This window comes from Rhinolophus sinicus, chromosome 14 (genome assembly GCF_057876585.1).
Source record: "Rhinolophus sinicus isolate RSI-liver-muscle chromosome 14, RSI-T2T, whole genome shotgun sequence".
Taxonomy (NCBI): Eukaryota; Metazoa; Chordata; class Mammalia; order Chiroptera; family Rhinolophidae; genus Rhinolophus; species Rhinolophus sinicus.
Window position 1 is genome coordinate 50,147,073 of NC_142514.1, and position 72,089 is coordinate 50,219,161.

The 72,089-nt window shown below is 38.7% G+C and overlaps 2 protein-coding genes across 3 annotated transcripts in view; both read right to left on the reverse strand.

Annotated features, from left to right (window-relative positions):
* Positions 1-19,886: 19,886 nt before the first annotated feature.
* RPE65 (retinoid isomerohydrolase RPE65) lies at positions 19,887-42,826 on the reverse strand. Of its 2 annotated transcripts, XM_019732375.3 has the most exons (14): positions 42,675-42,826; positions 41,482-41,564; positions 39,661-39,811; positions 38,026-38,133; positions 37,781-37,922; positions 34,263-34,410; positions 32,947-33,028; positions 32,578-32,710; positions 32,333-32,472; positions 31,593-31,722; positions 23,694-23,808; positions 23,504-23,598; positions 23,289-23,400; positions 19,887-22,125 (listed from the first exon to the last, which is right to left on the reverse strand). In XM_019732375.3, exons 1-14 carry the CDS (start codon positions 42,683-42,685, stop codon positions 21,974-21,976), a joined length of 1,602 nt encoding a protein of 533 aa, XP_019587934.1. In that variant the 5' UTR covers positions 42,686-42,826; the 3' UTR covers positions 19,887-21,973. The 2 variants fall into 2 exon arrangements, with proteins under 2 accessions (XP_019587934.1, XP_074191031.1); XM_074334930.2 differs by lacking the exon at positions 39,661-39,811 and having other exon boundaries at positions 42,675-42,782.
* A 27,318-nt stretch (positions 42,827-70,144) lies between these two features.
* The window catches only part of DEPDC1 (DEP domain containing 1), an 18,469-nt gene continuing 16,524 nt past the window's right edge, over positions 70,145-72,089 (reverse strand). The window contains exon 12 of the mRNA XM_019731115.3: positions 70,145-72,089. This exon is cut by the window's right edge and continues 71 nt beyond it. Within this exon, the coding sequence (XP_019586674.2) occupies positions 72,020-72,089 (70 nt within the window). The 3' untranslated portion in view covers positions 70,145-72,019.

Consider the following 72,089-nt stretch of genomic DNA (forward strand, 5'->3'; position numbering starts at 1 on the left):
GCTCTTAACAACAAGGTTGCCAGTTCAATTCTTGCATGGGATGGTGGGCTGCACGCCCTGCAACTAAAGGTTCAAAATGGCAACTGGACTTGGAGCTGAGCTGTGCCCTCCATAACTAGATTGAAGGACAACAACTTGACTTGGAGCTGATGAGCCCTGGAGAAACACACCATTCCTCAATATTCCCCAATTAAAAAAAAAAAAAGTGCAATGTGGGCAGGGCTGCTGCTCAGGAGAAAGTGCCTCTGGCATTAGGAGAGTTGGGTAGGATAGGTTTACAGTGAGTCAGCAGGGAGGAGCTTCAGACCTCACCAGACCAATCAGATTCAGATTTGGCCTGTAGGGGAGGGTTCAACACAGGAAAGATGGCCACCTGCTTGCTGGCTGCACGGGAGCAAGATCCCGCACAGAGAAATTGGTGACTATCCTCCGGCCCTGCCCCAAAGCCACATACCTCAGTCTGCCTCCCATATGCCTCTGATGCCTCCTGAGTCACTGTCCCTCTGCCAGAGCCCAGGGTGAGTGCCTGAGGGTGAGAGAGTCTGTTTCAGAGGACGTCTGGGTTTCCTGCAGCCTTCCATCCAACCCGGATGGTCAGAATTCCCACTGTTTTTGACAGCCAGATGTCGTGGGTACTCCTCTTCCCAGCACCGATACTCTGGGGTGGGGAGGTTGGTGCAGGGCTAAGGTCTCTTTCTCCTCCAGGGGGAACCAATGTGGCCGATATATCCCTTCCGGTTCTCCACCTCCACATGGAGGATTGGGGTCAGCCTATTTCGTGTCTCCACCCCTCCTACCAGTCTCAATGTGGCTTTTTTATATCCTTAGTTAAAACTTCTGTTCATCCAGACTTCAGATGACTCTCCAGTTTGATTGTTCTATAATTTAGTTGCAATTTTAGTGTGTTCACGAAAGAAAGCAGGAACAGTGTTTATCTACTCTGCCATCTTGGATCTCTCTAGATATAAACTTTTTTGAATGAGTAAATAAATGCATGCAGACATATAAAACAGATCATTTTAATACAATGTAAAAATGTTTATGAGTACATAGAAGAGGGATTCCGAAGTATTTCTAGAGAGAATGATGCTCAGCCGAGTCTTGATAAAATAGTAGGAGTTGCTTAGGCTCAGAATAGGTGGAAAAGGTCTTTCAATCAAAGGTAACAAGATACTGAAAGATTTGCAGGTGTAAAACAAAGTATTATGTATGGTGAATTATAATTAGTTGGGGTATTCTAGAGCCATAAATTGTAAGGTGTGAAGAAATAGAAATAATCCTGGAAATATAAGCAGAAGCTAGGTCATCTCTCTTCAACATTGAACTAAAAATGTAAAAATCCATAATCAACCAGATAAAATCATCTCGTACTTATAAATTAATGGAATGTATTAATGTATAAGTATACATTAATGGAATGTGTTAATGTATAATGTATTAATGGAATTTAAAATTTTATTATTACTATTTCTCATTCATTCATCCTTTTTCCCCCCTTTTTTTTAAACCTAGACACTCAGTTACTGACAGCCTCCAAAGAAAGAAAATGGATATCCCGAGACACAAGTCACAGGCTGTTAGTGCATGAGCAACAGTTTCCTCCTGGATGATAAAGACTTTCTGGAGCTGTCACCCTTAGCCAGTGATGACGTACCCTTTGGCACCATCCAGAATGCAGATATCTTCACCGGTAAAAAGTGGGGCTTTCACCCCAAATCTTATTTCACTGAGAAAAGAGAAATAATTTTTTATTTTCTTGTTTGTTGTTTTCTCCTATGAGAATATAAGCTTCTTGAGGGCAGAGACTTTATACATTATTAGTGCATCCCCAGCATCTAGAACTAAACGAACATTTGTTGAATGAACACGTGGTATCCAAGAGGGGATGTGTAGTTGGCCTTTGCATATATGGGTCCAGAGATGATTCACTGGAGTAGAGGGTAAATAAAAATTATTTGCATTGAGATGGTCCAACAACATTGCCAGTGGCTTTGTGGACCTTGAAATTACCCATACAGGAGGCAGACGTTAAGTAAAAGGAAGAGCTGGACCAAATGTCAAAGAGCTCAGTAAATGAGGGAGAGTAGATAGATGTCTGTAAATTATAGTAATAATTTGGGATAGAGAGCGGTGTAGACAGATATGAAAGTGGTTAGTGATTAAGACTGAGTGTGGAAAAGGAATGATATACAAAAGGATATGGAAGGACTATTCTTCCCTCTATCCTCATGTGTCACTTGGATCCTGTGGTCCTTGGAATTTGAGAAAATATGCAGTCTTGAGAGGACTTAGGGAAAGACTAGTTCTCATGGGGGGTCAGGTTTCTGGTAACACTGGGAATGTGTTAATTCTAAGTTGTGCATTATTCTGAGTAGTGTGGTGACATCTTGTACTGTCCTGCTCTGTCCTGCCCTGGACATAGATCATCACTTTGGCTTGCGTATCCCCTTGCATATGCTCCCCGCTCACTCATTAGTCACTTTGAAGCCATCTCGGTTATCAGTCAGATTGTCTGTTGGAATTTGAGAAAATAGGCCGGTAAAGTTCAAGTAACCCTTATTTTACTTACTAATGGCCCCAAAGTGCAAGAGTAGTGATGCTGTCAATTTGGATATGCCAAATAGAAGCCATAAAGAGCTTCCTTTAAAATGAAAAGGTGAAAGTTCTCTACTTAATAAGGAATGAAAACAATCATATGCTGAGGTTACTAAGATCTACAGTGAGAACAAGTCTTCTATCCTTGAAGTTGCCTAATTTATAAATTAAACTTTACCATAGGTATGCATGTATAGGAAAAACCATAATATATGAAGAGTCTGACAATTAAGTTTGAGAACTTTGTTGCAACAATGTTGCTAATCTTTATTGATATCAGAGGGATTATTCATTATGAATTTGTACCAACTAGACAAATAGTTAACCAAGTTTACAATTTGGAAGTGCTGAAAAGACTGCATGAAAAAGTTAGATGAAAATGACCTGAACTTTTGGCCAACAATTCATGGCTCTTGCATCACAACAATACACCAGCTCACACAGCACTGTCCATGAGGGAGTTTTTAGCCAGTAAACAAATAACTGTATTGGAACAGCTTCCTGCTCACCTGATCAGGCCCCCAATGACTTCTTTCTTTACCCGAAGATAAAGGAAATGTTGGAAGGAAGACATTTTGATGACATTCAGGGCATCGAGGATAATATGACAACAGCTCTGAAGGCCATTCCAGAAAACGAGTTCCAAAATTGCTTTGAAGGGTGGACTAGGCACTGGCATCAGCGCATAGCTTCCCAAGGGGAGAACTTCGAAGGTGACCATAGTGATATTCAGCACTGACGTATGTAGCACTTTTTCTAGGATGAGTTTGTGAACTTAATTGTCAGACCATCATATATATGGTTTGGTACTAGCTATTGTTTCAGGCATCCACTAGGGATTTTGGAATATATCCTCTCACCTCCTGTGAATACGGGGAGGGGACTACTATATTGATAAACCAGATTATAAGGATAGACAAAGCCTCTGAGTCAGGAAGGAAGAATTGCCTGGCACTGTAATACATAGATACTGTTCTTCAAAATTTAGTACTCAGTAAACCTTTAGTACTCTGTCATATTTCGTAACATAGAAAAGTGTTTCACGTCAAATGTGGCATTGGCTTAAGTTCCTAGTACGAGCATTGAAAGTACTCGCAAGTGCTGTTGTCATTTATATGTTCTCAATAGCTTGACTTTGACAATTTCCTTCAACACTATAGGTCTGTCTTTCTGACTGATACAAAAAATTGAAAGAATGGTTTAATCTTTAATTGAATTTAATTAGCAATCTACTGACTACAAAATGTAGAAGACACAAAGATAGTCAAGAGCTCAATGAAATTACAATGTTATTGAGACTGCAATACACAAAAATAATGAAGGATGAATTATAATATAACAATATAGTAGATATTATAAGACAGTGTATAACAACTGCAGGGTATAAACAAAATGTACTATGGAGTCATAGGATGGAGAAAATATGTGTCCTGGAGTTGTCTGAGAATGCTTTATGATGGAGTTGGAGCTTAGCTAGTCTTTTAAATATCTTAGAAAAGAGGGCAGAGTTGGATATTTTGATTTTGAAGTGATTCTCTTAGAATTTGTATTAGTTAGGATTATTTTGGTTGCAAGTAACAGAAAATATAACCCAAAGTGGCTTAAATGAGAAAGGAAATATATTGGATCACAAAACTAAAAATTCCATCAGTAATGTAGACATCAAGTACAGTTAGTTTGATCAAGGACCTGGTTACATTTCTCTTCAATTATCTTGGCCCTCATCTTCTCCATTGTTTTTCAGGCTGATATCTTTCACAGTGGGTGGAAGAGTGCTGTTAGCAACAAGGGTTACATGCCTATTTGTTCAAATTAGGGGGAGAGAGTAAGTCTCTTCTCCAAGGGTTCTTCTCCAAGTCTCTTCTCCAAGGGACCTGAGGATTGTCCTCACAAGTTCATCTTACGTCATATCACTATGGTCACAGAAATACTGTATAACTAGTTGTCTCAGATTGGGTCATATACTCATTCTTGAACTAAACCGCAAGGAAAAAAGGATTAGAAACTATGTCTTAAAAATCACTGAAGCTAGTAAAACCATGTAGCAATTAAGTTCATTGCAAAATGACCTATAATTTCAAGCAATAGCAATCTACAAACCAGTAAGTTTGAACATTGGCTATTTGTTCAGTTCTTTGCTATTCTGTTATTCTTAGATTCATTTCTATTCAATAGGTATGTATTGAGTATCTATCAGGGCATTGTGCTAGGTGCTGGGGGATGTGATATCAAGATGAACCAGCATTTTCCCTACCCACAAGAAGTACATAGTATGAGTGCGAGGGCATTGAAGTGTTGTGATAAGAGCAATGACCATGGGAAGCCGAGAGCTATGGGGGCAGAGAGGAGGGCTACCCATGTCAGGGGCTGAAGGAAACCATTGTCAGATGGAGTGCTTGGGATTGGGGAAAAAAAGTTGAAGTATGTGTAATAGATTTTTTCACGCAATATTAGTGTGGCTTTTCTCTTAAAATAGAAGCAAAAATTATGCTGCATATTAAGGATTCAACTAACAAAATACATTTTGCCTTGAAATAATTTCTGATTCAGAGATAACTTTATTCTTCCCGTCAATACAAGTTAGTCAAAAAGATATTTTAGTTGAGCATTGCCAAATTTTGTTCCTTTAGTTAGGAAAAGCAGTTGAGCTTCAATAGATCTCCACCCACCTAACCTCATTTACTACTGTAGTTTGTTAGTGCAGGGGAGGAAGGATAATTTTCCCTCTACCCTTCTGAGTTGTTGACTGAGACCCTTGTCATAAAAGACAGATTAACAAGACAAAAGCAAACAAGTTTATTGGCATGTACCTCATGTCTACATGAGAGATACCCAGGGGAAAATAAACAACTACCTGAGGTGGCTTTGATTTCAGACTTAAATACCATCTTAGTAGGGAAAGCAGAGGGTGAACATAGGTCTCTTAGGGGAGAGTAGTTTTTAGGAAAGATGAATAGAGCCTTAGAAGAATAGCTAGGAAGTATGATTGTGACAAAGTTTGTCTGGGTGTGGTATCAACTTTTAGTTTCCTCTCCTGTGATAAGGGGATTTAGGACAACTGAGTTCCTTTCAGAGGATTTGCCTTTAGGCAGATAAGGGGAGTTCAGATAAAGCCTCCCACTGTGTTTACTGTTTTTTAAGTACTCACAGCTCAAAATAATCATTAAGCCAAAGTGGCATATTTTGAGGTGGCATATTCTGCTACCCTTCATTAGTTAATGAAAAATAATCCCTTCCCCCTTCTGATATAATATCCTTGGAGAGATCAATATCACCAAAGAAACGTCATTGCCTTTGGTGTTATGTTCATGCTCTATTAGGATGGTGCTTGGTAAACCAACCCCACTTCTCTCGCTCCTGCTAGACTTGGAAAGATGCATACAAACAACTAAGCCATTGTGATTCTGGGTTCTGTGAACAAGATATCACTCTGAGGGAATAATATCGTCCAGACGCATGGACCATTTCACCTTAGGGTCAGGGCTGGGAAAATAGGGTTACATGATTGAGCCTATTTATTTCATCCATCCTTTATCAGTTAGCTTTTGTTGTGTAGTAAGCCATCCCCAAACTTAATGGTTAAAACAATAATTATTTATTTGCTTACTCTTCTGCATGTTAGCAATTTGGCCTGTGTGGTCTCACTCATGCATTTGCTGTCAGCTAGCAACCATACACAGCCTCACTTACTTACCAGTGGTTGACTCATCAGGGGCAATGAATGTTAATGGGTCATTGGCTAGCCCAGGCTTGTTCACATGGTTGTAGTGATAGGATTCCTAAAAACAGCAAGAAAAAACCCCAAAATACAAGCACTTTTCAGGCTTGTAGTGACATCATGTTTGCCAAAACTCCACTGGCCACAGTAAGTCACATGGCAGAGCCCAGATTTAGAGGGTGGACAAATAGACTTCAACTCAATGGGGGGGGGGGGGGGCTGCACAGTGTCATTGCAAAAGGGTGTGGATATTGGGGTAAGGAGAATTTCTTGCTCATTTCACCACACACCTACCACACACTCAACAAATAGTCTCTTTTCCTGTTTTAAGTGTCTAGTGTAAAAGGATGCTTAACTTAAATCCTGAGAATTGACTAGAAGGAACAGATTCAGGCTGCCTGAAAAATCACTGTTAGCCTAGAAGGTTTTCTGCAACAGGAGTTAATTCCTGAGCCAACTTTAAAATATTTTGAGGGAGAAAAGGTGAACATAGAGGGGAGAACAGATGGCAACATTCATGGATGAACACACACATTTTTCTTGTTTTAAGACCTAATTAATTATATACTATCCTACAGGAATTGGAGAGATATGTACATTCTTGTGTATGTTATTAGCAAATGATGCAACAGTGAAAGGTGGGCCACTATTCTCAATTATGGTAAAGAAACAACTTGGGGCACAAGATACTGTAATCAAGAACCATTTTGCAATTGTACATCTTGTTGATAGTGGAGGAGCATTCTTGTCACTGCCACTAATAATAGAAATAATGAATTAATAGTCACTTGATTTCTTTATAGATTAGTGTAAATGACTATCTTTGGACAACATTGATAATTTTCATTCATGGCAGGAAGTTTCTAATCTGTGATCTCTGGAACATTGATGATATTCTCTGTCAGGTATGCTAATTCCTATCCATAAAACTAATTAAAGGGATGAATTTCTCTAACTCTGGCTCTTTTTTTCTTTAAGAATATCACTAAGCTCATGTGTGGTAACTAATGATAAAAAAGTGTGGTAACTTTTGGCCTATTTGGAATTCTGCAATCAGTTTAATTCAGTTCAACCAATATTTTCTGAGCACCTGATTTCGGGTAGGCATTATGCTGGGGACTGGAGATATAATGGTGAATAAGGTAGGCGTGTTTGGAGCCTATATTTTGGAAGAGAAAACAGAGATTAACTACTTATAAATATGGTAAGTATTTTAGATTAATCAGCTATGGGAGCATATACTAGGATATCTAACTTAGTCTAGGAATCAGAGATGTCCTTTCTGAAATAGTGATATTTTAGCTAAAACTTGAAGGATGGATAGGGATTAGCTGTGTAGAGCTGAAGACAAGGTGTTGGGGGTGGAGATGAACATTACAGGTATATAGAAAAGTAGGACAGACCTGTAGGTGCAAGACAGCCCATATGTTTGAGAAACAGAGTAGTTCAATGTAGTTGGGTCAGAATGCACAAGGGGAAATGATAGATGGTAAGGCTGGAGGGTCTGGCAGTGGCCAGATTGTAAAGAAAAATCAGTGAGATTGATAGGAAAGGCATTCTTATCTTTTTTGGAGATTGTCATATATATAGAAAGTGTAAACCTTAAAAAATATGAAAAGTCTGGCTGTGCTTTGTATATCTGCTAGGGCAAGAAAAGTCTTCAAACTCTGTTTTTCATGGATTTGCATCATTAGACAGATAGCTACCTAGTTTCTCATAGTTCTCTAAAAAAATTTGGATTATTTCCAGTGTTTTGGTATTATAAGCAATGCTCCAGTATACATATTTCTTGCAGAAATAGGCTGAATATTTTTGTAGAATAGATTCCTAGAAATGGAAGTGCTGAGTTAAGATGTATATGCATTTCAAATTTTTTAGAAACTGGTACTTCACAAAAAGGGATATTGAAATGACTTGTATGCATTGAAAAAATGCTTAATATTATTATTCATATGAAAAATGAAAATTAAAGCCACTAAGACATACCATTACAACCCCATGAGAATGGCTAAAATTAAAAAGATTGGCAATAACAAATGTTGGGAAGGATATGTCCAACAAGAATTTTCATATATTGCTCATATTGTTGGCACGTGGTAAGAGCAGAAGTAGAAACCCAATCCTTTCTGATGCCAAGACCAGGTAGAATTTTTTTTCGTGCTGGAAAATATGCACTCGGTATGTAAGAATATAATTATTTACTAGTATGTAGGCTTACATTTTTATCTATAATTTGATGTATTAAATTGTAATTTTTCTTGTTCATACCTTAATTTGTTTCCATTTAGAGTCAGTTGGTGGTGTTGACTATTTTGCATCTATTAAAGAGAAAACCTATAGCCAGGTTAAAAATATTTTTCTCACATTAAATTATGGACATCTACCTGAAGAGCCTATGGAATATGATAATCCTTTATACAGCCCAGAAAAGCTAAATGAACTGCCCCCTCAAGATTTTGAGTCTCATCTAGGTATTAAATTGGTAAGGGAAAAAGCAAATTTGTTTTTAAGTGGATTTCTTGGGCAAATGATTAATCATTTCCACTAAAAATTATGGTGCACTTATGCCAAGTATTTAGATGAATTATTAAATGCGACAACAGAAGTTAAAGCTTAGTGATAAGGAATAATGATCCTTTTTATAAAGATATGATATGAATAAATTTTTGTACATGATTAATCAGCTAGAGACAAAGTTGAGTTATGAGTCTGATGCATTTTCAAGCTTATGGCAACTTCACGGGATTCATGACTCTTGCGGAAATGTGATTTTTGTCTTCATACTCGGTTAGTATAATTTAAATACCCAGGCAAAAGAAAAGGTTTGATAGAAAGGTTTGAGAATCAGTGACTACGTAGTCCCACAATCTTATAGAAGTAGAGAAATAATTAATGGCAGGGAAAAGGTCTTGGAATTATAGAAGTTTTGAAAGGATTTTCAAGTAGCGGTGAATTCTTATGAACCAGAAAAACCATGGTAGTCACCAAATAGCCTCTGAAATTCAGTGAATCTGACTTATAACCCATGTGGCTGTCAGTAAGCTGGTTATTGTCTGGGTCTCTTTTTAAAATCTATAATAGAGTATAGTAATATCTATTTCATAGGGTTAGTGTAAGAATTTAACCAAATATTTATGTAATTTGTCAAGCACATGATAAAATAAATAATCGCTATTATTATTAGGGGTTATGTAGGTGCCCAAACTTCTAGCGGGCATAGAATTGCTCTGATTTGATAAAGCAAGAAACCAAAGGTACTGGCCATTAGCTTAATGCTTTACCATGATTTGTATCCTTTGGAGTGATTAACACATATTTATTCAATGAACAAATGAATGAATATTTGGATACAATCAGTTTTTCAACAGTTTTTAAAGTGTTCATTCTTTCACTAATTTATTCAGCAAATAATCATTGAGTACCTACTGTATGCCACATGAACTTACTTGACAGACATTAATGAAATAAACCGACGCATAAATTTAAAACTATAATAAGTTTCTGCAAAGCATATCATAAGAACATTTTAATTAGTTGAGTCCCGCATGCATATTATCACATGTGTTTTGTAGACTTTGAGCCGATTGACAGATGGAAGTTGATTCCATGAATTTCAAGCAAAATATGCAAGAACACTTGTAACAGGCTTTGCTCATCTGAGAGGATAAGGTTTGCTTTGCTGGAACACATCTTTCTTGTAAAGCTAAGCTACAAAAGGACAAAGCATTCTTCCTTCTTGCCAAGGCTAATCTTTTCAACTGTAACCTACATCTAGTTCTTCTAGACCCTATTTCTATCAACAGCATGAAAGAACTAAGCATCTTGATGGATAAAGCAAAACTTCAAGTTCAATTCCATTAGAGAGAATATGATGTGAATATTAGTCCCATTCCCAGTGGCTGAGACGGTTCTGCAGTGGGAAACTTGTTTTAGCATCCAAATGTTCGACAACTTCAGGTGAATATTAGGCTGCACCAAGTGCTATGCCAGTTGCTTTAAAATATTTTACTTTGCTTATGTCAGGCAAGTTTATTTTCTCCAGGGGAAGCTTGTTGTTTAGAGTTTGAGTAAAAAATTTTCATGGTAATTAAGAATCAAATTATACTGAATCATGGATCATCATCACAGATATTTATTTAATGAATATCCAGTGGGTATGTTTAAATACGCTGGGCATCTCTTGAATTTTGAGTTTCTTGAGCGATGTCAGAACAACTGGTTTAATAAATTCAGTGTTATTATCTACATGTTTCATTGGCTTTATTATTTTGGAGTGACATCAGAGCCTGTTGAATCAAGACATAAATGTTCTTCCTAATCAGGTGTTCTAGGAAATAATGGAAACAGATGCCATTAAAATAAACTACTAACAAACTTTCAATGAGTATGTGAATTGCCCCAACTAAGTTGACATGGAAAGAAAAATACCATATATTGAGCTCTTACTCTGTGTCAGGGCCTGTTCTAAATTTTATATATATATATATTACTCAGGATAATTCCAGGAAGTAGATACCATAACTATCCTCATTTTATGGATAAGACTAAGACACAGAATAGTTAAGAAATTTGGAAAATGTGTACTAGTTAGTGGTGATGCTGGACTTTACAAGTGGACACTCTGGTCTCAGAGACGTGCCCTTAGCCAGTATGATGAAGTTGTGGGGAAATTTCTCAGCTAGTAGTAGTAGTAGTAGCAGCAGCAGCAGCAGCAGCAGCAGAATAATTAGCAGTGGAATTAGCAGAGTGGGAGCAGTTTACTGTTGAGGAGCAGCAGTGCTGGTGATTGAGAGTGGAAACTCTGGAGCCAGACTGCCTTGATTCAAATCCCAGCTCCAATGCTGACAATAAGTGAGGCCTCAGGCAAGTTGCATAACTTGTTTGGGCCTCAACTTTCTCCTTTGTGAAATAGGTATTGGGGAAATATTAAATGATATAATACATGTACTCAGAACAGAGCCTGAATACGCGATAAGAGCTCAAAAAGTGTTGGCTGTTAATATTCATGTTATTGCTATCTGTTTTGTACCCTTAAAAAGATTTGGAAAGACCTGCAAGAGGATTTCTTTTTTTCCCCTCTTCACTCATCTTTAAAATCCCATCATATGATCCTTTCTTTTGCATGCTTTTCCTCCTCAACTTACGATGCATTTTGCTGGCGGGTGGGGGGGGGGGAGGGGAATCTGCTTTGACGATTTTTGATTTATGCCTCACTTGTGTAGATATATTATAAATTTCTCCAGAGTATGATAAGCAACATATTGCACATATTCAGCCTGGTAGATGAGACAAGGCAGTCTTGGTGTAACCAGAAGATAGGAATTAGATATGTAACCTGAGGGTAGGTAGACCCACCTTACAGCGATAAAGGGGGAACTTTCTCAGCTAGTCAGAGCAAGCTGGCCATCCACACAGACACTTAAGAAAATCAGGAGCAAGACTCCAGCAAAGAGAGTGTCTTTGGGGCTGCGCTTTGATCCTTGAGAAGAAAGGGTGTGGGTGGGGAGAGGATATATTGGTGAAAGCAGGTAATCTGCTTGTTGAGACTGGGTTGCCTTGCTTCCAAAAGAGCCAGTTAAAAATTGATTTCCTCAGTCACGCTAGCCACATTTCAAGTGCTCCATAGGCATATGTAGACAGTGATTACAGCATGGGACAATACAATATAAAACATGCCATCATCACAGAAAGTTCTACTGGGTTAGACAGCACTTGGAACACATTGTTTGCTCAATAAGTATTAGGAGACTGAAAGAGTTGAATAAACAAAGAATATTTGCCTTGCCTACTGCACTGAGTTTTTTTGAGAATCGAAAGCTCTTTTCAAATGGTGAGTGACCTGGGTGTGTAGAAGAACTTTCATTTCCATGATGACTTCCAAACAAATACTTCAGTGGAGGACCTTTAGTTCTAAGGATGCATGATGAATTTTTACTGTTAGTCATGTTTTAGGAATGGTGTTTCCTTGTGGCCACTGTTCCTGCTGTTAAACAAATCTTTCTTTTTTACTATAGGAAACAGTTATGAACTTGCAGTTATGAACTTGACATAACTGCATGGACCTATTCGTTCTTTTCCAACAGTCTCCTTCAACCTTTGATTCTCTGTTCAAAACCCCTTTGCGACCACTCCTAGGAACATTTTGTGAAATGAGTCTGTGTTAAGGAAACAAGGTGAAGTGTGTGTGTGTGTGTGTGTGTGGTGGTTGTGAGCAGAGATGGCAGTCAAGGGATTTGTAATCCACTTGCAATGGTTTCCCAAGCAACCTGTGTGGATCACAAAAAGCTGCTTTCAATAACAGGAATAAAAGTCACTTTACTTCTTCTTTGGTATTTACCTTTAATTTGTGTATTAAGTTTTTTCATTTTTAACTTCACTGCTAATTGATTCACTTATTACTCTAAAAATTGACAGTTACATTATTTGAATCAGTGCCTTACATTTGGATCTTTCTCAATTTACCAAAGATGTTTATGTATGTCATCTCACATGTCTTACAATAATCTTGGAGGACTGATAGGGCAGATATAATTCTTCCAACTCATGGAAAAACTTCAGATGAGAGCCTTTTGTGTGAGTCGCTTATTTCAATTCGATAACTTATAAAAGGCAAAATAGGCCTAGAAACCAGGACTTCTGACACTTACTCCTTTACACTCTGCTGCCTACTTTACTTTGGAGGGAAATGAAACATTAATAGGTAGTAACCGACATAGACATTAGATGAGCCTGTCAGTTTCCTCTAATGGCCTTTTATAGGTTGTGAGGACTTACAAGAACTTTAACAGCATAATGTGTGGCCCAACATTTGGAGTTTTGCAGTTTGAACTCAGGCTGCTTACAGAGCATGACGCTGCTCCTTGGACTTGGAAACTGCCTGCAGAACAAACAGTCTCTCTGTGCTGTTTGATTCCTGTTGACAAGTAACCCAAAAGCTGCTGTTCTACGAGTCTGCACTAGGACGTTGACAGATTCCTAATCATGTGTTGCCCCTTGTTTTGTATGACAGCCCCACTTGCTGACCACTGAGTTAGCCGACCTCTGAAAAGTCCAGTTGCCCCCACTGATCAGAAAATGAATAATGTAAGCTCCCCATGCTGGCTTTTCCATTAATGGTATTTCTATCCTTCTAGGAGAAGATGTTGGTATTATCTTTGATTCTTCGCTTTCTCCCCCAGTCCAGTCCTCAGCAAATTGCATTGCCTCTATCCTCATAATGTATCCAGAATTCCACCACTTCTCAATCACTTTCATCACCATTTCTGTAGTCCAAACCTCCATCCTCTCCCACTTGGATTACTGCAGTAGCTTCTTAATAGCCCCCTATATCTGTCCTTGTTCCACTGCAGTCTATAGCTGCTCAAGCGATGCTGTTAAAATGTGGACTATATCATTTTGCACCTCTGTTTACAATTCTGCAATGACTTGTGATCTAAAAGTCTACATGATATCACGTACCTCCTCCCAGTTCCCAAGACTTCTCTGCGTTCATCTTCATACTCCCCCTAGTTTGCTCCATTGCAATTCTTCCCTCAGACATGACAAAATGTTTACCTCAGTAAAAACTTCTGTAGCCATCCTAGCTAAAATTTCAATCCCTTCTCAATATTTCACATACCTCTTTCCTACCTTATTATTTTCTCCTTAACATTAACCTTTACCAAACATACATATTTTTACTTACTTACATTGTTCATTGTCCACTTAACCCATTAAAAGGTAAGCTCCCTGAGGTCAGGGCTATTTGTCTATATTGTTTCACCACTGGACTTGTAATAGCCTGGCACACAGTACATAATAAGTATATAATGAGGATATTATTATTAAATACTAAGTCAATATAGAACTAACTAATAACCCCCTATGCCCTACAATCCTATACAGAATTTTTTAAACTAAAAGGAACTGTACAGATTTTATGGTCCAATCCTTCTGATTCTGAGGACCCTGGAGAGCAGAGAGCAGAGACTGGTCCACAGACCTATGGGTAGCAACAGAGCCTCGTCAAGCTCTTTCGTGATATGACTTATAGTAACCTTTATCTTCAGCATTTATATTCAGTCAAGGCTTGCTTAGAACTTCATGTAAAACTCTAGCTATTTACACCACAATCTTAATTTACTAAGATTTTGCTTAAATGCTAAATCTGTTAGTTGCAAGTGAACTCCCATGAAGTTAGGAAAAAGGTGTTCCCATTTGACATGTCTCAGTTGTGTGATGCTAAACACATTTCTAGTTTCAGGATTATGAGTCTACCACTTAATTTTTAAGACAACAAAATTTTAATATCTTACTGATTCTTTATTGCTATTCTTGATATGTGCTTTCTATATTGTGAATATACCTATTATCTATAAAGAATATTCACAAGCACCACTTTTCTTGGAACAAAGCAAGATTTTTTTGCTGTTCCTCTTGTAACAGAGTTATTGTTTATAATCCTAATGTAAGTAGGTTTTGTCTCAGTAAAGACTGATTTTCTCGCAAATAGATCTGTAAATTAATGCATGCATTGTCTCAGAAATAATGGGTTTCTGTCACTGGGGATTGAAAAAGAGATAAGATAATCCTTACTCTGAAATGTGGAAAAGAAGATTTGTACTTCAGATAAAGCCTGGCCTCGATGACTTCTTATGTCCTTTCAGTTTTAAGGTTCTGTGATTCTAAAAGGATATCAAGTATTTTGTATTCTCTATTTTATGAACCACAGTGAGAAGTGGATATGATTACACATACAATTTTTAAATGAAAAGCTTTTGAAAGCTAGCTTTGAAATGCAAACAAATAACAATTAATAAATTAAATATTCCTAGGAATATTGTTAGAATATGTATATAGAACCATATATATATATATACACACATACATATATATATATTCCTTATCAGATATATTTTTTACTAATATTTTCTCCCATTCTGTGGGTTGTCTTTTCACTTTCTTGATGGTGTTCTTTGAAGCGCAAATTTTAAAAATTTTGATGAAGTCCAATTTTCTACTTTTTTTCTTTTGTCGTTTATACCTTTGATATCATATATAAGAAGCTATTGCCTGAAACAAAGTTACAGAGATTTACCCTTATGTTTTCTTCTAGGAGTTTTAAAGTTTTAGCAATCACATTTAGTTCTGTGATCAATTTTGAGTTAATTTTTGCATATGATGTGAAGTAGGGGTCTAGCTTCATTCTTTGGCATGTGGATATCCAGTTTTCCCAGAAGCATTTATTGAAAAGACTATTCTGTCCCCATTGAATTATTTGGTAACCTTGTTAAAATCATTTGACCAAATGGGAGGGTTAATTTCTGGACTCTCTCTTCTGTTCATTTGATCTCCATGTCTATCCTTATGCTACTACAACACTGTCTCGATTACTGTAGTTTGTAGTGGATTTTTAAATAGAACGTGTGAATTCTTCAATTTTCTTCTTCCTTTTCATGATTATTTTGGCGATTTTTAGTCTCTTATTTCCATATGAATTGTAGGATCAACTTGTAAATTTCTGCTTAAAGGCAACTTGAATTTTGGCATAGATTGCATTAAATCTATAGGTACATTTGGGTTATATTGTCTTCTTATCAATATTAAGTCTTCCACTTCAAGAATATGGGATGTTTTTTCCATTTATTTAATAATCCTTTAATTTCTTTCACTGTGTTTTGTAGTTTCAAGGTACAAGTCTTGAAACTTCTTTCATTAAGTCTTTTTCTAAATATTTTATTGTTTTTTACACTATTACAAATGGAATTGTTTTCTTAGTTTTATTTTCAGACTGTTTATTGCTAGTGTATAGAGATACGACTAATTTTTGGATATTGATCTCGTATTCTATATATTTGCAGAACTTGTTTATTAGTTCTAATAATTGTTTTAGTGAATTCCTTAGACTTTTATATGTACAAATCATATCATTAGTGAATAGATATAGTTTTATTCTTTCTTTCCAATTGTGTGCATTTTCTTTCTTTTCCTTGCCTAACTGCTAAGGCTAGAGCTTCCAGTGCCAGTGAAATACTGAATAGTAGTGGGAAGAACAGACATTTTTCTTTTATTCCTGATCTTGGGGAGAAAAATTCAGTCTTTCATCATAAAATATAATGTTAACTATGGGGTTTTTTCATAGATGCTCTTTATCAGGATGAAGAAGTTTCTTTATGCTTGCAATATTTTGTCTCTTTTAAATTATGAATGGTTGTTGAATGTTTTCAAATGCTAAGTCTGCATCTACTGTTATGATCATGTGGCTTTGTTTTTAATATAGTAAAATGATGCATTATATTCATTAATTTTGGGATGTTAAGCCAACCTTGAATTCCTAGGAGAAATCCCATTTGGTCACTGTGCAGAGTTCTTTTTTTGTGTTGTTGAATTTAGTTTGCTAGTATTTTATTGAGGATTTTTCCATATAAATTTATAAATGATATTGGTCTGTAGTTTTCTTTTCTTGTGACATTTTTTGGTATTGTATCAGGGTAATATTGGCCTCAGGGTAATACAGGATAATACTGGAATGAGTTGGGGAATATTTTCTCTATGTCTACATTTTTGGAAAAGTCTGCAAAAAATTGGTATTCATTCTCTTCTAAGTGCTTGGTACAATTCATAAGTGAAGCTGTCTGGGCCTGGATATTTCTTTTGGGAAGTTTTAAAATTTCTAATTCAATCTCTTTACCTCTTATTGGCATTTTCAGATTTTCTATTTCTTTTCGAGTCATTTTTTTGTTGATAGTGTATTTTTAGGAATTTGGTTAGCTCATATAGGTTCTCTAATTTGTTGACATAAAGTTGTTCATAGTATTCCCTTTTATGGCCCTGATGGATTCATCCCTTTATCATTATAAAATACCTTTTTTGTGTCTAGTAAAAATTTCTGTCTTAAAGTCTATTTTATCTGATTTTAGTATAGCCATTCCAGTTCTCTTTTGGTTACTTTTTGTATAATACATCTTTTTCTATACTTTTGCTTTCAACCTATTCGTGCCTTTGAATCTAAAGTATGTTGCTTCTACAAGAAGTAACTGAATATCACTAGATCATTAAAAAACACATTTTGCCTGCCTTATGATTGGAGTGTTTAATCTATTTATATTTAATGTAGTTACTGATAAGATATGATTTCTGTCTGCTTATTTGCTATTTGTTTTCTATATATCTTTTGTCTTTTCTATTCCTGTCTTCCTCCATTATTGTGTTGTGTTAAATATTTTCTAGTGTACTATTTTAATTCCCCAGTTCTTTCTTTTTCTATATTTTTGAGTTGTTTTCTTAGTTTTTGGCCTGGTAAGTATAATTAACACCTTACTTTAAAAGCCGTGGATACTTATTAACATTCTAATACATTTTTGGGACATATGTCTTATGATATGCTCCAAAAAAAAAAGGTCTGTCCTCATGTAAGATTGAGATTTGATTCATACTCTCTCCCTTATAGGGTATCATAAAACCCTTCAAATATTAAAGACTATAACAAATCGTATAGCAAAGAAAGCAGGTCAATTTATTGCAGTCCCAAATTAAAGGTATTAACTATCATTTATTGAGTAGCTATTCTGTGCCAGGCACTATGTTGGGTGCTTTATATTTCCCTAAACCATTCAAAGTCAAGTCTACTACTATTTTCTATTATACCATTTGAAATAATGCATGACCAACCATGGTTAAGAAGAATCTTTAAGCCTTTTCTACATTTCACATCAGCTTAGCCATCACATCTAAGCTTTTAAATATTTATTCAACTCTGTTTATAGTAGCTTCAGTCTTAATGTACATTCTTGGCTTCTTAAATTAGTTGATCATTAATAATCCCATTACAAATGCACTATTCACAAGATTCCATAAGTTAGCAATATTTCTTCTTTTAGTACCAGAGATCCTTTGATCCTGAATTCTTTTTCTTATGGCCCATTGCAAAGGTTGCTCTCCTGGATGGGAGATACCCCTTCGCTTACCTTTTAGAAGGAGATGAAGAAATATCTGTGGATGAATCTATATTCAAGGAACTTGAGAGGCAGTGAGTTTTGAGATTTCTGTTACTAGTTTCTTAAACATATTTTATCATCCATCTAGTATAACATTATGAACATATTAGAATAAAAAATGTCCGTAAACAGACTAATCACAGAAATATTGGATATGATTCCATCATCTCATTTTTTCTTTTTAATTAAGTAAAGCTCTTTTTTTGTAACTTTAATGTTAGAATTAATATACAATTATTTATTCTGAAGAAAATTTATGAATTTATTTAAATCACAGACCTCTAGAGTAGGTCCTATAAGGTTAGAGCTTTACCTACTAAGTTAAAAACCAGAGTCTTGAACAGAGGTTCCCAAATTTTCATGGTTCACAAAGCCCTTAGTGTCTCAGTAATCTTTATATGGCACTCCAAAAGAAATACCTAACATTTCTGTTTATTACAATGTCCAAATGACAGTGCATATCTTCTAATAGCCTAGTGCCTTTTGGACATTGCAGAACTTCTCAAACTTTGGAATTAGATTGGATATAGTCATTTTCTTTTTGTGTTTCACATGAATTTTCAAACAGTACTTGCATTTTAACAGCAACCACTGAAAACTTAGACTTTTAGGATGTCAACAAAAGGAATGTAGTGATCTAATGCTGAAATTCTGAATTACCTCAAAGAGGTAGTTCACAGTGTTCAACTGATACAGATGTTATTAGGAATCGGACTCTCATTCTGTGCATAAACTTGGCTAAGTTGTTTAACTCATTGAGCTTCAGTTCCCTTGCCTGCAAAATCGGATCATCACACAGAATTTTATAGGGACTAATTTGTGGAGTCCTTTGCATAATAAATTATTGATTCGTGGTGACAGTTATTGAAGGAACATTTTAGCCCACTAATTAGCAGTAAGAGTTACTGAGCAGTTGAAGATTTTATTTGCACCCAGACTTCATGACTAAGTAGTACGATAATGGTTGTATTTGAAATAAACTTTTAAAGTAGTAGGAATATTTTAGAAGGTTTCAGAAACCAAAATGTCAGTGGAGGGAACGATAAGGTTTAGATTTCAGTTTAAGTTCTGCTACCTCATTAGAAAAGTAACTTGGCTTCCCTTTCCTCATCTCCAAAATGGTGAAAATAATAGTATCATGATGGGTGCAGTATTGGGAGTAATTACCACTTTTCTGTAAAAGTAAAACACACTAAATAAGTGTGAGGTTTCAGAGACTGTTTTACCATTGAGACTTAATTTTACCAGATTTGATGTTCCTTAGGGAATCCCGTAGGGGATATTTGCTCTATAATCCTAATTAGTGATCATTCCTATCAGGTTTACAGAAGAAAGCACTGCGTTTTATTCTTTAGCCAGACCGTGGGATGATGGAATAGTACTGCCACTGAATTCTCGAAAGGTAGGCTGCCTTTGTTGTCTAGCGATCTTTTATGGTTGAGAATATAGTACAGGAACTCTGTCTAGATTGTCTGCCATGAGGCAGTTATCAGTCGTTAACTACCTTTTAATATTGTCAAAGGTTGTCTTATCCTTTCCTCTTGGCTCTGACAGATATAAGATGCCCAAAATGGGGAAAAAAAATGACTCCAAACAGGTTATTTTAAAACTACTTATTAACATGTTTATTTGTCTTAATTCAATCGATTTGTTTTTCTTAAAACAGATTTATTTTGTTGTAGATGGTACATAGGTTTCTAGATACCCCAAATGGGTCGCTCTGGTTCTTAGAAAGCAGGTTCCTTAATGTTTTCAATGTAAATTCCCAAGTTACTCCCTCTTGCCTGACTTAAATCTCCTTTATTTTGGTTACATTTTTAAAGCTCATATTCCATCTCTGGACTTGAAAAGCAGCTCCTAAGCCGTCTTGGTACAATATGAGAAATGACTGTATAGAGAATTCTAACTTTGGTGAAATAGCATTGGCAGAATGTTGTTTTAGTCAGATCTGCCTCTCGCTTCTTAACACTGTGGTGCTCCCCAGAGAGCACCATGCTCAGAAGGGATCCGACACCAGGAGGGAGATGGGCACACCAAATTGCAGACTTGTTTATGGAAAATTAATGGAAAGAAGGCAGGGAGAGACTGGCAAGTGTAGGTAGTGGCGGTTTTAGGCATTCTCTTAAATTTGGAGATTTTACTAAGTATGAAACTTAGTAATTGTTCAGTAATTTATTTTCTGCATTTAAAAAAGAAATGGATAAATAGCTTTCTTTGTGGAATTATATTCATATTACATGTCTAGAGATAAAAAACAATGGATTGATATTTATCGACAGTCACATATTCAATGTTATTCTCTGGCATTTTTGTTTCTCTTTTTTGCGATTTCTAGTTCTATCCAGGAATTACCCACAAAGAAATAATGATTACATTAAAAATCCACAGGAAGAAAAATTATGGAAAAGACAAGTGCAGAAATTTTAATAGTAGTTGAGCTTAGATGATCTCTGTATGATTTTACTTTATAATTTCCACTTTTCTGTAATTTTAGATTTTCTTTGAAAAGTATGTTTTAATAAGTGTTTATAATTAAAAAATGAATTTGCCTTTTATCTAAATGAAATCAAATGGATGCATCAAGTACCCTAGTCAGTCTGTTCCTTCAAGCTATTTTTACTTAGTCAAACACAATGTTGATCATCTTAAATACAATGATATATAATACTTTTGAGCATAAAATAGGAACCAGGAGTAAGACATAGAATAACATTGTTAATCTACTATTTTCCCCAATATATAGCACAGAAGAGAATAGTTTTTAAACACAAAAGTGTTTAAAATATATTAATATCTGAATGCTAATAATTTAATATTTTCTTTTGTCTTTCTTCTTGGTCAGGTGATTACACAGTGCTTCAATATAGTTAAAGAGAATAGGCAACAAAGTGTAATCCCCCAACATTATCCCATACTCTGATTTTAAGTAGAAATTATATTTATAAGCATTTTAGGCTTAGTTTTTAAAAAACTATAGTCACTACTATATGTAACTGCTTTGATGTTATATAAGCTTTTAATAGAAGGTGTTCATTAAATTCTTATCGAGATGTTATTTGGTTGAGTACCCTCAGTTGATTAAAGATAGGTTTCCTCACTGTAAAATCAAAAATTGTAGTAATTGCCTGCATTAAATGGAAATGTTAAAGTTCATAAAGCTTGAGAATCTTTGAGCAACAATTGTATATATACACATACAATTACGATGATTACCCTTAGATGATAGTTCCTGGTTTGAAAAAGAGTTTGGTTTGACATTTAGTAATTAACTAAAGCCTGTAAATTAACTTTCTGCATGATACCGCCTTGACTCAGCAAAGCTGCATACAAATCAGTATAGAGAACTTTGTCTTTTAAATGTTAAAAAATTATTGGAGCAGATAGGTACCTAAAATACACTTTTATAATAGGAATAAAAAATTTAATAAATTCACATTCATTTTCTATTTGATTGCTAACTGTACAGAGTTTTTTAGTGATGGTCTATCTCCAGAGAGTCTGACTATTTAACTATATACTTTTTTAAAAAAAGAATTGCTTGCTCAACTCTGTGCTTTCCATAAAACATTGCAAAATCGGGTGCCACTGCAAGTTAAAACCATATAAAACTGAACAAAATTTGATTGCAGACCTCACTATATTCTCCTTGGTTTTGTCACCAGAAACATATCTTTCTAGAAAGTGCTCAAGATTTTTTGAACAGTCCATGAAAGGTGACAGGGATGTTAATGTCCACTTCAGCCCTGGCAACTTCACACAAGTCCTTGGCGTTCAGAACCAGGAGATAAGCAGGCTTTTGTCCTGCCCCCGGGCTCACCACCACACTGAGAACTACACCTGTGAATCAGAAAGAAACAAGGCAATGCTGAATTTTAAAAAAAGGACCAGGGCCACAGGTTAAATATCACTGACATAATGTAGCAGGTATTACATTGACAAATAAAGAAAATCATATGACTTGATATTTTCTTGGCTCTTCCGCCACCTCACTGTGTGACCACCCTGAAGGGGTCTTTTATACTCTGAAGGTCCCCTAGACTATAAGCTCTAGGAAAGGAGTGACCATATCTGTCTTGCCCACTGTCATATCCCAGTAGCTTTCTACAATGAGTAGAACATAGAAGATGTTCATTAAATTCTTATTGAATGAATTGATCTGTGCTCTCATCAATAACGTAAGATTTAACATCTGCTCTACCTACTGCAAAAAAAAAAAAAAATAGTGTTGTGACAAATGAAAAATTTATACTAAAACTCTTCTACAGCAGTAAGGTATATTAGTTCTGTAATTTCTAAGACCTAGGTGAAAGTTTACTTCCTTCAACCAAAATGAGAACAAACCTTTGACAATTTTGACTGGACGGGCTGTATGTGTAAAATTGTTTAGCATGAAATGGCTCTATAATTCTTTATTCATTTCTCCATGGTTTTCCATATTTTAACTCCAGAGAGTGTAACCTACTTGCCTATCCCAGCTAACCAATAGTTAACTAAAACTGATGCTTTGTAATTGAATTGCTGTTTTATAAGCTGTAGCTCTGGGTCCTTTTTTAGCCCCAGGTTATTAAAAGAAAGAAAACAAAACAAAACTAGAGTTACAAAGCCACGTTCTCATTCTTTTGATCTGTTAGAATACCCACTTTCCTTCTTTAGAACTCTGTTGTTTTTCAGAAATGTATCTGGATCAAGAAAGGCAAAAACCTAAAATTCATGCTGCTCTTTCCTCTTTCTTTCCTCCCTCATCTATAGCAGACATTGATGTTCCATCAAGACTCCAGATGGTTCTTTAGCATTTTTTCCAGTAGTAATCAATGAGACCTGACCATAAGGTGAAAGTTATTTTCAAATAAATTTATGGTCTTTAGTGCTGTCCTACTCAGTAGTATTAAGGATCATTTCTGAACATTAGGGAATAATTACTGTGACTTCCCTCCTAGTGAACTAATGATATGAACTCCAATAGAAAGAGAATATTTAGACACATCCATTGCTTTCATTACCATCATCTTCTTCCAAGGCATCGGGGTGAGAAACAAAGATGGGTTCTGATGGGTATGAATCGGGCTCTTGCCATACCCAAGTTTCTTTAGTTTTGACATTCAGCTTACAGAGCTGTTTGTTAAGAAAGAAAAATCAATCAATCAGTCAATATGCTTTACTTGAGTAGCATATGACTTAAAGTACTGTTCTAATATCAGTAAAATGGATTAATTACCCTGTCTGGAACAAAGTGATTCAAGCCAAGTCCATATGCGTATGTATAAGGTTTCCCACCATACTTCTGGTAATTGATTTGCGGAAACTCAAATGCTACAAAATAGAACACATGCTTAGGAAAACTCAGTTAATCTTTTTGAATGGAACATGTTCCCTCTCATGCGAGGTTTTTCTCTAAATCATCTCACCTTGGCGAGGCCCTGAAAAGAGAACCTCAGGTTCCAGCCAGATGGTCTCGTCACTGCACAGAATTGCAGTGGCAGTGGTGTTTGGGAGTGTGACTAAATTCTTGCCTGTGTCAGCCTAAGAAAGAGGATAACAGAAACCTCAGTGAGCAGGAAAGAAAAATCAAGCAGCCATAAAGGCAGTCTTCCTGAATTTTGTCTCCTGAGTTCTTTATTTCTTAAGTCAATATGTAGGGAGGAACAACTCAGAAACTCTAGAGAGGGGAGCCCTGAAACACAGCTGGAAAAGCTGGCTGTGTGCCTGTGTATACATCAGTTGTGCATCACGGGGAAAGTCACATAATCTCTTAGGCCCTAAATCTTCTCATCTGTAAAATGAGACTGTCCTCAAAGAAAGAGGCCTCTGAGGAAGAGTCCCTGGAGAAAAATAAAACAAGACAAAACAGTGGTTTTCTACAGAACAACAAATATTTCAACCCCCCCCTCCCCAACCCCTGCAGGGTTCCATTTATAGTGTGCATCTCCTTTATAGTTAGGATATGTTTTTATTTGGTTTGAAAAATATTATACAGTTATGGTGTCAAAAAAAAAAAAAAAAAAAAAAAAAAAAAAGAAAAACTAATGGACCAGATTTTTTAAAGACCTCTTGTCACCTCCTCACATGATTTTTCAGATTATTTATTAAAGGAATGAATACCATGAACCCTTCCTAAGAACATACTCATTTAGTAATGCCTGTATTAAATATTTGAGTACACATTTTATGGTAGACTCTATTCTAGGCATTTGGGATATTTCAGAGAACATAGTCCCTTTCCTCATGAACCTTACATTATTACATAAACAATAAATATACTTAATAGATAATGTGTATAGTATGTCAGGAAAGTGGGGAGAAAAACTAGAACAGAGTAAGGGGGATCAGAACTGTGAAGGGTAGGTGAGTTGTAATTTTAATAGATGGTCAGGGTGAGATCTCATTAAAAAGGTGACATCTGAGACAAAACCTGTAGGAGATGAGGAAGTTAGCAGTTCGTGTATCTGGGGAAGAGCATTTAAGCAGAGAGAACAAACAGTGCAGAGGCCTGAGGTAGGATTGTGCCAAATGTGCTTGAAGAGCATGAAAGAGACCAGTGTGGCTGCAAATGACTGAGCATGGAGACAAGAGCAGGAGAGGAGGTTAGAGGGATAATGGGGCCAGATTGTGTAGAGTCTTAAAGGTCATTGTGAGGACTTTTTCTGTGAGTGAAAATGGGAAGCCATTGGAGGGTTTTGAGCAGAGGAGTGACAAGCTATGATTTATTTTTAAAAGAATCACTCTAGCTGCTCTGTCGAGACTTCCCTTGGGAGGAGGGGAATGCAAAAGTGGAATCAGGGAGAACAGTTTGTCTTGTAGTAGTCGAGTCAAAAGCAAACAATGGTTCAGACTAGGCTAGTAGCATTGGAGTCAGTGAGATATGGAAGGAAGAGCCAAGAGGATTTCCTGATCAGTAGGTTATGGGGTAGAGAAGAGTCATGAAATTAAGAGAGGAGTCGAAGATGACTCAAAGGTGTTTGGCCTGAATAATCAAAGGCTGGAGTTGTCACACAAAAGATGGGGACTGCTGCAGGTGGGGTAAATGTTTTGGTGGGGGAAGAGGAGAAATTTAGGTTTTGCCTTAATAAGCTTGACGTTCCCATTGGAGATCCAAACAGAGACATAGAGTTGGCAGTAGTTGAAAGGAAAGTTGAAAGTGTAAATGCAGTCTGCATTAAAGCACAAGTCTTTACAAAGGGAGTGAGTGTACAAATAGAAGATAGACAGAATGAAGAGGTATACAAGAAGAGAAAAAAGGTATTAGCTGGTGAGGGCAAGAAGAGTCGAGAGAAGGATTTTATGAGAGGGCAAAATAATAGCATGATATGAGTGATCCAGTTAAAAGTGGAGAAGAGTGATGACATAGGAGAGAGGTAGGATTGTGCCAAGAGAACTGCTAGAATGATATGTTTGGGTGGGTGAGGGATGATGGGAAGGACTCGTTCTGAATAAAACGATGGATAATTCAGTGTGAGTACAGATGCTGGTGGGTGGGTAAATGTGGTGGCAGGAGTCTGCGCTCTTTTCTGACTTTTTCATTCTTTCAGTAAAATAGGAAGCAGAGCCATCAGCTGACTATGCATGTGGAAGTGGGAAGTGTTAGAAGTTTGAAGAGAGGAGGGTGTGAAATATTTAAGTAGGAAAGTTGGAGAGTAAATGAAGTTGGGAAATGTAGCGGTAAGATTTGTGGTCATATATTTAGAAACAGGCCAGTTAACATGATTCTGTGTTTTCAACACTTAATTTCAGCCTCAGAGGTACAAGCATGGAGTGGGTGGAGAATTTAATTGAATACTTGCCTGTGGTTTTGAAAAATAAAATAAGAAAAAGGCAAGTGAAATGAGGATCTATACAAGATCCATAATTATTGACTATGGAATTTTAATTAAGGAGGGAAGGTAAGTCCTCAAGAGAGTGAGGAACGTGGAGGTTTCTGGTAAGAAATGCAATAGAGCAAATGATGTTAAAAGCTAACAGATAGCAGTCAGTGTCATGCATGAAACTAAGATTAGGGACAAAGTACATAGAAGTCACAGGTAATGGCAATATCGAGGGTTATGGGGCATGAGTGGCTGAGATAGAATGGAAGACGGTATCAGTGGAAGAGGTCAAGGAACTGAGAGGCCCGGCTGTTGGAAGAATCATCTATGATGTGTATCTGGAAATCAGAGTCAGGAGTAGATCTGGGCAGTGTGACATTGAGCCAGAAGGGAGAGCAAGTGGTGGTTAGTAGATGACAACAATGATGAGGGGTGTATATATGTGTATGTGTACATACCACTTGGCTACATAATGAGCTAAAATAAAATTAAAAATTTGGGAGATTTTAAGGGTGGATGGAAGGAACAGTGGTCTGAAAGCAGCAAAGTAGAACAAAGAGGAACCTACCCCAATGCCTGGCCCAGTTGTACAAGGGCTATAGGAAGAGAAACTGTCTCCTCTGGAAATTGCTGCTGAAGAGACCAGTGTTCTTGGGAGAGAGTCGGATTTTGGTAAAAGAAAGAAGGTGGATGGAACATTTTGAGGGTAGAGGGAATTTTTCTGGCGATGTATTATGAATTAAGAGAAAATAGTGCAAGATTCTCAGGATAGGGAAGGGATGGGAGGTGAGGAGCAAAGAGAGGAGTGGATTTTGTGAGAGTTTGTGAAATGGGGCCTGAAGGCACTTCATAGTGATATAAGGAAGAAGAGAGTGGTGTGTGTACATATACATATTTATATGTGCATGCAATAAGTGCAGGCGTCTATATCAACACATATTATTCATGTGATTATACTTTAAATATTTTCCTCTGTTCTCTTATTTTTTTCTATTAAATTAGGATTTTTGATGTAAGAAATCTGTCACAACAAACTAACTCCTCCTTTTGACTTTTGCCCCCACCACACTTTTTTTACCACATGCGTTTATCCTTTGAGCAATCTCACTTTTGGGGACCTATCCTATTCATATATTTGTACATATATGAAATAACATACATGCAAAGTTATTCCTTGTGACATTATCTGTAATAGTCAAAGTGTGGAAACAACTCTGTTGCTTACCAGTGAGGGACGTTCACAGAAAGAATACTGTGTAGTTGAAAATGAGATCTTCAGAAGATATTAATAAATGGAAAAAGCAAGGAACAAAACAGTGGGTATACAAAGTTACTTTTTGTGTAAGAGAATGGAAAATAATTATATATACATATATATATATATTTGTATTTTTTATATTTGCATAAACAAACAAAGGAAAAGGAAAGATAATAAAAGTTACACACGGAAGTGAAGAGGAATGGTATGGAATGGATGCAGCTCAAGATTAGAGTGAGACTTCCTAGTGTAAACTTTTTTATATCATTTTGATTTTTTGACCATTTAAATGCCTCGCCCATTCAAAAATAATAAAAATATATTTTAAAGATATCACCAATATCTTAATCAGCCAACTGGAAGCTTTAGTCGTCTTATACTCTTTCCTCTCCTTAGCCCTTCCCTCAACGTGTTTATTATCTCCTCTTCCCCTGTTCATGACCTAATTTTCCCCTCACTGCCAAACTTTTAAAAGTGTAGAGTACAATAACGGTTTCCCTATTCTCACCAATTGCTTATCTTTAGTGCCTGGAGCCTGATTTTTGCCTCTCTCACACCACTCCCCTGGAGATCACGAAATCTGGGGTTTTGTTCTGAGTCTTCGTCCTTTTCTACTTACTTGTCTGTAGCCGTGGGCACCTGTGAAACCCTCGTTTGCCCTATCCTGTGTGGCATGACCCTCTCTTAGCTGTAACTAGCCCTCTTTGTTGATGTTTTTCCTTTCTTTTTTCTGGCTCCTCATTTTTGTTTTTTAACCACTTTCTGCATCTGGGTGTTTCCCAAATGTCTGTGCTTGGTTATATTTTCTTCTCTCAGCATTTTCTGGCTATCAAATTTCTCATTTTTAAAACAAACAAATTTGTATATTTCTTTCAGAAAAGTTACTCTAAAGGATGATTTTTTTTTTCTTGCTAGCAGTCTCACCTATTTGATCATATTCTCATATTTGATCACCATTTTTTTTTAAAGTGTGTTTTTCCAGGACCCATCAGCCCCAAGTCAAGTAGTTGTTTCCATCTAGTTGTGGAGGGCGCAGCTCACAGTGGCCGGTGTGGGGATCAAACTGTCAACCTTGTTAAGAGCACCATGCTCTAACCAGCTGAGCTAAACGGCCACCCCTTGATCACCATTTCAATACCAATAACTGTCAGCTCTTTTTTTTCAACCCTGATTTGTCTCACAAGGGCCTACATTTATATATGAAACCCACCAGACATCTTTATGAAGACGTTTATGTTGATTTTATTGTTGACAATGATAATGAATATTTATGTAACATTTACTTTGTGCCAGGGGCTATGTTCAGCGATTGCCATATATCACCTCAGTTAGTGATCACAAAAACCCTATAAGGTAGATATAAAGAAAAGTAAATTTAAGAAGGTTCCATGTTTTGGCCCAAATGACTGGGCTAGTAAGTAGCAGAGCTGAAAGCCCTGGTCAAGCCTGTATCTATTGGACTTGAAGTCAGCCCTCTTACCCATTAGCCCTCCTTCCTCATAGTTCTACAGTTCACCTTTATCTCCCAACCTGCTCTGCTACATTCCCTATTTCCAAAGGTATCACTATTCTGAAATGTAGACTTAAAGGATCTCTATGGTCTATCTCATGTCTAAGACTTAATTCATTCTGCCATTCAATCAAATGCAAGATCCTTTCAATTCTACCTTTAGGTACTGTCATTTTTGTCTCTGTTTTGCTTTTCCTACTACCATTACATTTTTTTCTCACCTCAGTGATTTTAGTTGTCTCCTAACCTAGGGTAACTGTGCCCATCCTGTCTACATTTCCAGTAATACACACAACACAGCCTTATTTTAGACAAAACGTTATAGCTGCAAGTGACTTTAGTTATTATTTAAAACAATTTACTTAGGTTTCAGAGTAGGCAACTGAACTTTAGAGTGATGGAGTGGCTTGCTTAGGGAAGGCAGACATTTAGTAGTAGAGACAACCATGAAAGTCCGTATGTTTGATACCCAGTCTTCCAGCTCTGAATATGGTTTTTTTTCCTATTCAAAAACATTTACTGTCTCCCCATTACCTGCCAAATACAGTACACACGCCACAGCCTATCTTTAAGGCCTTTGAAGATTACCAACCTACTTTTACAGCTTTTATTCCGTCATTTATTCCACTACTTTCACTTATGTTCTAACCAGTTGGATTGCAGTCAGTTCCCTCTTCTTTTCTGCCCCTCCCATTTCTCTCTCTCCTCAAATTACTCCTCCTGTCTTCAACTGATCTGCTTCAATGCCACCTCTTCTGCCAAAATACTGCAAATGACCATGATACATGCATCTCCCCAAACAACTATGACTGCTCCATTCTCTAAATAACCAGAGCAATTTACCCCTCCCTCACCATACTCATCTCCTGCTGACATGCGTTAGCACTAACCAATCACCTCTCTCCCTGCTACACTAGGTAATCAGTTCCACACGATTAAGAAGTGTATCCTATTGACGTACCCACTGAAACAATTGGTACTATGCTTGTTATAGTAGTTATTTAATAACTATTGGAAGAAAGAGAAAGCAGAGTCTAAGGCAACATTCGCTATTTTTCATCATTACTGAAGTTCCCCTTTCTATAATTGGGTAGATTTTCTTCAGGCAATGATGACTACACAGTTAGAAAAATCCTTCCTTTTTTTGGAATGTGATGAGAGTGATGTGTGGAGAGAGAGGAAGGTATACACTAAGGGCAAAGAAAGTGAGACTGCTGAAGGTACTTGACTGGTCTTTCTCATGATTTCTCTTCTGAGCTCCGGATCCATATACTCGGATGCCAGCTGTCTAGTGAGCATTTATGCTGGGATGTCCAGTGGGTACCTTAAATTCAACATGTGTAAAATAAATCTTACTCTTTTTCCTGCACACCAGCTCAGCTAAGTATACCATCATCCACTCAGCTGCTCAAGGCAGAAATCTGGAAGTTTTCCTCTCTCCCTTACCCTTCACATGCAATTAGGCCAACTCCTGATACTCTTACCTCCTAAATATTTCTCAACATTGTACCTTCTTTTATCTTTCAGTTCCCATTTTCTTAATGCAGATATTTATCCTCTTTTATTTGCCCTATTGCATTTGTACTCTAACAGAGTACTTCTAGCTTTTAAACTCTACCTTCCAAATTGTCCTCCATGTTGCTACTAGAGTGACCTTTCTAAAATATAGATTTGATCATGTTATACCCCTCCCCCAACTCTTAAAATACTTCAGTGGCTCCCTATCATTTATATAATACCCAAAGGCTATAAAGCCCCATACAGTGTCACTCCAACCTATCTGTCCAGTCCCTCTGCCCAATGCCCATCTCACCAATACTCTGAATGAACATAGCAACTGCTTTATATTTCTGTGTTAAGTTTTACTTTTTTAACTCCTTCCAGCCTTTGTAGTAGAAGGTCTTTCACCTAACTGCAATGCCCCACATCAATCTCCTCCCCCGTTTTCCTTCTTCATAGAACTTTCAGGCTTGCTTAAAAGCAGTAGCGTCTGATGCTGAATTGGGTTTATTTCCCACTACATCTGATCTAAGCCTTCGGTACAATGTTTTACATTCCTTGTAGCTCCCTCAACTAAGTTTGTGTATATATATAGACAGATGAAAGTGTATATTCATGTACCAATTGTGAAAATTATATTTTTCTTGATTTTGGCTGTCATTTCTATCACACTAAAAATCTGGATGTTACTCTGATTTTCTAAATGGATAGTCACTGATTTCAGGGAAGAAAAAGTATAAATAAAGAGATTTAATGCTCTTTAGTTTAATGCTATTATGATTTTTATCATCTAATACTATTTTCAGAAGATTTGTAGAAAACCAAAATAATGGGCTGATTTCCCGACAAGGGTACTTTTTGAAGCTCTGTCTCTAGATTTCAAATTATTTAAACTAAACTATTTATATTATTGACAAAGGATCCTAAGAATCAGTAGTTTGCATTATTCATTGAGAAAGTGTATTTTAAAAGGATTTTGTAAAGGAAAGAATAACAGATTTAGAATCATAAATCCTGGTTTGCATTCTGGCTCTGCTGCAACTGGCTTTTGCTGTCATATCACTCTTCTAAGCTTCAGTTTTCTCATTTGTAAACTGAGGGAGGTTGAATTAGTTTATTTTTAAAGTCACTTCCAATGCTAAAATTTCCAGACTGTACGAACATAAAGCAGGAGAACAGATCCTGGGAGAGATGAAACATTCTGGTTATATCTGAAATCTATGTAGAGGGTGGTTACCTTGTCAATATTCAAAGGAAGTACATATCTCCTAACTTCAGGCTGGGGAGCTTTTCTGGCATTTTTTTTCACCTCTTCCCAGTTCTCACGTAAATTGGCTAAATATAAGTAATTGTAAACAAATTCAAATCTGCAAAATAAGAAGTCAAACATAAGCACACAGAATTACAAATAATTTTATAGAGGTGATTCAAGCTATTTAGAAGCACAAGTGCCTGCCTGTTCTTTATTCCCCAACCCAGAAACTGCTAATGACCCACGTATATTAGAGACTTATCTTCCTGCCCACGCTGGGTGAAAAAAAGAAAACTCCCTCATGGATATGTTTAAATAAGAGCAGCTCTTGATACTTTGTGTTCTGCCATTCTGTCTGAGTCTTTAGTCACTTAGCTGGTTTGAAGAAAGCATTCCTGTTTATCAAACCCAAGAGATCTTGTCAAGTTTAAGTGAAGTTCAGGCTAAGTTCACTTATCAGGTTATAGAACCTTATCTTTTCAGATCTCATTCATGGACCTGATCAGTTTTTAATCATTCACCATGGTTTTGATGTTCAATTTATGAGTGTTTCTGATTACCTAAACCCCCTACAGATTTTTTCAATGATATCTTGTGACTTAAGCATACTTCCTGCTTTTAAAAATGTAATTCTGGTTAAATACGGAGAGCAACATCTTTGAAAAAAGGCCCCACATTTCCAGGAACAACTGAAGATGTGAAATTTACCCACTGTTCTTTCTTACCCTTTCCAGCAACAGAGATCCACAATCAGAAACTCATTGTCTTCGTAGGTATTGATGTGATGGAAAAGGTTAAAAGAAGAGGTTCTGTATTTATTATTGAGATACTTTCTTCTTTTTTTGTCAGCAATATGAAGCCAAACCTTAAAAATGAGAAAAATATTTTGACGCATTTAAAAAACAAAAAGTGTGCCTTATGAAACAACTTCTTCAGGATCACACACTTGACAAATAAATGTAAGACTTACGCCCATGGTTTCATTGGACTCAAAACAATCCATGTAGTTGGCTCCCCAAAGACTCCACGAAGAAAGGAACTTGAACAGGTTAATTTTGACTGGTGTCTCCACAAAAACAATGTAGTTGGGAGTCAAACCAAAACTGTTCAGAAACACAAATGGACTTGTAAATGGGAAGGGCTGATTCTCAAACCACGAAGAAACGTGTGTACATGAGATATTCTCAGTTACATGAATCAACAGTGCCTACATGAAATTAGTTACATTTAAATTTAGGTTTCTGTAAGAAAATGTGATCAGGATTGGTATCAAAAGTAGGCAAAGCAGATCTTTAAAAGTGAGTTTTCCTGAAGATTCATAGCGGGCCTTCAAAGTTACCTATGGACGTAAGATGGCTTGAATCGGTCACTGCAGGGAAATTGTACAACGACCTCTGACTTGCTTATTGGATCTTCCTTGTCTGAAATAAAGTGGTTTTAAAAGGCTTTGGAACAGCCTTTTTTCTTTCTTTCTTAATACAAGGCACTTAGAACAGCTTATGCAAGCAAAGACATACATTTTCAGATTGTGATTTTTTTTTCTTCAGAGCTTATTTTCATTTTCTCAGTCATTGGTATTTCTTAACAAATTTTCCTGTGAAGCTGCAATCACCCAGGAAAATCCAAATAGCAGCAGATTTGGAGACATGCACTCAAATAGTATTGTGGCATGCAGAGTACAGTGGGGTCACGTCTTACGGCGAGGTGGGTTAAAGTCAGGAGTACAAGGCAAAACTTCGGTATGCTCAAACACCTTCTACAGCCTTTTGTGTTGCCTATAGAGTATAGTATCTATGGGTGTGTGTCAATAGCCCTGAACAGTAATTCTTATGCATATTAAAGTTTATTTACTCCTAAATCACTGGTCTTCAAAACCTTAGTGTGCATCAGAATCACATAAAGAGCTTCTTAAAATACTGATTATGAGACCCACTCCCAGAATTACTCATTCAATTGACCTTGGGTCGGGCTCAAGATTCATACTTGTAACAGATTCCCAGGTGCTGCTGCTGGTTGGACTGCACTTGTAGAACTATACTAAGCAACGGCAAACAAAAATCCACATATATTCAAATAATTCTCTCTTCAAGATGGTTATCAAATTTCTGGCAATGAATGGAGCATGAATGGAGAATTCTGAAGTGTACTCTCTCTCCTGTTTTAATATTCTTTCTCCATAGTATTAATGAGTTAATAGACTTGTTTGTAATTTTGTGAATTAAACATACACAAAATACTTAGTACACGCTCATATGTGTGTGTGTGTGTGTGTGTGTATGCTATTATTCATATACATATGTTTGTTTAAAAATTTAATTGTGCCTGGCACATGAATAAGGGCTCTGTAAGTGTTTACTAGATTTGACTCTAAATCTTACGTGATTAAATCCACATAGACACCACATCTTTGAAACAGTGTGTAATAGAACTTAGCTACTTGCTTACTGTATTTTCGAGTTGTCATTTCCTGCTGTTGTGCCATTGGGCATTGGTCCCATTGTAGGGAAGGAGTCAGGGCAATTGTTCTGAAATCTGAGAGTCATTTAACTGTGCATATAGTGCTATCCTGATATTTTGATCTTGCACCCTGTATTTCCAGTAACTTTCTCACAATATAGACACTTGTTTTAAAAAGAGTCAAATTGGTAAACTGACCTGCTTGTAGTGGAGGGATCTTTACAATATTGTAGGCAATTGAAAAATTTTTCCCAAAGCAATTACCAATGTTATAAACAGTTCCATCACTTTCAATGTGGGGGTGAGCTGTGGCTCCATTGATCGAGACATAATTGCAAAGGTCAACCTATGGAAGGAGAACAAATGTCATCCATGTTAAGAGAAAGATTACAGTACACCTTTGGTCCATAGTCTTGACTTCACCATTACTCTGTGCAGCCTCACCCTAAGTGCTCCTTCTTTGTCTTTCCATCTCTCCAAGTCCCACCTTCTTTGAAGTCTGCCTGAATTGAATTCCCATCTTCAGTGCAGAGCTTTCCTCTGACCCCCATGCTGAACCCACATGCCTCTAAAATCTTGGAGTTCTCACTGACTGTGCTCTTTAATTGAGGTGTACCATATACGGTTCTGGTTATTTTCCTTTCGCACATGCAAGTTCTCCTCAAACGATGATAAAGTTGAATCCTTGGACTTCTTTATATTCCCCTACATTGCATTGGATGAATTGTATGAAATTGCTGACATTTAACAATTTTAATTTCCCCAAAATAGCAATTTTTTAGGGCACAACCTAAATACCAAATCCAGTGTCCTGCAGAGTATAAAACTAGAACTGAAAGGAACCCCAATATTCATCTAGTACAGAAAGTCTTAACCTAAGTAGATTTCAGGGGAACCATGAATGTCCTGGAATTAAATGCAAATGTTTTTGGAGAGAGGATTTAGTGCTTTAATTCACTTTGGAGTCTCATAAGAAATTCAGAACCATGAACCTAGCACAAACCTCCCCGTTTACAGAAGGAGAAATTGAGGTCCCAGAGGGGTCAAATGACTTTTTCAAGGTCCAGAGCCACATGCTGGCATAATGAGCACTATAATATATTGGGACCTGCTCGGTGTAGATTTGTTGAATGAATAATTGATGGAGTGTATATTTCTTTAACCAAAATTTTTACTACTTGATTAAGAGAATAGGTTTTAAAGCATAGGGAGTTTCTCGCATTCTTATTTCAATAACAGCTAAGACATTCATTCAGTCATTCATCAAGTAGTCCTTGAGCTTTTATTATATGCCAGGCACTGTGACAGAGTCTCGAAAAACAGAGATGGTCCATTCTTTCAAGAACTTCAGTGTGGACTTGTGCTGTCCAATATTGTGGCCACATGTAGCAATTTAAATTAATTATAATTAGATAAAACTTCAAATTCAGTTCCTCAGTCACATTAGCCACATTCAAGTGCAGATATAGAACACTGTCATCATTGTATGAAATTCTGTTTGCTTGCACTGAGGTAGACCAATAAGCTGGAAGATAGACAGAGCTCTAAGCGTAAAACCGTAACTATAGAGAATGGCCATTGATGGCTACAACTAACGCTTGAAAGATGAGTAAAAGTTAGTCAGGGGGAGAAGGATGACAGTGTGTTCCAGGGAGTGGGAACCCTAATACACAGGCCCAAAGCTGTGAAAAGCACATGTTGTTTGAGGACTACTAGTCATTTAACATGGCTGTTGTGAAGGGCCTGCATGGAGGAGGGGGAATGAGAAAGGGCCATCCATGAAGATCCTTGTTTGGACTTGATCTTGGAAACTATGGGTGCCCTACATGGAGTAACACATTCATACTTGCATTTTAGAAAGATTCCTTCTACTGGATTAAGGAAGTTGTATTTAAGAGAATCAGGCTGGAAACAAAGGCTATTTCAGTAGTAGTAAACAAACAAAAAAAAGAATCAACTTTTAAAAACTATATTTTTATATGAAGTCAGGGTACATTGCTGTTCACAATGGAACCTGACCCCTAATAAAGTCTATTCTGGAGCCATACCATGAGCCTTATATTTCCAATTAAATGACCATAGCGGTTGGAATACAGATTCACTGTCAAAGTCATCTTCAGTTCATCTCTAAATGGTCTACACACATACTCATATGTGGTTCCAGACATACATCAAAAGCAAGAAAGAGCTATTGAGAGTTTGCTAAACCTTAGTAAATAGTCTGTGAGAGTTGAAAATCAGCTTGTGTCACTGAGACCCCGTGATGGAGCTATTTCTCCTTTCTATTCCTACTATACTAAATTTCTAGTTCTGGTCTTGAATTCTGCGTAACTGGTCCCCTGGCTATTCCATATCTCATTTACCTTCCCATACAACTTATACATAGCAGATTAAATACCTAAAGCACAGCTCTGCTTATACCTTTTCTTTGAGCAAAAACTTTCAGTAGCTTCCCATTAGCTAAACAACTTATTCCAAATTTTTGCCCATTATTCAAACTTTCAGTTTCACCCCACCCTGTGTCCCGCTGTCCCCTTCACATCACTAGTTCTCAATTGGAGTGATATTGTCCCGAGGGGGAGAGTTGGAAATGTTGGGGAACATTTGGGTTTCCATAATGATTAAGGGCATGACTGGTATTTAGTGGATTGGGCCAGGGATGCCAAACCTCTGCAATGTGTGGGACGGTCCCCACAGTGGTGAATTACCTTCTACCCAATGCCACTAACACCTCTCCATGGAAAATACTGCAAATCTAGCCAAAGAAATTATTCTTTAGTTTCCGTGAGCATATCCTCTATTTTCTCACCTCTTATACTTTTGATCATGTTGCTCCCTCTATCTGAAATGTCCTTTCTCCAAATTCATTGAAATTGTGCCTCTCCTTTAACTTCTAACTGAAATATAAGCCTCTTAAACCTTCCTTTATCTCCCTACTTTACATTCCCCAACTACGGCTAGAAATAATCTTTCTTCTCTATGCTTTCATAGGTTTTCCTTCTCCTGTAGAACTCATCACATTATGTATCCTACTATAGTTGTGTATTTGTTTGATTTCTCCACTAGATGTTAAGCTTTCCGAATACAAGCACAATGCCTTCAAGTAGTTACATCTTAATAAATATTGGTTGAAAATGTGGATCTGTTTTATTGAGTGCAGCATTGAGATTGACTAAGTTCTCAGCAAAATTTGTCACATTCTAATATTGCTGATATTTTTCTCTGCTATTTCATTTAAAATATAGATTTAATAAGATTCTAATAAGAAGTATCTATAGGGGCAAATTGGTACAACATACTTATCTAGAACCATGAATAACAGGGTTTTCAATATTAATAGCTACAATTTTTTGAACTTTCAATTATGCCAGGTCCATGCTAGCCTATAAAAGCCATGAAGTGCAGAGACCATGTTATCTTACCCATTGATGTATCCCTGGCATCTAGCATAAGTTCTGGTGCATGGCAGGTACTCAATAAACATGTATGTCACAAATGAATGCATGAATCTGTTAGGGATTTTATAAGGTTTCATCCAATCCATGTAATGGGTTTAACATTTCATAGATGAAAAAGCAAAGTTTGCCCTACGTCACATAGTTAGTAGCTGATGACAAAGCAAGGATTTGAAAATCTTTCTGCCTCTCCTGTCCTTTCTATCAAATTGCACAGTTGAATTAATTATTGAGTAATGTTGCCTGAGCACTGTATCCTACCTGCTTAATTGTCTCCAAGGTCTCAGGATTAATCTTTGTAATGAAGTTGGTCTCTGTGCAGGCATAGTAATCTTCCCCCACTGGGTAGATATTAACAAGGGCATTGTCAGTAATCTCTACTCCTCGAAAGTAAGAAAAAAACCTGCCGAAGCAAATGGATTTTTCAGTCCACTAACTTTTAAGCCATGAGAGAAAAAGGGCTCATGTAAATTATCTTTAATAACATGCAGTTGGGGTTCAGTAACCTGGAAAATATGTTCTTGCAGGGATCTGGGAAAGCACAGGTGCCAAATTCTGTTATGACGATCCTTTTCTCCGTCATGGCCCGCACGTAAGCGTCAGTGCGGATGAACCTGAAGGACATAGAGACATGGGAGAGGTCATAGACAGGGGCAATCGGTGTAGTTCATGTGGAGCTTCAAATGGTCATTCTCTGCATCCTTATGAAGTCAGTATCCTAAATCCACAACATGAAGAGTGAAGAGTATTGTGAGGTCACTTTCTTGGGATGACCGTGGGGAAAAAAGACAATGTGCCATGAGCTTAAATTTATGTCTTGTAAATCTCATAGTGACAGATAATGAAATTGAGGTTCAGAGAAATTAAGTCATTGGTGTATGTTGCCAAGCTGGGTTAGAACTCAAGTTAACCAGAGCTGGAAAACATGCATTTTTCCATATTATGTCACGTAGCCCCCATAGTAGTTCACTTAGGATCTCTGACTTCCTGGAGCTTATAATCCATCAACCGCTGCTTAGAGGGAAATACAGGATAGGGTATGCTGAATTATATCCCTTTGCATCTCCCTTATGTACCTCTTACATTTTTCTTCAATTTTAGAATTTATTTTGCTATTTTTAAAAGTAGGTAATCTTGAATCCCTTCTCTTACACAGGCAGACTTCCTGAACCATATCCCAGACCAGATAGCATAAGTTGCCTAGGATTTCTCATGCAGGGTATGAGGTTTTTGCCCTTCCCCCAATCCATCTAGTAAGTGTGTAAAATTTCATAGATGGAGAAACAAAGTCATGAGGAGGAAAAGGTACCAAGGACTTTAGAAGGCATATGAAAGCTTTGACCTCCAAAACATGCTTTTTCATAGCAAAATTTTTGCTTCACCTGATCTGTTTCTCTTCTATTACAGTCCAAGTTATCCTGACTATTCCAAGCCTCCATTTACTCTTCCTTTTGATGTCTCTTCACAATGCCTGGCATCTGTGGTGATCGACAAAGCCACTAACAGGCCTGCATATTAAAGCACAAGACACACTATTTATTGAGGTGTTTAATGGGTGCTTTCTGGAGTGATGGCTTACGCCCTCAAATCTTTTACCACCAATCTCCTGTTTGTTTGCAAGTGCCTCTTTCTTGTATCATTATGACATATGTGATCCTTACCTCCTTTGTGGCACAACTCCCTTCTTTCCTGTGGCCTTTCTGATTATAAAAAAAGGGAAGGAGTCAAGAGAGCCAATGGTCTAATAATAATAACAATAACTATAATAGTCTTATTATTCCTGAATGCTTCCCCTGTGCTAGCCCCTGTGTTGTTATCGAATCCTTGTAATGAACCCTGAAGTTGATTCTATTATTTTTCATTTGAGAGATGACAAAACCAAGAATTAGATATTAATATCTTACCAACAGGTTACCCACTTATGCAAGTGGTATCTGGTGGATACAGGATTTGAAGCCAGGCTTGTTGGACACCAAAGCCCTAGGGTTTAGCTTCTGTGCAGATGCCCTGGCCCGTGTGGATACTGACAGAAGTGAGTATAGAAGTCCCCTCGTGGGTTCAGGAGGTTGAAAATCACACGGGAGGAAGAGCTGAGCTAGGCCCCACCCCTAGCAGTGGGGTGGGGCCTAGTTTTCCTTTACCTTCTATGGTACGTGACGTGTCCTTCTTTAAAGTCAAACTTGTGCAGGAGGGCTTGCCCATCAAACAGGTGGTAAAATGGCTCAGATCCAACTTCAAAGAGTCCTGGCCCACATCGAAGGAGACTGCCGGTGAGCCAGAGGGGGATCCTGCCTGTGATGGGTGTGAGACACAGAACATTGCTTCTTTCCCCTGCCCGTGGTTGGGCGGTCCCTAGGAAGGCGCAGTGATTATATTAGCAGCCCGATGGGGCAGTCTCTTCTTTATAAAGCTGGCAGTGACGATCATTTCCAGCTCTCGCACCAGGCTGCACTTAGCAAATGCCTTTGATCAACTCTCCCTTCACCAGGAGAGCAAGTGAGGGGGTTGGTGAATGTGGCGGTGCCTCAGAGTTTGGATATGAGGTTGGAAAGAGACAGGGAAAAACGTGTTGAGGGGAATAGGATTCTTTACCTAACAGATTTCCCCAGACACCCATACATTTGTCTTTAAGAAGAATTTCAAATGTCTTGATGTATTTTGATGGAGCTGGGGTAGGAGGGATGGATGAAGAGCAGGGATCAAGACACTGAAATAAATGTGTCTATAGAACAAATCATTTAAAAGAAACAACAAGAATATTGGCTTTTTAAAATCGAGAGCTGTATTCCTTTGAGGGGATGGGCTATTGTCCAGGTGAAGGTCAGCCTGCTGTAGCGGAAAGTGCACAGGGCTGGGTGTTATGGACCTCCATTCTGGTTCAGGATTTACCACGGGCCGTCTCCAGTCCTCAGTGTTCTCAACTACAAAATGCAGGGTACACAAGAAAGGCCTTATGCCTTTCAGTTTAAGCAGTTCCATTTGTATCCTCTCATCCTTTGAGAAGTGCAATATTTGTTTGGCAGTGTTTGCTTAATCCTCACCAACGTTTGTTTGTTTTGTTTTTTGAATCAAATGAATTGTTTTCTATAGTTCAATTTTAGCAACCCACTTGATAAGGATTTGTATTTATGACAAAAACTTTGAGAAGGCATGGCTTAGGCACTAAAAGGCACGGCATTAATTTCATTGCTAGAACCTAGATTGTCAGTGTCAGAATCTAGCTGAGAGCATTTGACTCATCCCTTCTATTTTATAGAAGAGGGAAATGGGAGAAAGGAGATTTGCCCGGGGTTTTGGCCCTTCCCATAACACCACGGCCAAGCAAGGACGGTATGAGTCAGATGGCGTCTTTGGATAATGAAAACAATAGTATTAACTACCGCCTATTGATCCCTTTGTGTCAAGTACTGGGTGAATCTTTCTTATCTCATTTAACCTTTACAACATCCTCATGTGGTAAAAGTTGTTTTTTGGTAGGTGAGGGAATTGAGGCTCAGAAAGTTTAAGTAACTTGTACGATTCACAGCTAGTAAAACGATAGAGGTGCAATTAGGACCTATATCTGCCTGACTCCAGAACAAAATCTCTCCCAATATGGTGGACATAAAACCTACCACCCTTTCATGTAATATTCCCAGATGCTCTCATTTATTCAGACACTAACAGGACAGGTATTTATGGGGCAATTATTATGTGCAAGGCATTGAGCTAGGCACAATTTAAAGGTGACAAAGGTGTAATCCTACTCTTCAAGGAATTCCAGTTAGATAGCATTTTTCCACATTAGTGAAGTAAAGGTAAGTGAGCAGAAATGGGTTCTGGGTATAAAAATCCCCCACCTCCAGATTCCCCTCTGTAACCCACATGGGGAGCCAGTACTGAGAGGTGCCGATGAATAAGAAGGCAGAGAAGGGAGATCTCAACAAAATAGAGAGGATGGCTGCAAGCTGGGTGAGACCCACCTGTAACATGAGCTGTGAGTGGTGAGGAGAGTTCTTCCACAGTTTCAAACAGTTTCTTGTACCCACCAGCAGGATGCTCGACTCTGAAATGGTGGAATAATGAGGAAGGAGCTTATGTCGATGTTCAAAGAAGTCCCCGGAGGCAGGGCAGAGCTCCAGGACAAAAGGGGCTCTCTGGCTCAATGCCCATGTGTGCGCCCCACCAGCCCAGCCTTGGCTAAGGAAGCACATGGTGCTTGGGGGAATAGAAACGTTCTCCAGAGGGGCCCAGGTCCGTTCTCCTCCTTTGGTGTCAGGGGAAATGACCTCCTTTTTAATGTCACGGTGGACTTAATCCTTCCCTCTGCAGTTTTCCAGTGTTTCTGAAGATAAATCAACTAATCCTGCTGCTATCACTTCTCTTTCTGACAGAGTCCTTCCCATAGAATGACTCTGCTTTGTCACTACTCTCGGCTTATTGCATCTTGATTCTCTTGCCTCACAGAGTGTCTCATCTCTTTCTCTCCTATGAGTTTAGAGGCAACAGCTTTTTGGGTCACTACCTTATCCTTTGTTATTCACCCATATTACACCATCATCTCCTCCTGTCCTCTCATGTCTTCACCTATCTCTCCAAGTGCTACAGTTCTTTTTAAAAATAGTCAGACCAAGAGATTCAAGTTTCCTATTTTTGCTTATTTCTTGCCTCCTCATGTTAGCTCTATTTTATAACTTTTTAGAGTTATAAAGACTCCCTAATTATGACAGTTATCTTTTAATTAAAAACTTACCGTGTCACACACCATAAAAAGAACTTTGCATGCTATTAGCTCATTTAAATCCCACAGTAACACAAAAGGGTGAGTACTATTGTTATGCTATATATAGAAAACCCTAGACTTTAAAATATCAAGTAACTTGCCCCAAATCAGAGAGGTAGGAAGTGGCTTGGCAAGAAGTGGAAGCCAGGTCTACCTTATTGAAATCCTCATGCTTACAGCTACCTCCAAAGTCCAGTCTAAGACACACAGATCCCACTGTAATTTAGACCTGAATTCTAGATATTTCCTTCAATATAAAACAGGAAGAAACTCCCTCACCAAGACCCAAGGCCTTCCCTAAATAGGCCATCAGTCCTCTTGAGGAGCTCCTGAAATAGCCCATTTACCATTAACCACTAAGGCATTTAAAAGGCGTCTCCCAGAGATACTTACTGGATGGACATTTTCTCCAGTGAAGGATTGAGAGTTCTAGCACCAACTGCAGAATGAGGAAGTGAATCCTTAGCCAGGGGCCTTTATATGCCTTCTAAATCCTCCTAAAAGGAGTTATGGCTTTGGGAATTCTTTCCCACCCCCTTAGCTGAGGGAAGGGGAACAGAAGTGGCTTTCAGTGCTCAGATCCTCCTGACACTTGAGCATTATTTGGACTTGCTGTTCCCATAACAATTTTTGGGCTGTTTTCCAGGGACCTCAATCCTTCCCGAAGAGAATGGCAAGTGGATTAGAAAGAAAGGAGCTCTGTGGGAAGGTCCAGCGTGAGGACTGAGCTCATCCAGGTCACCTCAGTGGAACCTGGCACCGTTCTCTGGTGCCCAGCTCTCTCCACCACCTTTGTGCTCTCACCTTCACCTTCATTCATTTATTCCTTCACTTATTTAAAAAATATGTATCTATTATATATTGTCTACGGACCAGACAGAGATGGGCACAGTTCCTATTTGCACAGATCTTATAGGCCAGGATAACAGAAAACTAATAAATGAGTCAATAAAGTTTTATCAGTGCTATAATTGGAGAAGTGTGGTGTATTATGGAAGCACAGTCTATACAGCACCTCTAACCCTCTCTGGTCACTTATTGACCCCATTTAATGCCCCACTTTCAACCGTGCTGAAGACTACAGCTATGACCTTTTGGTTTGTTGAGGATGAATCCCTTTTCATATCCTTGCTTGTCACTACTGCTTGCCTGCTTTCTAACTCACCTTCCTGCCTATTGGTACATGTTCTGCGCTCAGAGATTATATAGCACTATTTCATTCATATTTCTATACTTTCGTATTAGATGTGAGTTATTGGCCAGCACAGCACAGACATGGTACTGTCCAAAGGAGTCCCCAGAAACAAACAACATATATACTAATCTAGTTAATGAGTTATGGCTACTCATACCAGGGCTCTTCAACAAAACTGCGTAACAGTTGATCTGAGCCCTCCTCAAGATAGAAGACAGAAGCTTATATTCCCAGCCTGTCTTGCAGTGAGGGTACAGGCATGTGACCTGGGCTCCACCAATCAGAGGCAGGGACAGGGAGCCTAGTGGCAACACACTCTGTGCCAAGCATCAGTGGTGTCTCTGTTCAACCAAGCCTGTTGTGTCTCCACTGGAGACATTCTACAAAGGAACCTGGATCATTGTCACTGGCCTGGTAGTCTCCAAGCCCCATTCTTTAGCCATCCCAGAGATTCTGTTAGCTACCTAATATTTAAAATATTTGTGTGCTGCTTTGATTAACTAAAGTTGGTTTCTTGCACACAACTAAGAGTTATGTCTCTATAAAATGATGGTAATATAGGATACTGTGGTATTGCACAGGAAGAATATCTGTATTGGTATATGGATGCCCCAGAAGGATTTTTGAGAAAGTATCTAAGGTGAGGTAGGAAGAATATATAAAAGTTAGCCAGTCAATTGGCAGGGAGAAGAGTATTCAGGCACAGCATGCAGAATTTACAAAAGTCTGGAAGTGAGTGTGATTGGGGAAACGATAAGAAATGAAGCTACTATAGATAATCATGGGTCAGATTTTGCAGCGTCTTGTAAACTATGGAGAGAGAGAGAGAGAGAGAGAGAGAGAGAGAGAGAGAGAGAGAGAGAGAGAGAGAGAGAGAGAGAGGTTTCAGTGATGCAGAGAGAATGAATTCTGATTTTGATATATTTATTAAAGAAAGACTTCACTGAGGGTTGTAATAGTTTGAAGGCTTCCTAGAGAGGTGGAATGAGTTGGAATCTGAAGGATTGGCAGGATGTGGACACAGAGAAGATGGAGAGGACATTTTTGGTGCAAGTTGCAGGGAGAGAGAAGGCAGAGTAGGCAGTTTGGGAAGCACATGTTAGAAGGATTTTCTGTCTCCCACACCATTTCTGTTGGGTTTCATTTTCTCAGGAGAGTTTCTTCTCCTTGAGTAGAGTTATGGGCCATGTTGGGATACCTGTTCCCTGGCAGTCCACTAAAGAGAAATTCCAGGAAACCAGGGCCAGCATCTTTTCTTCATTTTCACCTCCCATTACAATGGGCCAAAGGAGAAGCCTTTGTGGCAGCCAGGTGCCGGCAAATCTACACTAGCTGAGTGATGGAGCACGGGCAAACGGCATTTTCTATGGAAGATTATTTCCTGGGAAAAACCATATTACTGATGCCCACAACTGCACTGGATGCCTTTCTTAGGTATCCCTATGCTGCCTTTAACATTCTGGAGCTGTAGCCACATTTAAAAACAGAAACTGATTTTAGTGATTCTTGCCATCTGTTTTGTATCTTTGGTAGTGTTTATTTTTTCAACTGATTAAGTTGGTACAAAAGTAATTGCGGTTTAAAAGGTTAAAAATAATTGCAAAAACTGCAACTAGGGGCCCGCCCGCCCGGTGGCTTAGGCTGTTGGAGCTCCGTGCTCCTAATGCTGAAGGCTGCTGGTTCGATTCCCACATGGGCCAGTGAGCTCTCAACCATAAGGTTGCTGGTTCAACTCCTCAAGTCCCGCAAGGGATGGTGGGCTCTGCCCCCTGCAACTAAGATTGAACACAGCACCTTGAGCTGAGCTGCCACTGAGCTCCTGGATGGCTCAGTTGGTTGGAGCGCATCCTCTAACAAGGGCAACTGGACCTGGAGCTGAGCTGCACCCTCCACAGCTACGATTGAAAGGACAACTTGACTTGGAAAAAGTCCTGGAAGTACACACTGTTACCCAATAAAGTCCTGTTCCCCTTCCCCAATAAAAAAAAAAAAAAAAGAAAGAAAATTAGCAAACAAGCAAACAAATGAAAAACTGCAACTAGTTTTGCACCAACCTAATATTTCGATCCCAGAGTTCAGCTGCTTGGGGCTTTTTGTTTTAAAGATACAAATCATGGCAATTCATTCCTGGAGTCATTTACAGACTCATGGATCATGTGAGTTGTCAAGTTAGTATGTTTCATTAATATCACAATGCAAACTAATTGCTGTGCACTCAACCTCAATGAACCTGGAGTTCTTCATCTATAAAACAGGGAAAATAGGCAAAGCATTTTTTTTTTTAGGCCATAAGTACTCTACAAAAATACTAAGTAATTCTTACCAATGCTCATTCTCAGGGAGTTTGATTTTATGTCTAATCTCCAGCTAATACCTCCTACCTCAGGGGTAACCCATTTTTCTGTTGGTTTGAAATCAGAGCAAAGCTGGGTTATATCCTTTCCACAGCATCATTTTAACTCTTGGCTCCTAAAGCCCCAAATGTGGACCTCTTTTTCATGTCTAACTGTAATCTTCCATTGTTTGAGTGTGATACAGAGACCCTCCATTGCATTGTTACTTTTTATTTTATCTTCTCTTATTCTCCACTTTAACTTTTTTATTTGGTAAAATCAGATCTTCATGTTGAGTTTCTGTATTTGCCAAAGAAACTTTCATTTTGGTACATTTACCAAAATAATATTCCATGAATCAAAACAGTAAAATATCTTTCAAGCAGAGATTCCTAAATAGGAACTGATTTCTCATTTCTTTGGAGAAACCATTTTTTGAGAGTATAATACAAGTTACTTTTTCATCCTGGTATTAGGCCGACCATGCAGGACCTAGAGGTCATCGTGAGGAGTTTGGATTGTAGTCTGAGAGCAATGAGAAGATATTAAAAGGTTTTAAGCAGAGAATGACTGAGTTGATCTGATTTATATTTTGGGGGGGAAAATCGGTCTCCCTGATATTTGAAGAATGGGTTATAAGTGTCTGGAGTGGAAGCAGAGAAAGCAGTAGTTCAGGTGATGTGATGATGGTTCTTAAACCAGAGTGGAGCAATACAGGTAGAAAATATGGGGATGGATTTGAGATCTGTCTTGTAGGTAGAGTATAGGACTCGTGTGATATAATTGATATGTCTGGGATGTTAGAAAATGGTGTAATGGGGTACATAAATGATCTATAGCATAAAAATTAAACACCAAACTTCAGTGCTATACAACAGAGTCTGGGGTGGTTGGCTAGGTAGATCTGCTGCTATGGGTTGGACTTGCTCTTATAACTGGACTTTGTCTGGCTGTCAGCTAATCTAGGTCTCAGCTTGAATGAGTCAGGTAACTTGGCTTTATTAGACATGTCTGCTGTCCAGTAGGGTAACCTGGGCATAGTCTCCTCACAATGGCAGAAATGAAAGGGACCAAATAGAAACATGAAAAGCTGCTTAAGGCCTGGGCTTAGAACTGATACACTGCTACTTCCACAACCTTCTATTAGCAAAATAAGTCAGAAGTCCAGTCCATATTTCAAGGGGTGTGAAAATAGACTCTGCCATTTTAGTCTTTAGTGAGAACTACACTGTCATATGGCAAAAGTCATGCATACAGAGAAGGCTGAAGAACTGGGGCCATTTTTGCACCATGGTACATAGAAGAACCAAATAGAATTTTTAGGTTTTTGCATGAGTAACTGAATTGAGTGTCATACAGTTTTTAAGACTAGGGGAGGAATGGTTGAATAGAAATGGGTATACGAGTATCAAGAGTTCACAATTAAATCTGAGCTGCTGTAAGATGTTCATCTTCTCTATGAGTCTTACTTCTCCATCCTTCCATCCTTCTACCCTCCTGTAACACCCCTGATCCTCCTTACCCTGAAGCAATGTGCTCAGTGGAGGAGGTGGGATTCAAACCAAAGCGGTCTGATGCCAGAGTCTGCATTCTTACAAATATGAATTCCATCCACATATGGAACTTCTGGTAAATATTATTTTCTCTATTTCAGTACATGCCCAAGGATATTTTAGTGCTCTTTGTAGACATATGCTCCGGGAAGCTTCCCAGCTGACTCTTGCTCCTAATTTGTGTCTTCAACCATTCCCCAACCATAATGTCAAAGTGACTCCTCTTCAAGGAAAATCAGACCATGTCCCTTGTATTCTAAGAATCTTTCAAGCGGTCTGCATTGCTTACTGGATAAAGCAGAAGCACTTTGGCACAGCTGTAAGAGCCTCTCCACCCTGCCCCTGCTTATTTCTGTGTCATCATCTGCCACACTCCCCTTTCATTCGTACTCCAGCAGTACCCAGCTGTTCACAGCTTCTCATTGCTTGGGTACCGTTTCATGCTTCCCTTTCTCCACACCATCTAGCTCCTTTGCTTGAACTCCCTTCCTTTCCTCATCCATCTGGTAATGCCCAGTTTTCATCACACCCCTCATAGAGCATCACCTTCCTGTGATGCCTCAGACGGGATGCTCTCTTCTGGACTGTTCTTGAAACTTATATGTACGTCTATTGTTGTCTATATCACAGTATGTTGTTTCAGTTGCTAGCATGTCTGTCTTCCACTTTAGATTGTGAGCTTATTGCTAATTGTAGATAGATAGAATTAAATCACCCTAGCACAATGGCATTTAGCTAAACCATTCAACAGCTATCAGGATGGAAACTGGCAGCCACCCCAATGGCTCCCCCGGGATGAAAACCAATAGACTTGCAAAAGCTCTGCACTCTGCTTCATCCCCATACTTCACATGGGAGGTAACCCATCCTGCCCCTCGGTCTCCCCACTGCCGCCAGAACTGGCATCATTCATAAATCAGTTATAAATAAATATCTATCTACATCTATCTATCTATCTATCTATCTATCTATCTATCTATCTATCTATCTATCTATCTATCTATCTATCTATCTATCTATCTTCCTATCTATCTATCTATCTATCTATCTATCTATCTATCTATCTATCTATCTATCTATCTTAGACATGGCCCCCTGACTGTGCATACTTTGTCTCTCTCTCTTCTGTTCCGGTGGACATCAGTGTGCTGTCTTGCTCGTGGGTCCTACCCCCTCAATCAGGGAATCCTTGCTTTGCACACACCTGTGTCACTAACAGGCATATAAATTATTTGTGGTCTCTGGCTTGGGTGTGATGTATTTTGACACCTGCTATCTTACAAATGTAGAGCCTGGCAGTAGCCTTGCCATAACACTTATGCATCATATACGTAGTGTATCAGTGCAAGAACTCAATAAAATTGTTCGTTCAACCAAATTAATAGAGGCCACTAGAAGAACTGTCTTATTAACTGAGCACAAGAATAATTCTGAAATTGTATTCGTAGATGAGGGCTTGAGAATTTAGGTTTGTTTTTTTTCTAAAATACTTGAAATAGTTTACTTAAAATCTTGATTATACTCTTAATTAATCGGCTCTTGATTCAAAACCAAAACCGACAAAAAAGCGCAAAAGAGGATTCCGGGCCAGCTCAGTTGGATTAATATGCCTCTGCTAATGAAGGCCTCAGCACACTTTTAAGTTTCAGGTACTGCCGGTTTTACACATTCAAAGGTGAATGGGCAGCTGAAATCTTTGAGAACAGATTTCTTTCCCTCTCTCTCTGGGCCAGAGAACTGGTTTATTAGACAAGAGACCCTCCAATGCGTATTAGGAAGGACTTATCTTCTTAACGCCAGGCACAGGACCTCAGGAAAAGGGCTGTTCTAATAGCAGGAGGAATCCTGGCTGTGCTGATCCAGGTTATGACATTACTAGGTTATTATGGGTCATTCTCAGGCAGTGGGGAATAGGGTTCCTCACATGATAAATTTGTTAATAATAATTAACTGAAGGCCCACACTTCTCTCTATCCCTCTATTTGGGAGAGTGTATTATCGGTGTTTAGGTTTGTTTCCCCACTTAGAGAGTTTCTTGAAGGCAGTACCCCTGTTTGTCGCTACCATATTTTGCCGTGTGTAATGCACACTTTTTCCCCCAAATTTGTGAGGAAAAAATAAGGATGTGCATGCTATATGGGTAGTACTAATTCCGTATCTATATAAATGTTTTAAATTCTTTTATTTATGCTTATGATTAAAAGTGTAACTCTAGAAATCAATACCGATATCTGTATGCAAAATAATCCCCTGGAATACGATAGTCAGCTTTCTTGAATTTACGATGAATTTACAAAGACAAAGAGTTCTTGGCCTTCTATGATGTGTAAATATCGTAAATTTGTTACTGGTATGTACACTTTCTTGTACCTTGTATCTGTTCTTGAATTTTGTAATTATTTGTTACATAAAATTTCTTGTACCATAATATGTTAAAAAATAAATGCTAAAATTCCTTTATAATACAAAAAACAAGTATCTAAAAGGAAACAGATAAAATTTTGAATTAAAAAATTAAAACAAAAGATTTTTTTCTCTGAAAGTTTAAGCCAAAAACGTGGCTCAAAAATGTGTATGCAATATACACGGGAGCGCATTATACACGGCAAAAAACAGCGTATTGCTGAGGCCAGCACTTTGTAAGTAGTTATTAAATATTTTAGGCTATTGTAAATTGTATTGTTTTTTAAAGGTGAACTTCTGTTTGTTGGATGCTAGTGTGTATAAGTAAATTTGATATTTGCATATTGATCTTGTATCTGCAATTTTTCTAAATTCATTTATTAGATCTAGTAGCTTTTTTTTTTAATAGATAGAGCCCATCATATTTTCTACTTAGAAAATCATATTGTTTGTAAATAAAGACAGTTTACTTCTTCCTTTCCAATCTGGATGCCTTTTTTTTTTTTTTGCCTTATTGCACTAGCTAGAACCTCCAATATAATGTTGAATAGAAGTGGCAAGAGAGGACATCCTTGTCTTGTTCCTGACCTTAAGTAGCAAGTACTGAGTCTTTCATCATTAAGTAGGATGTTAGCTGTAGGTTTTTATTAGATGTTCTTTATGAAGTTGAGGAAATTTTTTCACCTATTCAGGGTTTTAAATCAGGAATGGATGCTAGATTTGTCAAATGCTTTTTCCATATCCGTTAAGATGATCATATGGATATATTTTATAGTTTAATATGGTGAATTACACTGCTTGATTTAGAATATTAAACCATCTTTGCATTTCTTGAATAAACCAGAAACATATATTATCATTTCATCAACTTTCAGATTCCATTTATTAGATTGGTGCAAAAGTAATTGCGGTGTTTGCAATTATTTTTAATCTTTTAAACTACCATTACTTTTGCACCAACCTAATACTAAAATTTTAAGAATTTTTGAATCTATGTTTATGTAAGACATTGGTCTATAGTTTTTTTTAAAAAAATTGTTGTTGTTATTATTATAATGCTTCTGTGTGGTTTTGACATCAAAGTAATTATGGCTTTAAAGAATGAGTTGGAAATTTTTATCAGTTATTAACTTTTCTGGAAAACTTTGTATATAGATGCTATTATTTCTTCCTTAAATGTGTGGTAGAGTTCACCAGTCAAGTCATTTCAGTGTGGAATTTCCTTTTTGGAAAGGGCTCTAACTACAAATTCTATTTCTTTAACAAACATACAAATCTAGGTTATCTATTTTATCTTTAATATTTGTTAGTTTGTGTCTTTCAAAGAATTTATCCATTTCATTTAAGTTAGTGGATATACTGGTATAAAATTGTTCCTAATAATTCCATATTATTTTTAAAATATCTGTAGAATATATGATTATGTTTTATCTCTCATTCCTGGTATTAGCAATGGTACCTTTTTCCTTTTTTTAACTGATAAGTCTGGCTAGAGGTTTATCAAGTTTATTGATTTTCTCAAAGAACCACTTTTTTATTTTCAACCTATTTGTGTCTTTATGTTTAAACTGCATTTCTTGGAGGCAGAATATTAGTTGGTGTTTTTTCTTTTTTTAAATCAAATCTGACAATATGTGCTTTTTATGTGATTATTGATGTGCTTTTATGTGATTATTGATGTAGTTATTTTTGAGTTTATCATATTATTATTTGTTTTCTGTTCATCTCTTCTGTTCTTTGTTCCCCTTTTCCTCTTTTTTATTCCCTTTTTGGATTATGCAAATCTTTTTGAACCTTTTTTATTTTTATTAATCCCATCTAGCACATTTTTATCTGTATAATTTCTATATTTCTATTTGAGTCTTTTTTAGATTTCCCATATCTCTACTTAACTTTGAACATTTTGGTGTACTTGTCTGCTCATTATGTGCTACATAAGTGTCAGTTCTAGGTCAGTGTCGATTGATTTTTGTCTTAATATTAAATTCTATATTTTTCTGCTTCTTTGCATGCATGGTAATTTTTTATTGGATGCCTGGCATTTAGTGATGGGTTTATTTGTATTTCTTTCATTATTCTTGAGCTTTGTTCTGGAACTCAGTATTACCAGAAACAGTTTGATATTTTTGGGTTTTACTTTTAAGATTTGCTGGTGGGATTGAAGCAGTGTTGTGTAAGGCCAATTTTCCACAATATGGTACCATATTACTATCCAATACTGAGGCAAGATTCTTCTGTGTATTTTACTAAATTCTTCATGAATCATAAGGTTTTCCTTTGGTAGGAGGTTTTGGATAGTGGGAATAGGTACTATTCTCAGCTCTGTGTGGGTAGCTAGCGCGATTACTTCTAATCCATTTAAGTGGTTCTCTTGGCGTTGGGTAATTTCCTCATACAGAAGCACTGACAACTATTTCAGCTGAATACTCAAGGGGGACACTCTGTAGAGCTTTGGAGTTATCTCTCTGCAGATTTTTCCCTTTATAGGACTCCTTCCAATGAACTCTAGTCATTTAGTTCTCCTCAAATTCTCAACTCCATCTCCTTAACTCAGGGAGTCTTCCCAGCTCTATCTAAATTCATTTTCAGGGCATCACAGCCTAGAAACATTTCACAGCATTAAGCTGGTGCAATCAGATGGCTTACCTTGTTTAAGGATCGTTGTTCTTTATTGGCTGATGTCCAGTATCTTGTTATTTTTTAAAATTATTTCAGGCAAGAGAGTAAATCTGGTCATTAGTGCTTAATTTTGGTTGGAAAATGAAGTTCAACAATTGAAAAAATATTTGTTTTGAAATAAATTTCAGAGAACTATCTGAGCTTCATGTAGGACAGCTTGGGGTACTCGTATTGTGCATCATTGGAAGTGGGAAAATGAAATTATGGAGTTTCATAACTGAAAGCATTAGGTGTGATATGGAGGTATTGGAAGTTGAATAATGCAGGGGGCAAGAAACTTAAGAAAATAATTGCTGTTAAAACTTACAAGAAATAAACAGTGTCATACACTATGTAAATGGCAGTAAATAAACAATATCCCTTTCTTCATGAAATTTCATTCCAATGGATAGACAATTTCACCTCTGAAATTACACAACATGTGATAAGTGTTACTGCATAGTTTTAAACTTCTATTGTAGCATCCATTACATGATATAATTGGCAATTTGTCTCTTTCTCTAACATGTTTGCGAGCTTCTCTACATCAGGACTGAGTGTCTTATTTAGTCTTTTATCCCCATTGCGTAGCACAATGCAGAGCACAGAGTGGGCATTAGTGAGTGATATAAATGAATGGATGTACGAAGGAATAAATGGGATAACGTTTTTGTACTATGGTTGACTGTTAAAGGAGTCATTTTGGATAAATGGGTCTTTTGGTTACTTTTAGACCACTGCCTTGACACCTATCAATCAAAACAGCCAACATTTATTCTCAAACCCAACTGAGGGTGGCATGTGAGAATGACAATAGGTTAAGTGCTCCATATATGTGTTCTAAAGCTTAAGTACTAATCTTTTAGGCAACTTCAAGTTTCTTGCCTTCACATTTAAACACACGAGCTGTTGTACACTCTAAATTCAAAGAAATGAAAAGCTAATTGTGGGTCTGCTTTTGAGCATTATTCCTTACTTACTTCACAATATGGAAAAGATAGCTCTGTGATCTTCCAATGTAAAGAAACAAAAAACAAAACAAACAAAAAAGAGTAGTTAATTGTGAACCATGCCCATAGCAGCAGCGTCCTTGTATGTGGACCTAGTGTCTAGAATAATGTCAAGAAATGAGTAAATACATATGTGAATGAACAACACCTCATGCTTCTCAAGGCTAATTCACTATCAGCAAAATGACTCAGAATAGCTGAAAAAGAGAAAGAGATAAACTCATTGCCTAGATAATGTCTATATTTGATGAGGATGTTGTTATTGTGGTTTATGAAAACAATGCCAATTTCCCAAAGGGTTTCTTCTAAAGCGGCCTATTCAACAAAGTAGATATTTTATAACCACAGGGACTTGGGCTACTGCACACATGGGCAAGGAGATTGTTTTTAGGATATCTGTGGAATATAATGCTTTAGCTCAGGCCAAGGTATTCAAGCGGTAATTCAACACCTTGAATTCCAATCAAGTTTGTAAAATGAGATGTCAGATTGAAAACCTCTGTCAGAGTTAAATTGCTTCTCAGAAGGGCCTTCTATGTAATCAGCAGAATAGTACAAGGGCACAAAGGGAAGAGAAGGAGGATAGCCTCACACAAAAGAAAACATGGAACAGTTGTGCATAAGTCATAGAGCTTTAATGATACTTTAGAATTAAACATTTGGCCAAACATTTGATAAGACGTCAAATATAATTAGGTGAAATATCAGAAAAGAATCCATTAAAGAGGTCTAAATAAGACTTGTTGAATTACTTATTTCCAGACTCTATCTTGCATTAAAAAAAAAAAAAAAGGCAGAGAGGATAGAAAAGCAGATTATGAGATTCTAATAGCGTTCCTTGCAAGTTTTGTCAATTAGTTTGCAACTGCTGATAATGGCACAAAATGTGCATTAGAGTTGTGAGAGTCCATGAAACTGCTACAATGTCTTTATTTGGCATCAATTGTAAATGCAGAAATTCACCTTCAGTCAAATTTGTTAATGATTTTTTTCCCCACTGTAAATCCCTCATAATCTTTTATTAGCTAAATTAGCTTTATCTACCCAGGTTTTGTGCAGTTGACACAATTAGCCAAAGAATCTTGGTCTTAAAGATCACTTTAATCTGCAATGTTCATACTTTTTAAAAAAAATTTTATTGGGGAAAAGTGTGTTTCTCCAGGGCCCATCAGCTCCAAGTCATTGTCCTTCATTCTGTCGTGGAGGGCACAGCTCAGCTCCAACTCCAGTCACCAGTTTCAATCTTAGTTGCATGGGGCACAGCCCACCATCCCATGCAGGAATTGAACCCGCAACCTTATTGTTGAGAGCTTGCATTCTAATCAACTGAGCCATCCGGCAGCCCCTCTGGCAGCTCAGCAGCAGCTTGTTATCTTCAATCTAGTTGTGGAGGGCGCAGCTCACTGGCCCATGTGGGAATCAAACTGGCAACACTGTTGTTCAGAAGTCATGCTGTACCCAACTGAGCCATCTGGCCACCCTGCAATGTCCATACTTTTGAATGGACGCTTTCATTTTTTTTGTCTGAATCATCTACTGTTGTGTCAAATTTCTATTTTATTCTTTGCATTAGGACAAGTTTTTGAGCGCCTAATGTATTATTTTTTGCATTCATTAATTAGAGATGTTTTATTTAATTAGGGATTCCTTTTAACAACTGGATTTAGAAAGGTTCCAACTGCACTGAAATTGCATTTTAACTGTTACACTCAAAAGATCTGTCTTATATTTATTAGGATAAAGTTCAAGTTCTTGAATATGACTCAGGTACATTTTTATGATGTACTTTCTTCCAAATTGTATCTTCTGTAACTCCCTGCTTCAAATACTTAGTGCAGAAATCTTGATTTGCTTCTATTACCCACCCCTTGAGAACACATCTACTGTTTCTCAGCCCTGTGATTTGCCCCTGTCTACAAGGCCCTACTCTCCCAATACTCCTTCCATACATCCCTGTACTCTGTCTAGCAAAATACTCAGCTAGGGTATCATCTTACCTGAGAAATGGTACCCCTTCCATTTACTCCCCCAAAGATCCTATGCTTATCTCTACCACGGACCTCATCGCACTATATTAGAAAGATATGTTTATGTGCTGGCTGTCTTGCTCCATTAGTCAAAAGCTCCCTGAGAGTAGGGAGTGTGCCATTCACTTTTTTAGCATGGTAGAGGGCACAGTAAGGGCTTAAGAAATGTCAAATGCATAAGAGAGTGTCACTGAAATTATTTATCTATGAGCTAATTATGAGAGGAAGGAAGAAAGAAGGTGAAGTTAAAAAAGTTTTTATCTTGAGGTGTTAAGAAAGTTTGGTAAGGAACAGATTTCTTTGCTAAGCCTGGAGAAGGAACAGCAGACGGGGAAGATGACATGAGCTCTACATGACTCACAGGCAGTGATGATAATAAGAGCCGAAGGCACTGAAGCTTCAGGGCTGCTCCTCTCGGTTGGGGTGCTTTTGATGTGTGCCTGCTTTGATCCCTGCTGTGTAGCTATGGCCCAGGATGTTCTAGAATGAAGAAAAACTACTTACTCTTTCCTGTTTCCCAGATTCAGGGTGTATAATAGAAGAAACACTTGGGGAGGGAGCTGTTATTTTCTGGTGGCAAAATAAAATTATTTCCCAAAGGTAAATATTCTCTCCAACATGGCTGAGAGCTAAAGCAGAATAGAGGAGGCACAGAGAGGACATTGCAGTGTGCAGGAAGCTTCAGAAAAGCAGAATGCAACATAAAAGCAGAGACAAGATAAAATAGAAAAATGCAGAAGGGCAGCCAGCATATGGGTGAGGTCAGTGAAGCTGCATTCGTAATGGCAGCAGTGAGACACTGGGCCATATGTGGGGGGATTTTGTCAGCCTCTTGGACAGCATATGGGAACATAGGTAGTGACATTTCAAGCACCCTAAGGAAAAGGACAACACTATTGACAGATCACGACTGGGAAAAGGAGATAAACAGAAATACATTGTCACCGCTCCCTTTACAGGAGGCCAAGTGTAACTCCCATTTGTGTAGTTTATTTTTAGAAGCATAAATTCATGAATTTTGTCCAACTCAAATCATCCTTATTAAATTTATCCAAGATGTGGATTCAGCTCCTCTCAAAAACTGCTTTTTGAAATAGAGATTCCATATCAGGAATTTTCCAAATTTGTATAATAGTCAGATGCTGTTAACTATCTCAGACTAACCTATATTAATGTACTTCTATTTAAATCTTACCACGTCAGTAGAGAGAGGCGATAGTATAAACTCTCAAAAGAAGGGACCGAGTGGAACAAGCTTTGGAGAGTTATTGTTAGAAGGAAAATAAAAAACTATGATGCCACACGTATGAAACAGTTTAAGGGAGAAATAGCTGGGGCTGTACTAAGCAAATATGTGATGGACTTGATTCAAAAAGGAAGCACTTTCTAAGATATGCTGTATTTTCAGATTAATTGTCCCAGCCTTCATATCTTGGTATTTGATGGGGTATCTGAGTATAAATGGAGGTCAAAGTCACTACAGTTCTCCTGCAAAGGCCTAAATCTCATGATTTAACACACCAGAAGGCGAGATGTTGTTATATTCTCCCCTAGAATAGTTCTTGCACATCATGAATATTCAAAAAATAGTTGATAGGATGAACATAAGTGGAGAGAAGCTGAGGCATTAAATCTATCAAATTTGTGCTTGTGAGTGGAGATAACTGAGATGAAAATCATGATTTTCCAAAGACCTGTAAGCCTCTGAGGCTTAGGTTTTTGTGATTTAGTCTTAGGAAAAAATTATTATTAATAGTTACATTTTTATTGACTTCCATTAAGTTCCATGTACCAGATATTGAGCTAGACAATTTAGATACACTGTTTCTAGTTCTCAGGTGGCTTTCCAAGGTACACGGTGTTATCCCTGTTTTATAGATGGGAAAATAGGCTGTGAAAGGTTAAGTAACTTTTCCAAAGTTACACAGTAAGTGGCAGAGTAGTAATTCAAACCCAGATCTGACTGCTAAATCAAATCTGTTTTACTCCTACCACTCTATCTCCAATAATGTACATATTTTGAAAAATTTCATTCTTTGTAATAAACGTGCATGTTCATGAGACTAACTCTGGAAAATGGAGAAATGTATAGGGGAAAAAGTCAGTCATGATACTTCCACTGTTTTGAAAACATACAGCAATACAACTTATTCTCATTATTCACAGTGGTGTTCTAAAAAAAAAAAAATCACCACAAGGAGAGACGAAATATTGCCATTTGCGACAACATGGATGGATCTGGAGATTATTATGCAAAGTGACTGTCACATGGGGCGGCCTGCGGGGGTCTCAGCTCCTGCTCCCCACACAAGAACATAGGATATGGTGAGGCCAAAAAGGAACACCCACGGAGCCATAGGTAGGGGAGTCATACCACTATATTCTCACTGGAGCCTGGATTCACACGACGTGCGACCTGGTGTCTGCTTTTCTGCCAACCGACCTACTTGACTCTCCTAGACTCCCCTACCCAGCGCAGCCGCGGCAGTTATATTAGTGGCCAGGGGCTCAAGGGTTACAGCTGACAGCCAACTAGCCACAGCTGACAGCCATCTACTACCTGATCCAGCACCTTTCCACGTGAGGCCTAGAGCCTGGAAACTGCTGTTTGGGGCTCTGTCCCCACACTCCTCCCCTACAGGGTCTCGCCTCACAATCTACGCAACAAGTGTCCTCCATGGCGGTCCCTGTGCCATATTAGCCTATCTGCACTTACGGACGAAAAGAAACAGTAGTTTTAGTAACCAACAATGGCAAATTCCTTCCATCTGGGAGGATACAGGCTAGCTTTTTGTCCTGGGAAAGGAGGGTCGCTACCACTGGCACCTTTCCCGGTTTGTGGTACCAGAACTTTATGGCAGTGCTTGGGATCTCTTGCATAGTTTCAATATGTAACAGAAGAGGGGACCCCATAATAGGCCATAGTGAGAGCACATAGGTTCCCCGCAAAATCATCCCGGTATCGGGACCTCCGTATACTACAGTTACTTGCGGTGGCCACTCAGCCACCACCTCTGGCGTCACTTGCAAATCATGAGTCAAACTGGCCCCCCATGGGGCTATCAGGCCCAACCACCGACAGTGGGGGCTTTTGACCTGCCAGGGCCCAGTCCATTGCTGTCGTTCCCCTGCTTTCAAGCATGTGGGTGCTGGCAGCAAAATGTTCCCATTTCTGCCGTAGCCTGGCTTTAACAGAGTCTCACTGGTGGTAACTTGTAATTGAATGGGAGCGGCCGTTCGATGTAGCAGAGCTTCTACTGGTGCAGGCCCTCTCTTCTGTGGTCTCTCATTCAGGACTCTCAGTATGTCCCATAGACACTAGGCCCAGTCATGCATCGTGGGAGGGTGTTTTGACACCCGGAGACCTTGCTTCAAAAGGCCATTATAGCGTTCAATCATGCCAGCTGCTTGTGGGTTATACGGAGAATGAAACAGCCATTGCATGTCCATCCTGGCAGCCCAGCACTACACTTTCTTGCCCCGTAAAATGGGCACCCCTGTCACTTTCAATGACTTGGGGGTGACCATAAAGGGCGCACAGCCATGTAAGAGCGACCACTGTATGCCGCTGATCCGCAGCCGGACACGGCCAAGCAAACATCAATCCCGTAGCAGTGTCCACTGCTGTAAACGCGTATATTGCATTGCGGGCCTTGGGCAGGGGTCCAATGTAATCCACTTGCCAGCGAGTGAGGGCCACCCTCCCTCACATAATCTGTTGTGTCTCCCAGGGGAGCCTCCGCCTTTGGGGGTTCTGGGCACAGACGGCACAGTCATAGCAGGCATCTGCTATCTCCTGTCATTTCAAAGGCAGACCCCAGCATCCGCTCACCTGCCACATGGTTCGGCTTCCAGCGTGCTGGAATTTCCTATGCAGCCAATGGGCCACATCAGTGGCAGGAGCCCGTTCTAACCATCGGACCCGTGCTAGGGCCTCTACTTCATCATTACCTGGGGACACTAAGGGGGAGTGACTGTTACATGCATTAGGGTCGCCTCCTTTATGCATTAGGGTCACCTCCTTTATCTGCCCTAGGTCCCAGAGGTCCTGCCACATGGCTTTACCCCACAGTGGACGGTGTCCCACCAACCAGTTTTGGTGTTTCCATGTAGGCAGCCACAACGTTAGGCCCTGGAACACCGCCCAGCTGTCAGTGCAAATAACTAGGGGCCCAGGCTCGTGGCTGATTACCATCCACACAGCCCGTAACTCAGCCCACTGTCTACTCTGGCCCGTCCCAGTATCAAACCAAATGGTGTCTGTTTTGGGCTGCACACCAATAGCCGTCCAAACAGCTGTAGCCCCTTGGCTAGAACCATCGGTAAACCAGGCATCCTTAGGTGCTGGGGGCTGTCCTTCTTTGTAGGGCGAGGGCTCCAAGTCCTCCCCTCTAGGCAGAGTGCTTGGCTCAGCCTGGGCTATAAGCTCCACAGGCCCCAGGACCTATTGTAGCTCTGTGCTCAAAGGGCTTGAACTAAGGGTGCTACGTTGCTCCAAGTAGGCACCCCACTTGGCGAGGGTGGTGGTCTGTGCCACCCCCGCTTTGGGTCCCTGGGTCCACGTACGGACCCACCCCTAGACGGGATATGTTGTTCGAATTAACATCCGTGCCGTTCCTATGATGGGTTCTGTGGCCACTAGGGCTGCGTACACAGCAGCCAGCTGTTTCTCTATGAGAGAGTAGCTGACCTCCGCTCCTTTCCACAATTGGGACCAAAATCCCACTGGCAACCGGAGACGCTCCTGCCGTTGCCAGAGGCCCCATCCGTACCCCTCTTGGGTTACGTGAACATCAAGTTCAAATGGGCAGCCAGGGTCCACTACTTGCACAGCCTGTGCCTGCTGCACTGCCCGTTTTGTGGCAACAAAGACTTGCTCTATAGCCTTTGTCCAATCCCATAAGGCCCCCTTTTTTTATCATATTGTACAAGGGCCTTGCCAATTGTGCTAAATGGGGTACAAACGCCTGCCAATATCCTAGCAGACCCAAATACGTCTGCAGTTGGGAGACCTTGGTCTGCCGGGGAAAGGCTTGTATCTTGTCAGTAATCGCCTCAGGTATGACCTTTGTCTTACCCGACCACACAACACCCAAAAACTTGATGGATAAGCCAGGGCCTTGGACCTTTTCCTCATTCACCGCCCAGCTGCGTGACTTCAGGTGGCGGAGAAGAGAGGGAGCTGCTTGCTCTAAATCAGAAAGAGAATCTGATGTTAATAAAATATCATCAACATAATGAAACAAGGCCACAGAAGATGGGTGATCCCCCTGTGCCAAATCCTGGGCTACGAGCCCATGGCAGATAGTGGGGCTGTGCAAGTATCCTTGCGGAAGGACTTGAAAAGTCCACTGCCGCCCATCCCAAGTAAAAGCAAACTGCTCTTGACACTCGGGTGCAATGTCAATGGAGAAAAAAGCATTGGCCAAGTCCACTACATAGTGATATGTCCCCAGGCGGACAGTCAGACGATCCATTAAATTATGTATTGAAGACACTGCAGCGTGCAAGGGTGGCGTAACCTTATTTAACTCCCTTTAGTCCACAGTCATTCGCCAGGTCCCATCTGGCTTCTTGACAGGCCGTACTGAAGAGTTAAATGGACTGCGTGTTGGCCTCACAATATGTGCCTTCTCCAATTCCAATATTGTACGACCAATCTCCTCCTGTCCTCCTGGCAGGCGGTACTGTCGCACTGTAACCACACGCCAGGGCTGTGGCAACACTTGAGGAGGGTGGTGAGCATGCCCGCGTGTCACCGCTTTCACCACCCGGATCCGGAGACGGAACTCTCCTACCAACATCTGTAAGCTGAGGCCATGTAGCACATCCACCCCTAGAATATACTCCAGAATGGGGAAGACATGCACCTTGTAGGTATGAGGGGGAAGCCTTCCTAAACCCAGTGGTAAGGAAACAGCTTTTACAGTCATAGTTTTTCCCCCATAGCTATCAATGCAGATTGCTGGTCTGGGGAACAGTTCTGGGTTCCCATAAACGAGACTGCAGTCGGCGCCAGTGTCAACTAGGGCCAAAACCCTCTGCACATTAGCAGGGGACCAATGTATGGACAGTTCCACGTGGGGCCTCCGGTCCCTGCTCATCCCCTCTGACCGGGTACCTTGGCCCCCCTCCCAATCAAGCTGGAAGGAGTCGGCCTCAAGTGGCTGCATGAAGTCCTGGAGGGACACGAGTCGCGCTTTCCCAGACTTATCCTTTAGGCTTCTCCGGAATTGCTGTTCCCAGATGCAACTGTTTCCAAAGTTCCAGCAGGAGTGCATTGGGTCGTTGGTCTGTTTTCTTCGTATCGACCCCTGCTGCCACGAGATCACGCCACGTCTGTGCGCATGTTACTCTCTGAGGCCCGCGACCTCACCCCTTTACTTTTGATTTGGGCTTCCAGGTCTCAACTGCGCGGACCTCCTGTCTTAACTTCCTTCGCCTCCGGCTTTCAACATCCCCTAGGGTGGCCATGGCAGTTGTAACTTCATGGATCCACCGCCCCACATAGGGTGTAAGAATAGCAACCAAGGATCCAAAGGCACTCGCAGGTGCAGTATCCAAAACCAGATCTCTCACGCTGGCTGTAAAAAGCTCGTCATCCAGCCCCTGCATATTAGGGTTGAAAATAGCATGTCTCATACCCATTTCACGGATGATTTGTGTAAGTTTCGTATATGACTGCCATTGACTCACAGTGTCTGGCAGCTCGCCCGCCTGTCCCCATATGGTGCGTACCGCAGCAGTGAGCCACTCCATTAGAGAATGGTTGCCCTAGTTGTGGGCCAACCTATGGCAGTTCTGTAACCTTTGTCACAGGGATGGATGCACTGTCATGAAGGCTAGCTTTTCCATCTCGCCTGGGGAGCAGAGAATGTTGTCTGCTCCCTCATCCCATAAACGTAGTAGCCAAGCTGAGACTGGCTCTCCAGGGCGCTGTCTGTACCGCCTCCCCAGCTCCTGCAACTCAGTGGGAGTGTAAGGGGTGTAGGTTGTGAACTCGGTCACAGCTGGGTTGCTGGCAGCAAGGCTCCCGGGGCCCAAAGGTTGCTCACATTTTCCCCTTTGCTTCAAGATGGGCCGGGCTTAGGGGTTGGGAGCTACATTGTCTCCACTCGCTTCCTCCGCCTCTGCCTCAGAGTCTCCACTCTGGGGCCCCTCTTCTAACAGGCGGACCCGAGCTTCCAGCGCTTCCAACTGGGACACCTGGTCCAGCACCTGGGCCATTTCATTAAGCACACTTTCCATGTTGAGACTCAAGGCCATGAGGAACATCCAGCCCACGCGGCCGGCTGTAGCCTTCTCCTCCTCCAGCAACCGCTTAGCCAGAGCCTGCAGGGCCCTCTCCACGCTGGCCAAGAGCCATCCATCTCCTCCCACCCCTCCTTGGGGGTCCAACTCCTGGGAACAGTGGCCACTGGACACCACACACTGTGTGGGGGCCACACGTCCTCCTGCCCAGAGTCAGACTCCATTCCTACCTGGTCGGAATCCTGCTCTCCATGCCAGGTGTCTGAGTGGGTGGTGGCCTCAGTGTATAATGTCCATAATCCTCGGAGCCTACAGCAGAAGCAGGTCAACAAAAGGAGAACAACACCTTCCATGGCCAAGAGGGCGGTGTGCCATCTGGAGGCTCGAGTCTCCCAGGCAGACCGTGCCTCCTGCTCCCGGTGTCGCTCCTCGCGGGCCTCCTGAAGCTGAACTTTTGTACGCATAAACTGCTCCACCATCCTTTGGTGAGTTTCGGCTGGCACTATACCCTGCTCGCTGTGCCATTTGTCACGCGGGGTGGCCAGAAGCCCCGCTCCGCACATAAGAATGCGGGATACAGTGAGGCCAAAAAGGAACACCCATGGAGCCACAGGTAGGGGAGTCATACCACTATAGTCTCACTAGAGGCTGGATTCACACGACGTGCGACCTGCTATCCACTTTTCTGCCAACCAACCAACTCGACTCTCCTCGACTCCCCTCCCCAACGCAGCCGCGGCAGTTATATTAGTGGCCAACGGCTCAAGGGTTACAGCTGATGGCCAACTAGCCACAACTGATGGCCATCCAATCACAGTTGATGGCCATTTACTACCTGAGCCAGCACCTGTCTACGTGAGGCCGAGAGCCTGGAAACTGCTCTCTGGGGCTCTGTCCCCACAGCGCCGTAAGTCAGATAGAAAAATTCGAGAACCATATGATTTCACTGATATTTGGGATACAAAATTAAAAACAACAGAGGAACAAGACAAACAAATAGACAAAAACTCATAGACATAGACAATAGTTTAATGGTTACCAAAGTGTAAGGGGGTGAGGGGGATTATAGATGAGGTAAACAGGATCAAATATACGGCAATGGAAGCAGAACTGACTCTGGGTGGTAAACACACAACATGATATATAGACGATATATTACAGAATTGTACACTTGAAAGCCTATGTAACTTTACTAACCATTGTCAATTCAATGAAATTTAATGAAAAAGAAGGATGGCCAAAAAAAAAAAAAAAAAAAAATCGCCACAGATGCTGACATAGCAAATACTGAAACTTTACTCCTAGGGGAATTATAGGGTTAGATTCCTTTCACCCATTGGTCACACTATTTTCATCATCCAATCAATCTATAACCTTGTCTTATGTGGTTCTGTTTAAAGACATATTATTTAATATATATTGTTGATTCCTTAACACTTAATTCACAGCCAACAGCACTGTAACTCACAGCTTAATGAAGCTTACCTAACATACGCATTTGCTCCCTAAGACACATCACAACCTTGTCATGTTTAGGAACAAAAAGGTAGCACTTCAACACTGTGCTTGGGGTTCATTTAAGCAGTGAAATCACCTATAAAAAGCACAAAAATGAGAAAAACATGGCTCTCCATGGACTGTGAAAGGGCCACTTGTTTACAGTATGAGCGCTGAAACTAGAAGGCAGAGCGTCATCTTGTTCATCCTCAACCAGAAACATACATGTCAAGTGATTCAAATATTATGTCACTCTGGCCATGGAAGTGACCATAAAAGTGCTGCAAGGTTTTGTTTGAGGGCTGCAAATAACTTTTTGTCAGTAGACGAGTTCATAAATATGGAATTGTGAATAATGAGGATCAACTGTATTTTCTTCTTTGGATCAAAATACTTAATTGGTTTTGTGAAAATCATAGATTGGAGAAGAGGGCTTTTCCGAAACATTTGCAACGCTTTCTCACTTGGAGACTTTGGTGCCTCAAACCTGACATAGATCCAGCCAGCCAACCAGTCATTTATTCTACTTCACATCTCTTGAATACCTCCTACCGTGTTTCCCCGAAAATAAGACCTACCCCGAAAATAAACCCCAGTTAAGATCGTCAGTCAGACGGTCGCATTTAGTACGTTATGATAATGTTCCAGAAGAAGATGACATGACTGTATTTGAATAAATATAGATTGTTGCACATGAAAAAATACATCCTCTGAAAATACACCCTAATGTGTCTTTTGGAGCAAAAATTAATATAAGACCCGGTCTTATTTTGGGGGAAATATGGTAACTATTTGCTAGGCACTGTGATAGGTATTGGAGACAATAAAAACGAACGAGGTAGTACCTAGCCTCCAGAGCTCATGGTTTAATAAAAGAGACTGACATATAAACAAATTGTTTTAACAAAATGTGGTTAAGTTCAGTAGCGGACATACGCAGAGTCTTTGGGAGCCCACGAAGAAAACTACTTAGGAGGGAATGCCTTAGCTGAGTACTAAGGAAATAGTCTAATACCATCAGGTGAAGGATGGAAGGGATTGGTGACTGTTACTGTGAATAATACATGGTAGCATAGTAGATGTTAACAAAGGCTAATTAATTTGATTCAGAAGTCTTTGGGAATAAGAAGTAAAATGATTACCAATTATTCTAGCCTGTATCTTCCAGATAACACAGATTTTACTGTATTTCTTCCAGCTCAACATGGACTTTATGGGTCAACATAATATAATTCATGCCTACAACGTGTTTTAAATGTTTTGTTAGATATGTAAAGGATGTTGTCTTGGTGTAATGTTTGTCAAGGTAACTACACCTGTGTCAGCTTTCCACATGGATGACAAGCTCTCAGGATGGCAAAGACTTTTCTGAGTTCTTTGTATAAAAGTCTGCAAATAGAAATCATTGTCTACTATATAATCGCAGAGCTAGTAGTTAAATAATATGTCTAGCTCAGCTTCTGCTTCCTGAGAGGAGAGGTCTTAGTCAGTTTATTCTATTCTTGTCAATTTTCAGAAAAATTGTATGCAGGGTTCCTCAGAGTATGTAGATATCATGATTTCAGAGACAGTTTATCCAAAATCTGAATTGCTCAGTTAAACCTTTTCCTTTCTGTATTGTTTTATTTAGAAGCAAAGATTTTTTTGAGCAGGGAGGATGGGGAGAAGAGAGAATTATTCATTTTTTTTTAACATAAGGATAATCTTATATATTTTCCTTTTCTAGATGTTTATTTATTAGTGTTTTCATTTGAAGAAAGTAATGTTGTACATGATAGAAGTTAAAACAGCTCCAAGGACATACACGTTAAAAAAATAACATTCATTCATAGCCCCCAAATAGAGCAATCACTGTTTATCAATTTCTTGCAAATATCTTGCAGAAATGTTCTATGCAGTTATCACATATATAACTAGGTTTATATTTTGAAAGTCATCAAAATGAAGAGATATAGGACAGGATGGATAATAAGTATCCTAGGAAGACAGTTCCTTCTAACTCCATTTTCTCCTAAAAGGTAATGATATGTTTCATAACTCTTACAATCACTGGGTGCAAAGGCAATAAATGGCCTTGAATTTTTTTTCTTTGTTTTAAGGGAAAAGGAACTATTATTGATTTGGGCCATATTGTATGCACATTCTGCTAACATTTTCTACATGTCATCTAATTTGATGTCATAAACAATAACCCCATTGTATCAATAAAGAAACTGCATCTCAGAGAGGTTAAGTAAAATTTTTAATTCCACGCAACTGATGATGGAGACACAGTTAGAACCCAGTTCTGCATGTTTCCAATATCCATGCTCATTTCATACATATTCTAGGTCCTATTCATTATGTTTCATATTTTTATTTTAAGTGTACATATGGCAGTTGATATTATTAGCTCACTCAGTGGTTTACAAATCCCTAGTGGGTAACTGTACCTGTGAATTCACCCTTCTTAAATTTGTGATTAAAATCACTTTGTACTTGACATTATAAAGCCACGAATATTCAGTAGTGTCAAATCCCTTTTAAGAAGAGACCCCCAGAAACTAAAGAGAGTTGCATTAGAGGAGGCCTGCAGATGGCACTGCTGCTCAGAAGTCACCCAAATCTAACTTACTGATAGCTTTCTTAAAAAATAAATGCACAGATAAAGAGTTGCTTTAGGAATTATACAGCACTGATTCCAAGTTAAATTCCAACCAACATTTAAGTGATAAGTGATTTTTAAGTCGTGTAGTTCCTTCCATTTTATGGTTTGGTGTTGAAATTCCATTTTCAGTTTAATGAACAATGAGTATAATGCTTTATAGTGTCGCAGCCTGGCAACAGGCAGAATACAAATCTGAGTGGCGGGGTCACAGGAATATCAATGAGGTGGTGGAAGAAAATGAAATGTGGACTTTTTGCTTGAGCATAAAATATTGCCTGACAAATCAGATCACTTAAGTCAGGAGACAGACTGAGCTTGCTAAAATCTAAAGATGGATGTAGTCTTTAGAATTTCCAAGTTATAAACCAGAAAGCTGATGAAAACTCACACATACATAAGTCTGAAACATTGTATGTAGTGAACAAGAATGCAGGTCTTTTCCCTTTATTTGTAGCTTTATTATGATTTTTTTTAAAGAAAAAATATTGCTAATCTCTAACCCTAGCTAGTCACATAAGCTTTAGACGGAGAGACACTTTCTCTTGAGTCATTAAGAGACATACAGCTCTGGAGACAGAATATTCCAAGATTTTAATAGGGTTATATGTGATTGGTAAGATTATAGATGATTTAAACTTTCATTTCCAAATCATCTATAATACATAGACATTACTTTTTAATAAGAGAAATCAATAAACACTAAAGTAAAAAATAATTCAAAACATTGATTCTTGTGCCTTCGCTCTCATATTAACACAAACCTCTTTTTTGTTTGTGTTTGTTTTAATGTTAGGGATCCCCTGTAGTGAATATGAGGTGTTCTGCATGGATCCCCATTCAGTGTCGAGTCATTCATTGCCCCAGCTCCCAGGAATATTGGCTGCATTCCTCTTTAGGAACTGTGCTTGGCTAAAGGGACTTGCTTCACCTAAGGTTACACCTCCTCACCAGAGTCAACCCATAATCAGTGACTGGTTTATAAGAAGTATCAAGGCCCAGCCCCTTCCCTCAATTGGGGACAATTCTGAAGGGCCATCCCAGCTCCAGAGTCCTCTATAGGATCAGCTGAGGCCTCTGTTACAAATGCAGAGCAGTTAAACTTTTTCTTTTGCCCCATCCCAACTTCACCACTTACTTACAAGTATTGTTCCCAAGTGTACTTTCCAGTAATGTCCAATACACAAATATTTGTCTCAATATTATGGGAAACGTGGCAAGACAAAATTAACACAAGTCCTAGGAAGCTGACTAAAATAGAATTTGAAGCTCAACCAATGGCTGCCTTGTAATGAAGGGACTATCAGTGATGGCTGGTCGATTATCTATAGTTCCTGTCAAAACTTTTATTGGTGGCGAACTGGTACCAACTCCCAGCCAAGATATCAAATCTAAATCATTTTTTTTTTTTTGTCTGTATTGCAGTTTCTACAGGGTTACTATAACTTATTTTTGTTCCTCTGTCTAAAATGTGTTTTTCTCTGGATGTATTTAGTATTTTTCTCCTTATCAGTAGTTTTCAGCAACTGGGTTAAATTTGCCTCCGTGAAGTTTTATGTTTCTTTTGCTGAGGGTTACTTGCGCTTCTGTGGTCTTTATTACATTTAGAAAAAATTCAGCCATTATTTTTGGCCAATAATTTTTATGTCTTCCCTTTTTCTTCTCTCATTCCTGGTCTCCTACTGCACCCACATTATTCAATTTCATATTTTCACACTGTTCACTGAGTATTTATTTTTTCAGTTTTGTTTCCTCCATACTTAATTAAGGGTGGTTCCTATTGCTGTTTTCAAGTTTACAGATATTTTCTTCTGCTGTATCTGATTTGCTTTAAATTTCATTCCATGTAGTTTACATTTTGTGTATTTCATTTTTAATCTCTAGAATTTCTATTTACATCTTTTTTACATTTTCCATTTCTATCACTATATTCATGATTTTCTTTATATCTAAGAACATATTTATAATTACTTTGCTAAAATGTCTGTCATTGCTGTTTCTATTGATTTTTCTCCCTGGTTATGGGTTATATTTTTTTCTGTTTCTTTGCCAGTCTGATAATTTTTTATTGGATGCTGAACATTGTGAATCTTACATTGTTGAATGCTGGATTTTTATTGTACTTCTTTAAAGTATTGAAGTTTGTTTTGGCACACAGAAAGCTACTTTAAGATCAATTTGAACACTTTGAGACTTGTTTTTAAAATTTATGAGGGTGACTTCCTAGTAGTTTCTTTCTTTTTTTTTTTTTTTAAGATTTTATTGGGGAAGGGGAACAGGACTTTATTGGGGAACAGTGTGTACTTCCAGGACTTTTTTCCAAGTCAAGTTGTTGTCCTTTCAATCATATTGTGGAGGGCGCAGCTCAGCTCCAGGTCCAGTTGCCGTTGCTAGTTGCAGGGGGCACAGCCCACCATCCCTTGCGGGAGGTCAAACCGGTAACCTTGTGGTTGAGAGGACGCGCTCCAACCAACAACTGAGCCATCCGGGAGGCAGCTCAGCTCAAGGTGCCATGTTCAATCTTAGTTGCAGGGGACAGAGCCCACCATCCCTTGCGGGACTTGAGGAATTGAACTGGCAACCTTGTGGTTGAGAGCCCACTGGGTCATGTGGGAATCGAACCCGCAGCCCTCGGAGTTAGGAGCATGGAGCTCTAACCGCCTGAGCCACGGGGCCGGCCCGACTCCCTAGCAGTTTTAATTCTAGGGCTGATTTGGCTGCACTGCAAAAGCACAACTCTTCTAAACATGCTACCCAATTCCTCAGGTATTTTAAGTTCTCTCCATTCTGGTTGATGGGAACATGACCTATTCCCAGCTCTGTGAGTTCCAGGGATTGTTTGGTTTACTGCTTTCCAGTCTTTCTTTCCTTCGCCTTGCGGATTAATACTCAGCTGACTTCCTTCACCCAGCCCTATGCCAATTAGTACTCAACAAAAACCTCTAGACTGCCCAAAGCAATTGAAAGTACTTTATTTTTGTGAGATCTCCTCTAGTGCTTTAATTCTAAGTAATTTTAATAACTGCTAATACTTATAGAGTGCTTATTCTATACTAGATACTGTGCCAAACCCATCACATGCATTATTCTATTTCATCCTCACACCAATCCTGGAAGAGAGGTATTATTAATAGTCTTTGTCTTACAGATGAGAAGACTAGGACTCAGAGAAGTAACTGGTCTGAGGATACATGGTGAATTGCACAGGATTCAAAACTGACTTCAAAGTTCACATTATTAAAGTGACACACCTTATATTTTGTGGTCTCATCACTAATGCAGATGATTACTATGTTTTTATAATGTTTATATATTTAATATCAATCAATAAATACAAAAACAAAATTGTTACAAAACCCATAATATTTTTATCTTAATATGCAACATCATTCACATTACACACTTTTAAACAGGAAAAGTTGTAAAACAGAAACACAGTGGAAAGAATCCTAATTTAGTCCAATAATTTTACAGCTAAGGTTTCTGGGCAAAAGATAGTTTTCATTTTCTGTTCAAATTTTTAATAAAAATAGTAATTTCAAATGGAACATTGTCATTTTATAGCACAACACTGAGAAATCAGAACAGTCATTGAACAGTGTCTATTATATCCCAGGCATTATGTACATCTTTACACTTGAGGAATGGATATTAAACAATCTTAGAGCAAAATATGGAAGAAAATCTGCTTCAAATTTGTGTTAAGTTAATCATACCTAAATTTGGAGCCCCTTGTACTAAGAGAGGCATTTATACCAGCATTTTCTTCCAATAAAAAAGCCAGTGTGCCACCAGCTTGACATTTACGTTACAAAAGTATTTCAGGCACTGGTTTTCAAAGTTGGCTGGATATTAGAATCACCTAGAAAGTTTGAAAAACTGATGCTTATATACCATCCCTCAAAATTCGGATTTATTTGGTATAAGGTAGGGCTTCAGCATATATTATTTTAAAACTCTCCAGGTGATTCTAATATGCAACAGTTTGAAAAATACTAACTTAGAGAATTGTTCCATAATCAAAGAGGTCAGTCTTCAACTGAAGGAATTCCCATGACTTGATTTCAGGGGGGTGAACTGTTATTTTAATTACTGGTTAGGTATATCTCCCTTGATTAGAAAATAAATACTTTAAGGGAAGAGATTTTGTTTTATTCATCATTGTCTGAACAAATCTGAAATAGTGAAAGGCTCATAGCAGTTGCTAAATAAATATCTTTTGAATGAATACATGATTGCCTTATACTTCTATATATCTCTATCTTCTAGGTTCATGAACATAAGAATGCAAAAGATATTTACTGAAAAAACTAAATGACTGAAGCAGTTAGGATAAATGTTTAAGGTAAACCAAAGTCTTATTATATATATACATATTTCAAAAACACATACATACATAAATAGATCAAAAGTAGAAAAAGATATGAGTGCAACATTTAGCAGTTGAGAGTTAATTCATTGTTTTCAAACTGTCTTCACATTCTTACACTTACCCTGCTTCCCTAAAAATAAGACCTAGCTTGACAATCAGCTCTACTGCGTCTTTTGGAGCAAAACTTAATATATTATATTATATTATATTATATTATATTATATTATATTATATTATATTAATTATTATATTATATGAGACTGGGTCTTAGATTATAGTAAAATAAGACCGAGACTTACACTAATTTTTGCTCCAAAAGACACATCAGAGCTGATTGTCCGGCTAGGTCTTATTTTAGAGGAAACACAGTAGAAACAAAAGTAACTCTAAACAACTAGTTCTTTAAGCTAATATCCATAAACACATGTGCCGATAAGTTTTCTTTTAAAACAGAATTACAACTAAATCTTGCTGAACACATGTCAGTTTTCAAAATTCAAGTACATATAATTTTAGCACACATCATAATAGCTTTTCCATGGTAGCTGTATAAAAAACAAAAGGTTGTTTCTGGTTAAAATATTTGGCATCACCCATTGTTATTTTCTCTCAGTTGGGATCCACTAGTTTCTTAGCAGTCTTAAATTGATAAAAATTATTTTGTTTGGCACATCCTTATATGTATTTTATTTAGAAAAACCTAACTAATAAATAGACTTCGTTTTTAGTAGCTGGATTCTTAGATATGGCTTCATTTACTAAACTTCCACAAGTATTCCATATTTTTTCCTTCAGTTAGTATCTTATACTATGCAACTTTGGTTTTCTTAAAATTAGCATTGGTTGCTTGATTGTAGGTTTGTCA

Coding starts and splice junctions, on each gene's coding strand:
- RPE65 (XM_019732375.3), bottom strand. Junction 34,411..37,780: donor CCTTGGAGACAATTAAGCAG/GTAGGATACAGT, acceptor CTCCTTCCATAG/GTTGACCTTTGCAATTATGT. Junction 33,029..34,262: donor GATCCCTCCACTACAAGCAG/GTCAGTTTACCA, acceptor ACTTTATTTCAG/ACAAGGAAGATCCAATAAGC.